The sequence below is a fragment of the Sitophilus oryzae genome, unplaced genomic scaffold, assembly GCF_002938485.1.
Source record: "Sitophilus oryzae breed Bouriz unplaced genomic scaffold, Soryzae_2.0 scaffold_1616_pilon_pilon, whole genome shotgun sequence".
NCBI lineage: Eukaryota > Metazoa > Arthropoda > Insecta > Coleoptera > Curculionidae > Sitophilus > Sitophilus oryzae.
Window position 1 is genome coordinate 230,468 of NW_022146299.1, and position 72,089 is coordinate 302,556.

The 72,089-nt window shown below is 33.2% G+C and overlaps 4 protein-coding genes across 10 annotated transcripts; 3 read left to right on the forward strand and 1 right to left on the reverse strand.

The window, feature by feature from the left end:
• The first annotated feature begins 20,967 nt into the window (after positions 1-20,967).
• Positions 20,968-24,559, forward strand: LOC115880147. 6 transcript variants are annotated; one of them, XM_030897277.1, is made up of 4 exons: positions 20,968-21,787; positions 21,851-21,986; positions 22,049-22,282; positions 22,350-24,559. In XM_030897277.1, the coding sequence occupies exon 4, from the start codon at positions 23,112-23,114 to the stop codon at positions 24,216-24,218; it is 1,107 nt and encodes a 368-aa protein (XP_030753137.1). In that variant the 5' UTR covers positions 20,968-21,787; positions 21,851-21,986; positions 22,049-22,282; positions 22,350-23,111; the 3' UTR covers positions 24,219-24,559. The 6 variants fall into 5 exon arrangements, 5 of the variants coding, with proteins under 5 accessions (XP_030753137.1, XP_030753138.1, XP_030753135.1 ...); XR_004049819.1 differs by having other exon boundaries at positions 22,049-23,238; positions 23,290-24,559; XM_030897275.1 differs by having other exon boundaries at positions 20,968-21,239; positions 21,573-21,787; positions 22,049-24,559.
• Positions 24,560-36,406: 11,847 nt separating this feature from the next.
• LOC115880148 lies at positions 36,407-37,261 on the reverse strand. Of its 2 annotated transcripts, XM_030897281.1 has the most exons (3): positions 37,202-37,261; positions 36,908-37,145; positions 36,407-36,853 (listed from the first exon to the last, which is right to left on the reverse strand). In XM_030897281.1, the coding sequence occupies exons 2-3, from the start codon at positions 36,996-36,998 to the stop codon at positions 36,561-36,563; spliced, it is 384 nt and encodes a 127-aa protein (XP_030753141.1). In that variant the 5' UTR covers positions 36,999-37,145; positions 37,202-37,261; the 3' UTR covers positions 36,407-36,560. The 2 variants fall into 2 exon arrangements, with proteins under 2 accessions (XP_030753141.1, XP_030753139.1); XM_030897279.1 differs by having other exon boundaries at positions 36,908-37,235.
• A 12,893-nt stretch (positions 37,262-50,154) lies between these two features.
• Positions 50,155-52,180, forward strand: LOC115880143. The gene is made up of 6 exons (XM_030897270.1): positions 50,155-50,561; positions 50,623-50,871; positions 50,931-51,294; positions 51,490-51,700; positions 51,771-51,910; positions 52,009-52,180. The coding sequence occupies exons 2-6, from the start codon at positions 50,847-50,849 to the stop codon at positions 52,178-52,180; spliced, it is 912 nt and encodes a 303-aa protein (XP_030753130.1). The 5' UTR covers positions 50,155-50,561; positions 50,623-50,846.
• Positions 52,181-52,345: 165 nt separating this feature from the next.
• LOC115880149 lies at positions 52,346-52,831 on the forward strand. Its single transcript, XM_030897282.1, has 2 exons — positions 52,346-52,393; positions 52,448-52,831. The coding sequence occupies exons 1-2, from the start codon at positions 52,366-52,368 to the stop codon at positions 52,795-52,797; spliced, it is 378 nt and encodes a 125-aa protein (XP_030753142.1). The 5' UTR covers positions 52,346-52,365; the 3' UTR covers positions 52,798-52,831.
• Positions 52,832-72,089: the final 19,258 nt, after the last annotated feature.

Genomic DNA, 72,089 nt, shown 5'->3' on the forward strand with positions numbered 1-72,089 from the left:
CGAAACATCTCCTATATTACATATAAAAAATTCGGAATCAGTGAAGAAATTGTAATTATGTAATTTATTAAATATCCATCTATTATCTATCCATTTAATATATATATATATATATATATATATATATATATATATATATATATATATATATATATATATATATATATATATATATATATATATATATATATATATATATATATATATATATATATATATATATATATATATATATATATATATATATATATATATATATTTTTTTTTTTTCAAAAACCATATAACCTGTAGTTTTGTTTTTAATTTTTAGGAAAAGTAAGAGTATCAAAATTGGTTACTGTACCAAGACAAGTGCCTGTAATGCCCAAAATGAAAAATCTGAACAGTGTTACTGAAAGAATAAAGAAAACAGCACAGTTATTAAATTTTAACTATGACAATCACATTACAAGAGCTGAGGCTGCATTGAATTTTGCAAATACCAAGGAATATCTTCAAGCACGGGTAAATAAACCTACCTATGATTTTATTATGTTACAAATAAAATGTCGAGACGAGATAAGTAGGGGACGTAGATTTTCAATTAATGATAAAATATTTGCTCTAAGTCTAATGAAACAATCTGTCAAGGGATACAGACTATTAAGGAAAATATTTGCATTGCCAAGCCGCAGAACCTTAATGAGGTTATTAAATAAAATCCCATTTCATCCAGGGCTAAATAAACTCATTATCAATTCTTTAAAAGGCACAGATGATAAAATGTCAACATTGGAAAGATGCTGTTCATTAATTTTTGACGAGATGAGCATTGAACCTTCCTTAGTTAACAATAAGCGAGAAAACCTAATAGAATGCTTTCAAAGTTATAACTCTGGTGTGCCCAGAATTGCAGACCACGTTATGGTATTTATGGCACGTGGTATTTATCGTAAATGGGAACAACCAGTAGCGTATTATTTTACTGAAAATGGAATGAATGCTACAGAGCTTTATGCTAATTTGAAAACTATTCAGCTCTCCAATATGTGACCAAATGAGCACAAATGTTAGAGCATTAAAATTATACGAAGATACAGAGAGAGCCTTTTTAAAGAAAAATGAGAACAGATGTAGTGGCTTTCTTGTTGATGGCAATGAAATAATTCCCTAATATGATTTCCCACATCTACTAAAGGGAATAAGGAATAACTTTTTAAAATATAAAGTTAAATTTTCCTGGAAAGACATTGTTTACTGTTCAACACGGCCCTTTTATCTATCCAACATGACCTGTATCTATATCCACAGAAAGAAATTTATATTTGGCGTCAACCAAAGCCAGAAGAACAACCGAAAAATAATTCTTATAATTAAAAAAAGTGACCCACTGTTATTTGGGCATGTTATTCGCACATGTTTTCATCGATGCGAGCTATGACATTGGGAAAGTTCAAGTATTTCCAAAACTCTTCTGCCTTTTCCTTAAAATCAATCTCTGAAGGTGGGGGCAATTCCAGCGGCATAAGTTTTTGACAAATACTTTTCAATACTTTTGGTACGATTATGCTTATGTAGCTATGTGATATTCGAAATGCGAATGATAGCGATCGGTACGACTTACCCGTTGCAAGAAACCTAGAAAAAAAGAATAGATACCTAGAATAAAGAAATTATAATATTCGTATAGTTTCTGTAAATATTAACTAAATAATGTATTTTACTTGCCGCTTGCAAAAAAAGATGGAAAAACATAAGAGATAATTATTATAAGCAGAAAAAACACACTAAACATTCAACAGGAAGTGCCGCTATTGGAAACCGTAAACGCTATCCAATTTTGGATCAGTTGGGATTTTTAGATACGGTTGAACACGAAATAAGGTAGGAAAAATGTTTTGGAGTAAACAATGCCTGTTATTGATTTTTATTTTTGTAGGGTCTTGACAAATTCTGATTCTCAAATTATTACTGATTCACAAAATACCTTGCAAAATACTCTTACTGGAGAAACAATAGACAATAATTCGGAAATAAGTAGTGAAGAAGCTAATACGCGAGAGTCACTAGATCAAGAACGTTCAGCTGAAAAATCATTTCAAAAACCAGATGACCCAAATAAAAAAAAGTGAGAAAAAAACAACAGCTAACAAAAGAAAGAGAAATGTTGACGATGCAATGTTATCTGTCTTAAACAAGAACCTTGCCGAAAGTGAAGCTTTGATAAATCAAGTTACTTCATCATCTGAATCTCATGAAGATGATATCGACATATTGTTTCAGGGCCTTGCAGTTACCGTTAAAAAGTTTCCTCCATTATTAAAAGCTGAGACAAAGAAAAAAAATTTCGAAATAATCTCAGATGCTGAATTAAAACTATTGAAACCATCGAAACAGCCATCTAATGTGTTCCATATGGTGAACTAGTAAGTTCACCCTTAGTATCTCCCACGGGCCAAGGACCGTCAGCAACAAACTGGTCACATCAGGAAACTGGGATAGACAGGAACTGGAAAAGCCAGGAGCAAGGAGTAGGCAGAAATTGGGAACACCAGGGACAAAGTATTGACAGTAACTGAGGACACTAAGAACAACGGATAGACAAGCACTGGGAACATCGGGAACATGAAATAGAGAGTAACTGGGAACAGGAACAGGAGGTCATCGATAAAAACTGGGAAGATCAACTGAGCAATGCAGACGGCGGTACCATACAAAACTTTGTAACAAACTTCAGAGTATAACGGGAAAAGTACTTAGGTACATATTTGTAAATTTAAGATACTTATAAAAAATAAAAATGGTAGAGAATTGTTTTTTAGTTCGTTTAATTTAATAATTACTAAAATCGTCAGTTCCAAAAATATGTTTGAAAATATAAGATAAAAATCCAAAATATTTATTATCTATTAACATGGATTTTAACGATAATAGGTAAGAACCCTAAATTGATTCAAATAACACTAACATTTGCCTATAAAGTAATGCCGCTATCTTAATTTCTATGAAAATGTTACATCTGATTTTTCCCATGTAGTCTTCAAATGGTCTAAAAATCAGCAGGAATGACCCATTATACAGTAAAGACACAATCGTTAAATCATTGGTAGGTCTTTTGTGGGCATTTCACAAATAAAATCAATTGTCTCATCAAAAACTGAAAATGCAAAACAGATAGTAAGCTTTATAAATATCTATACAAATAACCACAACCATATTTTAACCAATATTTTAATATCCTAGCCCAAGTAAATAATCAAAAATGCACTTTTTATATCAAGAGGCTATACCCATTTTCTGGTCAATGGGTACACCCATTTTCCAAGGATTTCAATAAATCTTTAATATCCAGGATTAAAAAAACGCAGTGTATAGCGTTACGGTACCGTAACACACATTCTGTTACGGTAAACGGTTTTTATTGGTCGGTTCTCCCTGGGCGGGAAATCCGTGATATAACCTATCTTTTCTTTACTTGGCTGGAGAGTTGGGTGTTTTTTACAAAATTGTTTGTATATTAATTTTCGATTTTTTTTGTGCTCTTGAAAGATAATTTACTTAACATCAAACAAACCAAACCAAACCAGACCTTGTAGCAGAGTCTGTAGTCATGGAACCCATGGAACATATAAACGAGCAGGAGCGTGAGTATTTTACAGATACAATACGAAAGCTACGAAATATTTTATAGGATTGTAATATTTTTCAAAGTTATGTATAATAAACATTCGTATTCTTAATCATTTCATTTAGCAAAAGTAACAGTTGGACAAAAATTTAAGAGTTTTAAGGATTTGGAATTGTTTATGGAGGTTTTATCCAAATATAAAAAAGCCAAATTTTATAAACTATAGGAAAGGGACTATAGGAAAATCAAGATTTCGAATGCCCATTAAACCTGAATTAATATATTACGAACTGAAATATGCATGTATTCATAGTGGCCGAAAGCTAAAGCCAAGGGGAAATACGATACCTGATACGAGGTAGGTTCTACCAAGGTTTTTACATTATTATAAGCCAGCAGCTAATCAATGACTGATACTTAATTAATTGAATGTACGTTTTTTTTGTAATTCCAGTACTTTTATTAAAGAAGATCCTTGTGGATTTTACATTCAGTTTAGGCTTCAACTGGGAATGCTTTAGAAATTACAGCATGCAATATCAATCACAATCATGAACTTAGTGAAGTAAGATTTTTCATAAATATTAATTGCAACAATTTTTTATATTGTTTATTATAATAGATCCAGTATCTGCATTATCCCCAAGAACGTGCACTTCCTGAAAACATAAGAAATGAAGCTCTTAATGCTAAAAAATTAAACAGCATTTACAAAATGAAACTGGTAAAATTATAACACTTAGGGACTTAACAAATCTTACATCAACTCAGAAGCATAATGCTAGTTTAGAAGAATGTGTCAAAATGTTAAAAAGTGACTATAGTAAGTAGTTTAGATTTTACTTGTTTCTATGTGAATAATGTTACTCTATTTTTAGATGCTGATGTTGATATTTTAAGAGATACAGAAGATGCCTTTAAAGGTTTGTTTATTCAGACACAGTCAATGCGCGAAGTATATGATGCAGTCCCAGAATTTATGGCATTTGATGCTACTTACAAACTTTTATCTTTTGATACACATGTCTATTAAATGCTTATAGAAGATGGAAATGCTTCTAGTGAAATAGTGTCCATGGGTATTTTGAGATCAGAAGATCAAGCAAGTATTTCATGGCTTACAAAGACTTTCAAACAAAAGAACCCCAGCATGGTGTCGCACAGAATCTATTATTACTGATAAAGATTAAAACGAAAGACATGTTCTAAAAATGGAGTTTCCGGCAGCTAATATTATTCTTTGTATATTTCATACACTGAAAACTTTTCGAAGAGAAATAACCACTGAGAAAATGGGCTTAACTGCAAGTAAAAAAGAGCAGTATTTAGATTTATTACAACAAATGGTCTATGCTACAACAGACAGTGAGTTTCAAAAGTATTATACAACTTTCAATGAAGTTTCTCCATCAATAGTAAAACAATATTACGAAGATAACTGGCATAATATAAAAAATGAATGGAATATCAATATAAATTTCATGAAGGGTAACTTTTTAAATACAACAAATAATAGACTTGAATGCATTAATTCCAAGTTAAAAGATGTGATTAGCAAAAACAGCAGCCTTAAAGATTTCCTGAATAGTTTTTTTGCTATTATTAAAACTTTAGAATGTAAAAGAGATCATGATGCTATTTACCAAACTCAGAAAAGGCCTATACATCCATATACCAAAGATAGTGATGAAGCAACGTATTTAAAATACTTAACAAAAAGTTCTGGGAAACAAGTTATTAAGCAGATTGAGAACAAACATAACTATTCATTCAATTTTTTTCAAATGGGAAGGGGGGTCAAGTGGTACCGCAATGAAAAGGGCTTCTATTCTCTATACTTTCCCGCTTCGTTTTTGAAAATCGGTCGAGTCATTGAGAAAATATGAAGGATTGAAGTTTGAAAAGCTTATTTAAAGATTTATCAGAGTAAATGATCAGGATAAATTCCTTCGACCAATTTGCTGTTTTTTCTTTTTATTTCTAGATGTTTACGCATTTTTTCACTTGCCTCAAGATTGAAGGGGCCAACCAAACCAAACCAAACCAAAAACGAAAAGCAGCACTGAAAGTGACTGATTTATTGGCTAGAACTATGTGCTCAAAGGTCAGGACTTGAATATGATAACAGGTGCAAAATATTGAGAGATTTAGCTAAAAGTTGGACCAACAATATAGATGTGACGCTGTCATACACAGATGAATTGGGAGATAATCATGATAATTCAAACAGCATTAATGGTTTGTTCATATGTAATCGAATGGTAAATTTTATAACTATTTTGATCCATTTGTAGATGAGCATGAGGGAGCAGAAATGGAACCTTCAGAAAACGTTCAACCAAATGATGGTATTATTGATATTTTTTTACAGATATTGAAAAAATTGTAGGAAAATAATATTTCAGACAGCATTAATACTTTGTGATGCATAATGCTCTCTGAGATAATAATTCTTATAATTTATGTGTAGATGTATCTGGTATGGAGCCATTGGCTAAGGCAGATAAAAAGGCTGAAGTAGGTGAAATATTTAACGGTAATAAAATAAAATAAAAAATAAACAAAAAACATAGATATTGGGCGCCAGGCATGTACAGAGAAAGAAAACACAGTTGTATATTACTTAAAACTAATGACTATATTTATTCATGATGGAATATGTCGATAGTAAAATGACATTGTAGAATTCTAGTAATCATAGTGGTTATATGTCGAAGAAAGTTATGTTAAAAATAATATTAAATATGTTCAATGAAAGACTATGGAAAAAATCATCTATCTATCAAAATCGCGCAATAATAATATATAGGGTGTTTCAAAACAAATGCGAAAAACTTCAGGTGGTGATTCCTTGTTCAAAATAAAGGGTAGTTTGCTTTATAAACGCTGGGTTAAAAGTCAACCATTAGAGAGATATCGCGGTACAAAGATGGCGGAAAAATAAAGTTTTTATTTTTTATCTTGAAAACGAAAAGAGATAGACTAATAAAATTTTATGGAAGCATTTCTGTTATGAAAACACACTTTCTTGTAATTTTTTCACTTTTTTAAAATGAGGAGAAGGGGTTGAAATAAACTACCCCTATCATTCTTGTTAACGAAATTTAAAGAAAAATCTTATCAAACACATGCAAAAAAAATAATTTTGATAGTTTAGTTTGTTTAGAAACTTGTTTATCTCTTGTGTTTTTTTGATAAAACTCACCGATTTGAAATTAAAATATAAAATGTAAAGCATTACATGTCAGGACAAAAAACATTTTTAGATTAAGAATCTAGTGATAATAACGATAATAATAATAATCTAGATAATAACGCATTGCAGTAGAGTAATGTCAAATAAAATAATATTAGAAACATCCTAAAAAGTGACATCGGCCGACTAGATTTTTTTCCTAAAAAAATTACAGCAGCCCACGAGATTCTTTATCTAAAAATGTTTTTTGTCCTGATATGTAATTCTTTACATTTTATTTTTTAATTTCATATCGGTGAGTTTTATCAAAAAAACACAAGAGGAAAAAAAGTTTCTAAACAAAATAAACTATCCAAATTTTTGCATGTGTTTGATAAGATTTTTCTTTAAATTTCGTTAACCAGAATGATAGGGGTAGTTTATTTCAACCCCTTCCATTCATTTTAAAAAAGTGAAAAAATTACCAGAAAGTGTGTTTTCAACAAAACCAAGAAAAGATAGTCGATGAGCTTGCCAAACTAAAAGCAATGCTCAATTTGCTTCTGGAAAACCAAACAATGAGTAACAAGGTAACCATTGTTAAAGACATTCCCCTAAACAAAAATGAGTCTCCATGGAAAACATTATTACCCATTTCGTTTGAAAATTTAGAAGAAGTCGAGCTAACCTTGTCGAACACAAAACTGCAACAAATACTGGCAAGTATTTTTATTATTTTTATTTTTACCTTCTAATAAATACATTTTTAATTTTAGGTAGATGAAAAATCACTAGTTTGTGGAACTAGTGGCAAGAGAAATGGCCAAAGCTGCTGCTACTCCCTAGTGGATCATTTCTTACAAAGGAATTTCCTAATATCATGTTCCTGGGCTGGTGGTAGTAGAGACAATGACCGAAAAATGTCATTTAAAAGAAGATAAGTCATAATGTCATTTTAAAGACTCGATAATCCGAAGAGCGCTAATTCGGATTCCTTGCTAGTCTGGATCGACAGCGCACTTGCATTATGTACTTTGTAATCCGGATTTCGTATGATTCGGTAATCCGAATTTATGGTTCTAACTTGTTTTAACGCGTTTTCTCGAAGCGGTAGTTCATTTATATCGTAATAATTTGACGTCCGTGTTTTAACGTAGCTACCTAGTTCAGAATGGGGAAACGTAAATATATCACTTTGACGATAAAACAAAAAGGTAAAATATTAGATCAACTAAAAAATGGTGTTAGTGGTGAATTACTTGCCTAAAAGTATGGCGTTGGAACTTCTACTATTTCCGGCATTAAGAAAAGTGAGAATAAAATAAGGAGGTTAAATTAACTACATACATATTTTGAAAAGAGCTTTTTGATTATCATATCAATTTTTTTAGATTTATTGTCTGATTTTTTGATTTTTTAAACAAACTTTTTGTGATCTCGAACATGAAGTTATAGACGACGCCGACGAGACCAGCGATGAAGAAATCTATATCCAGTCAAAAAAAAATCAAGCACGTTGATGTAATAAAATATTTTACACTGGGTTTGCAGTGGGCTGAACATAATGATCTTAGTATTAACGATAATCTTGTCTTAAAAAATATACGGAGGAAGCTATAGTTAAGCATTCTTCAGTTGATGCACTTAAAAAAGAAAGTAAAATCTCTAATTATTTTAAATAATGTAGTATATATTTTATATTTTGGTATCTATAGGATGTATGTTCCTATTCACAACGAGTTTTGTTATAGAATATACTTATTCTTACTTAAATTATATTTGTTTAAGGTTTTTTTTAAATATATGTGTATAAAAATGCAAATCGCGATAATCCGGATTTTTTTATTAATCCGGATTAACCTGTGCTTTAATTGATCCGGATTATCGAGTCTTTACTGTAATTCATTTGGCTGGTAATAAATTTAGTTTGAAAGACTGCGAAAACTTTTTTAAGTGTATCATAAAAAATGCTAAAAGAAGAGCTTCCAATTTGGAAACCCCAAAAAGAAAAAGGTCTTCGGCTTCAAAGAGTAGACCTACTAATTTAAAATATAAAAAAACGACATCGGACAAGAAAGAAAATATTCCACGAAGGATGGAACTTGGGATGGAATCTAATGAAGGCGAATCTGATAATGATGAGATGGAAGTGACAAAAGTGTTTGGGTTATGAATAAAACTATAATACTCCTCATTTATTTTGTTATTATTAATTTAATTGAACTAAAATGGACACGTACAATATGATTTTCGTTGTTGAAGTGAAATATATTATAAAAGTTGTAAAAATGGTTACCGAGTACCACCGAATCTAGCCGACAACACCCGATTCGATAAGACGTAAAATATAGTGCATATTCTACACATGAAAGAAGTTGCTACTGGGCCTATAAGTTTTATAAAATTCTTTAGGTTTTGTAGTAGCTGTAGAATATTTATTAGAACCTACCCTTCGTAGATATGTTAAAAAAAGTAGGAACAAGAACAGATTGCCAGATAGTGGCGGTAGATTTAGGCAAGCTTTTAGCAACGCCCAAGAACAGAAGTTTGCTAATTACCTCAAAGAGATTGACAGTCGCGCTTTTGGACTTAGTTCACTGGAATGCAGGAAGTTAGCTTATGAATTTACTCAAAGTAATATTTCAAACTCTTTTAACAATACTACCAAAATGGCCGGTAAAGATTGGCTAATTTCTTTCATGAAACGACGTAAAATTAGTCTAAGGACACCCGAATCAACATCACTAGGTCGTTTGTTTGGTTTCAACAAGGTTGAAATTACCAGATTTGTTAATATACTAAAAGAACTTAAATTAGAATATGGATTTAGCCCAGACCGGATCTACAATGCCGATGAATCGAGCCTCTCCACAGTTCCGAATAAAACGCCAAAAGTTCTATCACCAACAGAAGAGTTGCAAAAGTTGCAAGTGGGGAGCGCGGAAAAATACGACTGTTGTCTGCTCGATGAGTGCTCAAAGTTCGTATGTTCCCCCATTTTTTATTTTTGCACGGGTAAGAATGAGACCTGAACTTCTCAATGGATGTCCTCCAAACAGTGTTCCGGAGCGGATGGATGATTACTGAATCTTTTGTAAAGTATCTTTTACAAAACATCGACATTTTATTAAATATACTCACCCCTCACAGGAAATCCCATTTTACTGATATTACTTGTCATTACTCCTCGCATCGCTCTTTGGAAGCCATAAATTTATGCAAAAACAATGGGCTCGTTATGTTAGGACTTTAGCCACACACTACCCACCGTCTTCAGCCGTTAGATATGGTTTTTTGGACCCTTAAAAACTTATTACAGCCAAGCATGCGATAGTTTCCTTGTTAACAATTCTGGGAGAACTGTCACTGATAAAGAAGTCGTAAAACTTTTTGGGCAGGCCTATTTAAAAGCAGCCGTCGCACACTGTAATATTTTAATTTACTAGCGGAACTTAATTCAAAAGAACAATTTTTACAAAAGTACAAAAATATGACATTTTTTTACAGCTAAATGTTTGAGGAGTTGAACATTATCGGAAAAAATAACATTGGCACCGTTATATTGTTTATATCAACTCTGACTTTGATTTGCAATTGACATGTCTTAAAACAAAATATTGTTAGTCATGCAGATTCGTTATTTATCGAGTAAGTTACAAGTGTTTAATGTTTCTAAAAGAAAAGCTGCGCATATTATTATCGTCTCCAGTTTTCAGCTATTCGACAAGGTAAAGCAAAGCTTAATCCAAGTTAATTCATTATGATTTATTCTCCATTTACTTGGATATGTCAATATGTGATAATATTTCAATAAAGTCAAAACTTCACGTTGAGTTTAAAAAATGTATCCGCGTGTATCCAAGTAAACATTGCTTTTGTGAAGTTCTTTGACAAATACTTAGAATAAAAATATTTAATTTTTTTGCCCTAATTTGCCCTTTTGATCTATATCTGTCCCAGGATAAAAGTGTACTAAGTCCAAATTATCGATTTTTGGGAAAAGCCAATTAAAGGGTTATTTTTGCAATTTTGTTATTTTTCCGATTTGTTTATTTTATTAGAGCATTCAAAATTTTTATAGGAGAAATATTACTTATTATTAATAGGTACCAAACCAACCAATACAGTTTTAAAGAAAGTGAGTTTTTACTTGGGTTTTGGAGTTAGATTTTTTTTTGGACTTAATATTATTTTGTTACAATGTTATGTGAAGTAACAGGACTTGATACTGACATTATTTTAATACAAGCTAGAGAAACAATGTGTTAAGTAACAGTACTGCTTTAAAAAAATGTAATTTTTTGAAGTTCGGTGGTAGATTTTACCGATCAAACCTAAGCTTCTCTAATGGCCTAAATTTCCGATGGATTTTTGAAATTTATTAACACTAGGGATTTTTAATAAAATTAAAGTCGAGTCATCCAATTTCGTTTAAATAAAAGTAATGTAACTCTTTTCAACAAGATTTTAATAGTAAATTTAGGGTGTCAAACTAAAAAACATAAAACGTATTTTTCTTAAGTGTACCCACAGGTGCTCAACCATACTTCATTAATTCTCATCTTCGTGTTGACCATCTTCTACATTTGCGTGCTTTAAGTTTTTGTAAAATTCGTGAAACTGTTTTGGTATCCACTTTAACAATGTTTGAAGATGGTTAAATGGCATTCGAAATCTTGATTTTCCTAGTCCGGCTATCTCTTTTATAAATTTTATTTTTATATTTGATAAAACCTCATAAACAATTCCAAATCCTTAAACTCTTAAATTTTTAGTCCAACTGTTACTTTTGAAATGAAATGATTAAGAATACGAATGTTTATTATACATAACTTTGAAAATATTACAACTTATAAAAAAAATATTTTCTGTAGCTGTATTGTATCTGTAAAATACCTACTGCTCCTGCTCGTTTATATGTTCCATGGGTTCCATGACTACAGACTTGCTAGCAAGGTCTGGTTACGGTGATGTAAAGTAAATTATCTTTCAAGAGCACAAAAAATCGAAAATTAATATACAAACAATTTTGTAAAAAAACACCCAACTCTCCTGCAGCCAAGTAAAGAAAAAAGATAGGTTATATCACGGATTTCGCCCAGGGAGAACCGACCACAAACCTGGTCGTAACAGAATGTAACATGGTACGTACACAGCATTTTTTTTAATCCTGGATATTAAAGATTTATTGAAATCCTTTGAAAATGGGTGTACCCATTAATCAGAAAATGGGTATAATGCCTTGATATAAAAGTGCATTTTGGATTACTAGTTAGATATTAAAAATATGGTTGTGGTTATTTGTATAGATATTTATAAAGCTTACTATCTGTTTTGCATTTTCAGTTTTTGATGAGACAATTGATTTTATTTGTGAAATGCCCACAAAAGACCTACCAATGATTTAACGATAGTGTCTTTACTGTATAATGGGTCATTCCTGCTGATTTTTAGACCATTTGAACACTACATGGGAAAAATCAGATGTAACATTTTCATAGAAATTAAGATAGCGGCATTACTTTATTGGCAAATGTTAGTGTTATTTGAATCAATATAGTGTTCTTACCTATTTCGTTAAAATCCATGTTAATAGATAATAAATATTTTGGATTTTTATCTTTTATTTTCAAATATATTTTTGGAACTGACCATTTTAGTAATTATTAAATTAAACGAACTAAAAAACAATTCTCTACCATTTTTATTTTTTATAAGTATCTTAAATTTACAAATATGTACCTAAGTACTTTTACCGTTATACTCTGAAGTTTGTTACAAAGTTTTGTATGGTACCGCCGTCTGCATTGCTCAGTTGATCTTCCTGATCATCCCAGTTTTTATCGATGATCTCCTGTTCCTGTTCCCAGTTACTCTCTATTTCATGTTCCCGGTGTTCCCAGTTCTTGTCTATCCATTGTTCTTAGTGTCTTCAGTTACTGTCAATACTTTGTCCCTGGTGTTCCCAATTTCTGCCTACTCCTTGCTCCTGGCTTTTCCAGTTCCTGTCTATCCCAGTTTCCTGGTGTGACCAGTTTGTTGCTGACGGTCCTTGGCCCGTGGGAGATACTAAGGGTGAACTTACTAGTTCACCATATGTCACCATATGAAAGTAGCTCTGAGCTACTTTCATATGGTGACACATTAGATGGCTGTTTTGATGTTTTCAATAGTTCTAATTCAGCATCTGAGATTATTTCGAAATTTTTTTCTTTGTCTCAGCTCTTAATAATGGAGGAAATTTTTTAACGGTAACTGCAAGGCTCTGGAACAATATGTCGATATCATCTTCATGAGATTCAGATGATGAAGTAAGTTGATTTATCAAAGCTTCCCTTTCGGCAAGGTTCTTGTTTAAGACAGATAACATTCCATCGTCAACATTTCTCTTTCTTTTGTTAGCTATTGTTTTTTTTCTCACTTTTTTTTATTTGGGTCATTTTTTTTTATTTGGGTTTTTGAAATGATATTTCAGTTGAACGTTTTTGATCTAGTGACTCTCGTGTATTAGCTTCTTCACTACTTATTTCCGAATTATTATCTATTGTTTCACGAGTATTTTGCAAGGCATTTTGTGAATCAGTAATAATTTGGGAATCAGAATTTGTCAAGACCCTACAAAAATAAAAATCAATAATAGACATTGTTTACTCCAAAACATTTTTCCTATCTTCTTTCGTGTTCAACCGTATCTAAAAATCCCAACTGATCCAAAATTGGATAGCGTTTACGGTTTCCAATAGCGGCACTTCCTGTTGAATGTTTAGTGTGCTTTTTCTGTTTATAATAATTATCTCTTATGTTTTTCCATCTTTTTTTGCAAGCTGCAACTAAAATGCATCATTCAGTTAAAATTTACATAAACTGTGTTGTTCATTGATTTTCCATTTTTTTCTTGTCGTTTCCGCTTTCTACTCTTCTTATTTTCATTCCTTTGACTTGCAGTGCTGTCACTCGAGTGATGTGAAAAATCGTTGTCACTTTCATAATTTGGATCTAATAAACTATCATCATCTGACTCTTGCAGTTCTGTTTCGTCTTCCATAATATTAGTACGGCCTATCATTTTTTCCCTCTTATCGCTTGTATAAATAGTTAATTTAGACCTGCAGGATGGGCCATCTAAAAGTGCAAGAGTATTAGGCCGCATAAAACAACGCAACTAGAATACAATACCTTCGGCCTCACTGTGATATTTTTCATTTCCGTTACCACTGGGCAAGTTTTCATTTATACAGGATAGACCTTCTAAAAGTGTAAGAGTATTAGGCCGCATAAGGCGTCGCAATTAGAATACAATACCTTCAACCTCACTGAGATATTTTTCATTTCCGTCACCACTGGGCAAGTTTTCATTTATACAGGATGGGCCTTCTAAAAGTGTAAACGTATTAGACCACATAAAACGACGCAATTAGAATACTATACTTTCAGACTCACTATATTTTCCATTTCCTTCACCACTGGGCATATTTTCATTTATGTTGACTGTGTCAAGATACTCAAAATCGGCTACTGTATAACTAATTTCTTCTACCGGAATTTCGCTATTTCGGGTCTCTAAAAGTCAAGTTGATGTTAAAAATAGTAAAATTAAAATGGCACTATACCTTTAATAATCCCATTTTCAGGTGCTACAAGCTATTTCTACTGCAATTATTATTTTTGCTCAATTATTAATTTTATTTTGAGGTTAGGATAACTTACCATCAGAATTTTCAGGTAGTTTAATACTACTTCCTTCGTTTTTCAGCAGACCCAGAATCCTTTTGCTTGAAGATACTTACAAGCATACTCTTCTATTAAAAATCTAAACAGGACAAATTATTGTTTATGCTTATTAACCACTGATGCACTTCATGTCCAACAAATAACTGCCGATATTGTGTACTTAATACTGTCTATGCCATCATAACATTAGACAAATATGGACTTAATATGGTGACGATTCACTTTAGGGCTGTCGCGAGGATTGCATTTAAAATAAAAATTTTGCTACCAAAATAGAGTAAAAGACATTTGTGAAAGAACTAGGTGAGGAATATTCGATTTCTTAAAATCGCGTTGGTTAGTCTCTGGTGTTTTTTGGTATTTTATATATATTTTATATATTCATTGATTTTCTTAAAAACTATTGCACGAAAAGCTATGAAAATATTTTTGAGGTTAGAAAATTTTTCTCGCTTATTTTACAAAAAATCGCATTTTTCCTCACCTTAAGTTCTTTATTTTAGTCTAAAAAGGCAGAATATCCACTTTATTTTATAGAAAATTTGTTAATTTTGACAGCCCTAAAGTGAAACGGACCCCTTAATATTATATTTTTTCACAGTTGCCGGTAAGAAAGGGTTCTATTTAATTTAATATTGTTTTCTTCCGGGACATATTGTGACTTAATACGGTTATAAAAATGTTATTTTGTTTAATATTGTAGATAGAACTTGATACGGTTTTGCATATTAAAGTGAACTAAATATTTCACATAATGCAGCAAAAATCCTATTTTCGAGAAAAGTGGACTTAATACACTTTTATTCTGGGGTACAGATATATGCATTTTCGTTGCAATATGCACTGTAAGCACCCACATCTGAAGCTATTATTATGTGGATTATAAACGCGAGTTTATTTGACATATTTAGGAGCGGAATAGAATAATCATTTGAAATTTTTATTCCGCTATAGGTAAAAACTGTTTTTTGATAATATTGAGGTTGCAGTGTTGCCAGATCTAACCCAATACAAAATGTTATGTTATGATAAACCTGGTATATTATTTCATTTTTACGTTCTACCGGCAGCAATTCTAGATCTTTTTCATATGGTAGATGTTTTCTCTATACCTAAATCTAAACATTCTGGAGATATTTGCATTAAGTCGGTTCCAGACAATGCGTGTATTTGCCGAACATTTAGTGTTTTGGCTCATTTGCGTATTGTGTGAACAATGGAATCTTCGTCGAAGGTAAACTCAGTTTATTTTTTTTATAATTAACAGTGCTTCTTTCGAATACAAAGAGAATAGGAATAATTCGAAATCGAGTTCGAAAATGATCATCATAAATCTCACAAATTCGTTAAAACGTCATTTTACTACTAACTGTAGATCGCCATTTTAAACTTATTTAATACCAGTTCTTTTAATTTATATATTTTTTAAATATTTTTTTTAGTCACAAAGCTCTCAATATTTACTCGTAGTTATCCCTATGTTTTTTATATGAGAGACTAAATTAAATTATAATTATTTTTGGTCCTAATTTGTGCCTAAATTACAAATTAAACAGAACGCTGTTGTAATTAAACATAAATATGTCAAAATGATCCTAAAAATCAACATTTTTCAACATAAAATTTACAAATTAAGTGAACTTTTGGGAATTGAAATTAAGTTCCGTTAGATGTTCAAAATATCACCGTGTCCGTCGTAGGAACAGCGGTTAAAAGTTTTGCAAAGTGTGGGATTGAACTATTTAACACGGATGTGTTTGATGATGTTGAGTTTGCATCTGCCGCAGTAAGTGAACGCAAAAGAAACATTACGGCGGATGACCAAGAATCAGATTCATATGAAGCTAAAGAACACGCCGATAACTCAAAGAAGGTATGTGGAACTCACTACTCAACTTACCGACATGCAGTCAGCGTCCCAGGTTTCGTCAGATGATGATGATGAACCGTTAATTTATTTAACAGACCAACGCAAAACGTGCAAACAGCTTCTCTGTTTGCATAATAGGTACGGTCTGCCTATATGAGTAGTAGGAAGACAGTCCTCGAGATAGTTAGTGGTGGTAGACTACAATTTTCTGACTGGTAGGTAATGACTATGTGGCGGATTGATCTATCCAAAAAAAATCTTTATGGGTATTTCGCCACTGCATTGCAAGAAAATCTACAAAATAAAATAGTTATTTTTTGTAAACACTTCTGGCGTTAAACCTAAACGGACATTGCTTGTCAGAAGTTATGTTTACAGTTATACAAATTTGCCTAACAAAGAAAAAAATGCTTAAAGTTTCGGAAAGTTTATCTCTTTCCGTCGTCGGAAGCAAAAAAATACAAATAATAAAGAAAAAAACTATTTAAAATATTTAAATTCAACTATCCGAGAACACTTTACTTTTTTAAAACAGATACGTCTACAAGAAACCATTGTAACGGTTTGTTGTAATATTAACTAACTTCATTACAATTTTTACCGTAATTCTTAACTTCATACACGAAACCGTTGTAACGGTTTCTTGTAGACGTATCTGTTTTAAAAAAAAAGTGTTCTCGAATAGTTTAATTTAAATATTTTAAATAGTCCTTTTCTTTATTCTTTGTATTTTTATTGCTTCCGACGACGGAAAGAGAGAAACTTTCCGAAACGTTAAGCATTTTTTTCTTTGTTAGGCAAATTTGTATAACTGTAAACATAACTGCTGACAAGCAGTGTCCGTTTAGGTTTAACGCAGAAGTGTTTACAAAAAATAACTGTTTTATTTTGTAATTTTCTTGCAGTGCAGTGGCGAAATTCCCATAAAGAATTATGTTTTCAAAATAACATTAATAAGGAAAACCAAGAAAACACATTTTCTGAAACACATTTTTGGGCTCAATGCCTAGATGTTCTTTAAAGGATAAACCCTCTTTAGAGGATACTGAAAAAGATTATTTTCCAGTACCAAAAAAAAACAAAAATTAATTCTGACGAAAAAGCCTCGTTAATTTCAAAAATTAATATAATAAGCAATATTAAAGTACGTCCTCCAAATCTATCTAAAATAGAAGACTATATAGCCATTGACCTGCACCCTGAATTGAACGCCTCTAAAAAAGATGTCAGATTAACTACTAATAGTGTTTTATAAGAAAACCTAGAAAAAATATTTTCGTTATTTTAGGGGAAACGAGGGGAAAAGATTTAACACCAAGAAAAAGGAAATTATATTTTTTTAATAAAACTCAAAACAAAATAGAATAACTAAATTAAGAAATAAACTTAAATTTTCCAAAGACAAATTAATTAAAGACTGCCTATGGATTTTCTAAAAATGAAATGTTTAAAGAATTAGAAGAGATCCAGCCATGGCATCATTTTTTAAAAATTCATTTGATAATGTTAAATTAAAAAAACCACAATGGTTCCTTCGCGACAAAGCATTTGCTTTAGCTCTATACAAAAGAGGGCCAAAATCTTACAGGTTCTTAAAAAGAGGACTACCATTACCCAGCCAAACGACTCTCAAAAATTTGCTTAAAATGGTCCCTTTTGAATCAGGTATAGATTCTCAGTTCTGACAAGGCTATCGAAAAGAATTGGATATAGAGAGATGCTGCTCCTTGATCTTTGATGAGATATCTTTAACGGAGCAGTGTACCAATAATAAATCTTTCGAATAAGGATTTTATTACAATACACCTATGTAATGCTCATGTGATAAAAATACTGTCAAAAGATTTAAAAAATATATTAACAATTTTCGGATAGAAATGATACTAAAGAATATTTTTGCCCAAGGCATGAAAATTAAAAATATCAGTTCTTTTATAATTTAATTTACAAATTTGACGATTATTTTTATTTAAAAATTTAAAGATGATCAGTGTTTAAAAGCATTTGACACCCTAGTATCTGAAAAGCTTAACAAACCAATTTTTAAAGATATTTTTAGCTATACTGTTGGCCACAATGATTTCATATGGAATATATTCCTGTGTATCTCTCGAGTCCCTTTTATAAGTACTTTCAAGATAAAATATAAACCAAACCAAACCATTTATTTAATGCAGGAGCGAAGTTCGCCAACCCATTAAAACCAACCAACCCACCAACACCAACAAAACTTTTTAAGCAACCACCCCACCACCACCAACACTTATTTTTAATAATGGATAACCAATCATTATCAAACGTAAGCTTATTAAGCAACATTCCACCCACAAGTGATAGCCTCACACCAGATGATGAAGATCCCTTCTCATCTCCTCGATTGATGGCAATATTCGGACAGGGCATAATTGTCCAAGAAAACAGAATATCCCTAGACCAAGCCACAATTGAGCCGAAACCCTTTACAGAGTCAATCTTAAAGGAATTTGAGAACTTGGATGTTGATATATCTTCTCCCTCGAAACAAAGAGACTTTGTTACTAAACAAGTCAGATCCAGGGAAGAATTCTCTGCCGCTACTTTCAAAGTTAGCCCCCAGAAGATATCTGTCACAAACCAAATCCAGAAGTCTCTCACCAAAGGTAAAAAGGAGGTGACATTCTTAGGATGCACTTTCAATTTGCCTTCCATTATAGCATCAGCTATCCCCTCCGTTTCACAGGGACTCGATATTTATATTGAAGAACTGTGCAACGCCCTTTCAGTAACGTATACTTTGCATAACCAAGCTATTGATGTACCCGCTTCAATAGATGCAATGATAGGGAAGGCCTCCCAGTATACACTGAAACTCACAACCAACCCTAATAGACGTCGTGTTTACACGCGACTGCTAACAGCCCAAATCTTTGAAAAGATCCTCTACCACAATATCATGTATAAAAATTCCCATTGATGGTCAGAACAACAACGAATTCTACAACAAGTGAATATTAAATCAAAGTGATCATCCATGTATTAAAGAAATGTCGGTTCCTTTTTGTGTAAAATCATACAGTTTAAAAAAGTTTTTAATCTTGCAAAAACAGCGAATAAATGATAACCTCCCTCTTTTATATTTTGACGCTACAGGAAATATTGTAAGTAATCCAACTGATCATAAAAGAGGGTATATTTATACTACAGTGGTTTTAATTAACCGACAAAGAGAATTGTTCCTATCTTTGAGATGATTAGTAGAAAATCATTTTTAAAATTTTCCACGATTTAGAAGTATCTTCTATTGAACTGCCTTTCAGCTTTGCAAATCTACATGCAATTACTAAAGCTTGCAATGGGATATCTTTAACTGAATATCTACAAATATGTTTTAAGATTTGCATTAATAAAAGTGACCTTTCGAATAAGGACTTTATTACATACACCTATATAGTGCCCATATGATAAAAATGCTGTTAAAAGATTTAAAAAATATATTAACAATTTTGGGATAGAATGATACTGAAGGATATTTTTGCCCAAGGCATGAAAATTAAAAATATCAATTCTTTTACAACATGGTTTACAAACTTGGCGATTATTTTAAATTCAAAATTTAAAGATGATCAGTGTTTATAAAGCATTTGACACCCTAGTATAAATAAAGCTTAACAAGCTAATTGATGAAGATATTTTTAGCTATACTGTTGGCCACAATGATCTCATACGGAATATATTCCTTTGTATCTCTCGAGTCCCTTTTATAAGTACTTTCAAGATAAAATATCAAGTATAAAAATTCCCACTGATGGTCACAACAACGAATTCTACAGCAAGTGAATATTAATGCAAAGTGATCATCCATGTATTAAAGAAGTATCGGTTCTTTTTGTGTAAAATCATACAGTTTTTAGAAAAGTTTTTAATCTTGCAAAAACAGCGAATAAACTATAACCTCCCTCTTTTATATTTTGACGCTACAGGAAATATTGTAAGTAATCCCACTGATGATAATAAGACGCTATAATTAAGCTGCAGTGGTTTTAATTAACCGACAAAGAGAATTGTTCCTATATTTGAGATGATTAGTAGAAAATCATTTTTAAAATTTTCCACCATTTTAAAAGTATCTGCTATTGAGCTGACATTCAGCTTTGCAAATCTACATGCAATTACTAAAGATTGCAATGGGATATCTTTAACTGACTATTTGCAAATATGTCTTAGGTTTTGCATTAATAAAAGTGACCTTTCGAATAAGGATTTTATTACAATACATCTATGTAATGCCCATATGATAAAAATGCAGTCAAAAGATTTAAAAAATATATTAACAATTTTGGGATAGAAATGATACTAAAGGATATTCTTGCCCAAAGCATGAAAATTAAAAATATCAGTTCTTTTACAATATAATTTACAAACTTGGCGATTATTTTAAATTCAAAATTTAAAGATGATCCGTCTTTAAAAGCATTTGATACCCTATAAAAGAGGGTATATTTATACTGCAGTGGTTTTAATTAACCGACAAAGAGAATTGTTCCTATATTAGAGATGATTAGTAGAAAATCATTTTTAAAATTTTCCACGATTTAGAAATAGGGTAAACCACCCAGTTATTGGACATGTAGCAGTTATTAGACACTTTAGTTTTACAAAACAAAAATAAGATTTCTTTTTGATCTATTTTCTTCGATTTCGCATAGATGGCATTAAAAAACATTTATGTGGCGGCTGCGCATAATGCGCCATCTTTAAAATTTGTTTTGGCGGGAAAATTTACATCAGCTGTTGATTGTGTCGAATACCGGAATTTTTCTTACGATATCGTTAAGAACCCGTTTTCGTGACAAGTGAGGTGCTAAGTGTAAAATAAGGTATGTAATGACGTTTCACTAAGTATACACAGAGCAAATATCATTTTTCACATGTTTTTGCATGCTTAAAACGCATTTCACGAAGAGTAAAGTTAGATTTGGGGGGTGTCCAATAACTAAACTTGATAACCAATTTTTTTCAGTTATTAGACACCTGTCCAATTACTACTTTTCCTAAAATCATTAGGTCTTACATTACCTAAAAATGCCCGTTTTCTGCTGAATCTTATAACACAAGAAACGTTGGCATATAAGTACCCAAAGCAGTTATTGGACGCCTGTCCAATAACTAAATAAAGTTATGTCCAATAACTAACACGCTTGTTTTTGTAGGTTAACATAATGCCTAAAAGATCTGTATATGATTCCGATCTTGTTGAGCCTGCAGTGCAGGATGTAAAAACTGGCAAACTCTCACTAAGGGCAGCTGCAAAAAAATATGGCGTGCCAAAATCTACCATTGAATTTAAAATGAAAAACCCGGGACACAAAGATACATGTGGGCCGCCTCCGATACTTACAGCAAAAGAGGAATATGTGCTGGTCGAGTAAGAATTTAGGGCTCATGTAAGGGCTTTCTTGATTTTTATAAAATTTGATTATTTCCTTAGATGGATAGTGGAACTTGCCAAACGTGGGTTTCCACGTAAAAAGGAAGATATCCTTAATAGCGTCCAAAAATTTTTGCTGGAGAATCCCCGACCTAATCCCTTTAAAAATAATAGACCAGGAGACTGCTGGTTTAAGGTAAAATAGGTAGGTACTGGCTAATAATTTTTTTGTTTAATTTTGGTTTACTGCATTAATAGGCTTTTCTTCGAAGACATCCCAGTATAGTGCAAAGAACTAGTGAGGCTGTAAGTTCAGCTAGCGCATGTGTATCGGAAGCGGATATCCGAAAATGGTTTGCTGAAATTAAAATTTACCTCAAATCTAAAGATATTGATATGGAAGATCCGTCCCGTATATTTAACGGGGATGAAACTGGTTTTCAAATTTGCCCTCAGACGGGTAAAGTTTTTGCCGCAAAGGGGGAGAAAAATGTATATTCAATTGAAAAAGGTTCTGCAAAAGATAATATTACCGTTATGTTTTCGTTTGCTGCTTCAGGGATAATGTGCCCACCTATGATCATCTTCCCGTACAAGAGAATACCTGAGAAAATTGCTGTTACTGTAAACTCGTCTTGGGGAATCGGTCGTTCAGATAATGGGTGGATGACATCTGAGACTTTTTATGAATATATTAAGAATATTTTTTACCCCCATTTGATAGAAAATAATATTCAGTTTCCAGTGGTTCTTTTTTTGGACGGACATAAGTCTCATTTAACGTATGAACTCAGTTTACTCTGTAATGAACTGAATATAGAGGTCATCGCTTTATATCCCAACGCAACCAGGATTTTACAGCCCTGTGATGTTGCTGTTTTTAGGCCAGTAAAAATGGGCTGGAAGAAAGCGGTTAGACAATTTTATGAAGAAAAACCCGGAGAAGTTTTAAACAAAACATCATTTGCTCCACTTCTAGAAAAAGTTGTCACTGAAGTAATCCAGCCCAATATATTAATAAATGGATTTAGGGCATGCGGGTTGTTTCCCTTTAGCCCAGATAATGTAGATTATTCAAAGTGTTTAGGGGGAACCAATAAATCTGTTAGAGTAAACAATTTATATAATTTTAGTTTTCAGCTTATGATTTAACACCATTTTTTTTTGCTTTCTTATACAGGAAATACCAGATCCAGGAGCCCAGTTGAATCACGACAAGTTTCTTTATTTTGTCGGAAAAGAACTTTTACAAAAATTTAAACAGTTTGATACAGTGGTTATAAAGGAAGGATTTAATGATGAGTTCTTAAAACTTCATCAAATGTGGTCATTCTTAGGTAAACCCGATGCAATTAAAAATGATGACTTACGCTATCCTATTCTAAATGACACTAACAATGCAGTAGAACTCACTACCGCAAATGCAGAAAGTGAAATTAAGAAGCTAGGTAAAATAAATATCATTCAAAATATAGTTGTTACAAAGGCTACTTTCCCAGAAAGAGGTTATGAAAATTTGGCTAGTATTGAAATCCCCTCTTTAGAATTTAACAATATAGAGCCCGAAAGTCTACAGGGTTCAACTAGAGCATTACCTTTCGCCTTAAGTCTACCTTCAACAAGTAAATGTCCGATGGAATCCGATGCAAATTTTGTAGACGAATCTGCAAAGTTGGAACAAATAGTTTCACGACCTGAAAGTTCTGTGGCCATTAACGAGAATGAGATCCATTTTGCCGATTCCAGCGTTTTAAATATTCCAACAACTGAAGAACCTACCGATACCCTTTCGAAGCCCGATATAGTCTCTCCCGATATTTCCAGCGTAGCGTTAAAGAAGAAAAGTATTGTTGAATACCTTGAAATTCCAAAAAAACCTGAAAGAAAAGCTAAACGAAACGTTGAACGGGTTCCCTTTGCGATTACTTCTAAATCATATCAGGAATCATTTGAGGCTAAACGTGCTCTAAAACTAAAAGAGGAAACAAAAAAATTGGAGAGAAAAAGGCAGAGGGAAGAAAAAATGTCAACAGCAAAAAATAAAAAACTTCATAAATCGGAAACAAAATATAATCAATGTTTTATATGTAAAAAGTCTATCATAAAGGGCCGACGATTAAAATGTGACACATGTAAAAAAGATTTTCATGAACGCTGTATCCCAAAATCTCACAAGGACCATATTCCTGTAGAAGATGATGACCTGTTTTTGTGTCACATATGTTATAAGGAAGAAAGTGACGACAACTCTGAAAGTAATCAAAGTGAAGAAGGAAATGAAGTAAAAGACTTAAGAAATTATACTAATACAAGTGAATTAAAAAATACTGACAATCAGAAAAATATTATTTCAGAAGAAGACAATAAAATCATAGAAGAAGAAATAGACGATTTGTATAATTACTACCTACAGAACAAAGACAAATAAATGGAAATACCAGTAAAGAAAAAAAAATGTTTTATTTCATGATTACATAAATCCCCAACAATAGGTAAATAGGTAGGTACCACGATTTAAGTTCAGATTAAGCTAAAAATTGTGTTAAAACAATTGTACCTAACCTGTCCAATAACTGCCAAAAACGGTGTCCAAAAACTAAATAAAGTGTCCATTAACTAATTTTTTTGAACCTTGTTTAAATTTTACATTTTTATTCAAAAAGGAACACTAAATTCGCTAAATAAAACAGAGAAGTGATAAAAGAAAAGAAATACCTTTCCATTTCTGCAAATGCTGCGCAGATAAAATCAATGGTAAATTTTCTATGAGCAAATTAAAACAAAAAATATCTTCCAATAACTGGGTGGTTTACCCTATCTTCTATTGAACTGACTTTCAGCTTTGCAAATCTACATGCAATTTACTAAAGCTTGCAATGGGATATCTTTAACTGAATATTTGCAAATATGTCTTAGGTTTTGCATTAATAAAAGTGACCTTTCGAATAAAGATTTTATTACAATACACCTATGTAATGCTCATATGATAAAAATACTGTCAAAAGATTCAAAAAATATATTAATAATTTTCGGATAGAAATGATACTAAATGATATTTTTGCCCAAGGCATGAAAATTAAAAATATAAATTATTTTACTACATGGTTTACAAACTTGGCGATTATTTTAAATTCAAAATTTAAAGATGATCCGTGAGTAGTAATACAATGGTGCTGCTATGACACCTTATGGCTTCAAAAGGGTGTTAAAGATGGCGGCCATTTCCAAGATGTTAAAGATGGTGGCCATTTCCTGACCTATCCAGATTCGGATTGGTTTGGTTTGGTTTGGCCAGTATTGCCAAATTTATATTTTTTCTATTTTTTTAATATTTTTGTTTTTTTTTGTCTTTTTTTTTTTTTTTTTTTTGGGGGGGGGGCTGTGGTAAAAAAGTCTAAACAATGGGCCTGCGCAATGCAGCCTAACCAATTCCACCAAAAAATATACATAACAATAATAAAAAGTAAACATATTATTATAACAATATTATTTGCTCACCCCGTATATCGAATATAATCTTATGCAAGGCGCCCGCCCAGCCCAGCCGTTAAAAGTCACAGTTCATTTAATTTCTGCGTCTCGTATGATAATTAAAAAGGGAACGGCTACCATTACTGCCGTTTGCATAAGTAATTGGCGAATGCATGATCTTACGCAACGCGCTCGCCCAGCCAACCACTTCAAGGTGTGGCAATATGTTGCCTTTCTTAGCGAGCAACTGGTAGTAACTACGATCTTTTAGTTACTTACTTGTATTAATCGTGATAATAGGTCGTCGTCGTTGTCGTCGTCATCATCGTAGTCGTTAGAGTTAACGCGATGTCTGTTTTAAAGTTTAAAAAGGTGTCATCGGATGCGTTCGTTCCGGTTAGAGCAACCCCATTATCAGCGGGATTGGATTTATTCAGTCCTCTCGATTGTACAATCGCCCCGCAATCAAAATTATTGATAAATTGACCGTGGAAATTCCTGAGGATCTTTTGAAGATTGAAGCTCGGTCAAGTTTGGCTTTGAACTATTCCATTCTTTGGGGTGGTAAATTTTGCCACTAATAAAATATTCATTATTTATTTTTTTGTTTTCTTCATTCCAGCTGGTGTTATTGATGAAGACTATCGGGGCGAAGTTAAAATTTTGTTATTTAATATTAGTAATAAAAAGTTTGAAATTAAACGGGGGGACCGAATAGCACAGATGATTTGCCATAAAATTGAGTATCCCTCGCTGATTGAATGTACCGATATGTCAATAGAAACTGTTCGAGGCACAAAGGGTTTTGGATCATCATAAAAAAATGTTTTTAATGTAGGTAATATTTTCAAATTATATGAAAAAATAAACACTCAACGAAAATAATTTAATGTTTTATTTCTTTTTTTAAAAAAATCTACCCAAACAATATCTATAGTCTGATATAAATATTTTTTAAAAAAAAATATTTTTTGGAGGTAAAATATAAATTTGTCCATTTAAAAATTAGTTATTTTTCACCTAAAACAATCTATAGCATGCTTTAAGCAATATTCTCTTACATAGTTTTTAGTGCAAAATTTTATATTTGGACTTTTATTTAAAAGTGTTTATTTATTTTAACTTAAATATTTTTAAGGAACTTTTTTATTATTTTTCCTTCATCAACAATAGTATATTAGGTGACAAATTTTTAAAAATGTAATAAAAGAAAAGAAAAATAATATTTCTTAATAATATTAATAAAGCGAATAAAAAGATTAAAAGCGAGTCTTAACTTGTCTTTGATGGATATATGCAATTTCACTTTTTATGGAATAACGGTAAAGCTGCTACCTTGTTGAATGTCAAGGATAATGCTCAATTAGTATGCAATGGCGTGTAAGAGAATAATAATTTTCTGTTCAGGTTATTCAAGATTGTATTTATAAGAAAACAACATATTTTTGTAATACACATTTATTGAACATATGTTTTTATAATTATTAATATTTTATAGGAAACACCGATCTGAAAGAAAAATATTATTAGTTATTTTTGAAAATAATTTTCATATTTAGTAATACCTAATTTCTTGGTTTATATTGACCAGCGTTGTACCTACGCCAATTTTTCCTTTCATTTCTTGAAAGGAACGGCGGCTGTGGATCGTATTCAAATGCCGGCTCTAATTGATTGGTCTTCAATGCCTCGTTGAAGTCGCTATTATAATTTTCTTTTCTCTTTTTGCATTTTAACATATGATTAAAAATGCGCGACTTAAACACCTGGTGACTTCGGTTGTATGGACAAAGTGCATATTCCCCAAATATAATTGGCCGCGGCATTGAGGTACCGGATGAGGAAGGACAGTTACTGGCTTCATCTATCAAAAATAAAAAAATATATTTTTGTTATGAAAATGTTAAAATAAAAATTTAATAATGTTGACTTACATTTATAGTATTAGTTAAATGAATCATAGTGGGGGAGTTTAAGGTAATTAAAATTATTGAAGATTATATGTAATTATTATTAATTTATTATTTCAGTTTTATGATATCCCCATGGTAATGTGTCGGTATAAATATAATTAATCATTCTTTTATCGTCATAAGGACGCAAGGCAATATTTTTCTGTGTAACACTATAGACATGATAAGCTAGATTATTAAATTTTGACTTGTTTCCAAAATAGTCTTATTAAATAAACATTGAAAGTAATCATCAAAAGTAATTTTCTTTAGAGCTGAACTTTTTATTCCTTTTACTTTTTTTGTAATATTTAAATCACTCTCCTTATTATTTTCCATACTTTCCATTTTGTTTAAAGATTTCTGTTGCGAATTGTTCATGTAAAGTTTAAAAGTATACATTTTCGATCTCAGGCCAATAAATTCATGCATTACTTTACCATTATTTTCATCTTTCATTAATCCTAAAACTTTCTTATTTCTCTTAAAGGAATATTGTAAATGTTATCGGGATCATAATTTGATGTATCAAATTTATGAATATCATTCTTTATATGTGTGTATATATTATCATCAAAAATGTGGTAAATTAGAGAATCTGTGTCAGTATACAATAATTTGAGGTTTTGAAAATTTTTTTTTGCATATAATTATAACGAAATTCGTAAAGAAATGTCTTGGATAAATCTAGAACAGTGAAACCAACATAATAGGCTTAATAATAAGATGACCTGTCCATTTCATTACAATCTTATATTGTCGAATTAGAACCGTTAAAAATTGGTTCAGATATGTAATCACGTGCCCCATACCGTCCCGCCCACCTAGTAACCAACTTAATATTGTTAAGGTCAAGGTGTATTACTGGTTGCATAACCGCAACGTGCCTTGAGGAACCTGGCGCATTCGCCAGAAAGTAAAGAAAATTATAGAATTCTTTAGAAAAATCTAGAAACAACCGCCAGGGGGTATATAAGGCCCGCGCTTTGAAGTTTAAAGTTTGAAGTCAAGTCTGAAGATAGTCTGAAGTTTGATAATACCGCGAAATACCGTTAGAGTAATAGTAGTTGCATAAGTTGTGTTGTAAATAGTATAAGTTGTGTGTACAGAGTGAAACAAATAAATTCGTTAAGTATTTTATCGTGAGTTTAAATAGTGGACCCACGGAATCCGTAACAATTGGTGTCAGAAGTGGGTTTCAAGAGGATTTTAAGAATAAATTAAGTGGATTGGAAGATTTTTAGACCGATTTATTTTTATGGTTGGTACAAGAGAACAAGCGAAGAAAATGGAGGAAGTAAGCAAATTATTGGGCGATTTATGGAGAATATGAGAAGAGAGAAGGCAGAAGAACAAGAAAGACTACGTAGAGAAAAAGAAGAGGAAAAACTACGACGTCAAGAAGAACAAGACCAACTACAGAAAATGCTTATGGAGAATCAAGAAATTAGACAAGAACGGTTGGAGAAAAATGTAGAAAAATCTGAAGTGTCGCCAGAAAGATAAACAAGAAGAACAGGACCGGCTTGAGAAAATATTAGGAAATCTAGAAATTCGTTTGGAGGAGCGACGTCAAAAAGAAAGACAAGAAGAACAGGACCATATTCAGAAAATTTTAGAAAATCAAGAAATTAGACAAGAACGGTTGGAGAAGATTTAGAAGTGCGTCGCCAGAAAGAAAAATTAGAAGATCAAAACCGTTTTAAGAAGAACTTTGAAGAACTGGAAAAAAGGCAAGACATTCACCTTCAAGAAGCCGTAGAAGGTCTTGAGGAACGCCTTCAGCAAAAAATTGAAAAATTAGAGATGGACCTACAGAAGACCAAGGTACAAGTAAAGACACCTGGCGTTCAAGGAACAGCGAACCTTAAGGCCCCGACCTACGATGGACAAACGACATGGACAATGTACCACCGTCAGTTTGAAGCCGCTGCCAACGGATGGACTGACCAGGAGAAAGCAGCGGCACTTGTCATCGCGCTGCGTGGCCCCGCCCTGGAACTGTTGCAAACTATCCCTGCAGCCCAACAGCAGGAATACTAAACTTTGGTCGCTGCACTAGACAGAAGATATGGCGACCAACAACGACGCCAACTTTACCAGGCCCAGATCAAGACACGCCTGTAGAGGTCCGGAGAGAGTCCGCAGGAATTTGAAGCAGATTTACGTCGGCTGGTACACCTAGCGTATCCTGAAGCACTGGAAGGATTTAGGGAGGAACTCGCTGCCCAGTGTTTTATCTGCGGACTGAGGGACAACGAGTTACAGAGGGCGCTGCAAATATCCTGATTTTCTACCAGCAGCGAAGCACCGGTCAGGGCGCTGGAAATTGAAGCTGCTTTTAGCGACATTCATCCCCAGACCGAAGATAAGATCGGTAACGGTCGAGGAACAGCCCGGAAGTTCTCACATACGTTTGGAGGAGATGCTTAGTAAACTATGTGAGTTAATAGTGAACAAGAGTAGCAACAACACCCAGACAGAGAACCATAGAAGATCCCAGGACATAAGGTGCTATAGATGTGGCAGGAGTGGCCACATCGAACGGGATTGCCGCGTCCAAATGCGATCCTGTTCACCATCCAGAGAACGTAGGCACCAGGAAAACTAAAACCAGTCAATACTAAGGGGCAAGTATTGACTGGGGAGAACAGAGCCCCAGGATTTTTTCCATTAGAAGTCTAGAAAGAACCGCTGACAGTTTGATGATCGACGGGAAAGTCAATGGAAAGGGAATTCGAATGACTGTGGACACTGGCGCTATGGTATCGTTGGTGCGGGCTAACCCAGTGCAAGGATTGAAGCTGATACCTCTGAGAAGAAGAGTGTGTTTACGTACAGTCACGGGGGAAATGGCCGTTGTACGGGGAGAGGCTATCGTCGAACTGGAGTTAGGAAATTTGAAGTTCCAGCATAGAGTTTTAGTGGCAGATATTGAAGATGACTTTATCTTGGGCATGGATGTGATTCGTCAACATGGATTTTCGTTCGATCACCAGAGAAATATCCTGAATATCGGAAATGAAGAGTTTATGTTATCTCCAGACGAGGGACCAGGAAGAATGGATGCAAGATCAGCGGAAACTGTGTGATACCTGGTAATACCGAGAAGATCGTATTCGGTAAAGTGGAGAAAATCGCTGGTTGCTGTGTTGGACTGGTACAAAGTGGCGACAAGAAACAAGATAGGTACATAGTAGGAAAATCATTGGTGAACACCGACAAGAATATACCGATCAGGATTGCGAATGTTTTCCCGAACTGTGTCAAGATTCAAAAAGGTGACAAGATAGCCATCTGCGAACCTGTAAGAAGTGTCACCCGACGTGATGAAGTGTCGTCAGCTGTTACACAAAAGGCATCCCAAGAAACACTAAAATATCTAGAACAGCCATGGGATCACCTAACACCTGAGGAGAAACACAAGGCCAAGCAGTTCCTGATAAAGCATGGCAGTATTTTTGAGAAGAACAACAGTGGAAGAACGGATTTTGTGAAGCACCGGATTAATACTGGTCACGCTCAGCCGATTCGACAACGTCCTAGAAGGGTGCCCCTTTCCAAACAACAAGAAATGGAGACAATGGTAGATAAGATGCTAGAAGATGGAGTTATCGAAGAATCATCGAGTCCATGGTCATCTCCTGTTGTTTTGGTGACGAAGAAAGATGGTAGTACACGATTATGCGTGGACTATCGGAAGCTCAACGACGTCACTAAGAAGGACAGCCACCCACCGCCACGTATAGACGACACGTTAACCACACTGGCAGGTTCGTGGTGGTTCTCCACTCTCGACATAAAGAGTGGATACTGGCAAGTTGGTCTGGACGAGGAAGACAAAGAAAAGACGGCTTTTTCTACAGAAAACGGACTATACCAATTCAAGGTCATGCCGTTTGGATTATGCAATGCCCCAGCCACTTTCGAACGTCTTATGGAGGTGGTGTTAAGAGGATTAACTTGGAAAACGTGCTTGGTTTACCTCGACGATGTATTGGTTATGGGAAGAACTTTTGAGGAGCATTTGCGAAATTTAGAAGAAGTCTTCGGACGCATACGGAATGCTCACCTGTACTTGAACCCGAAGAAGTGTAGCTTATTCCAGCGACAAGTGGAATTCTTGGGCCATGTAGTCTCAGCAGACGGAATTTACACCGACCAGAAGAAAATCGCTGCAATCAAGGATTGGCCTAAACCTCGCGACAAACATGAACTTAGAAGTTTTCTGGGTTTATACACCTATTACAGAAGATTTGTCAAGGGATCTGCCAATATAGCTGCACCCTTACAGACTTACAGGTGATGAAGTCGGCGAATAGAACACCGATTGTGATGTAGCCTTGGGAAGACTCAAGGCGGCTTTATGTTCAAGTCCCATTTTAGCCTACCCACAACAACAAGGGAGGTATATCCTGGATACCGACGCCAGCAACATCGGCATCGGTGCAGTGCTATCACAAGTGCAAGATGGCGAAGAACGAGTGATAGAATATTACAGTCGAGTTCTATCCAAACCAGCAAGGAATTACTGCGTTACCCGGAAGGAGCTGCTAGCAATTGTGAAGGCAGTTGATCATTTTCATAAATATCTGTACGGCCAAGAATTTTTAATTAGGACAGATCATGCGGCTCAAGTGGCTTATGGAGATGAAAACAACCTGAAGGTCAAATAGCACGATGGCTCCAGAAGCTCCAACAGTATCACTTTACCATCCAACATCGTGCTGGAAAATGCATGGTAACGCAGACGGTTTATCCAGAAGACCCTGTCAAACCGATTGTAAGCACTGCTGTAAAACGGAACAACATGAAGGCACTGTCATGATAAGGAGTTTAAAACTTGGAACCGATGAAAAGTGGACGACGACACAATTGAGGAAAGACCAAATGGAAGATCCAGACATCGGAGCAATACTACGGCTCAAGGGAGGTAACGGCGAGAGACCACCGTGGCAGGATATTGCGGACAGAGGGCTCGTTTTCAAAGCTCTCTGGGCTCAGTGGAATTCACTGGCTATTGAGAATGGATTGTTAAACGCACGTGGGAAAGTGCGGATGGCAGGACAGTAACAACCCAGTTACTGGTACCAAGGAAGAAAGTTACCCAGGTATTGAAGAAATTCACTGTGGTAAAACTGGAGCCCATATTGGAGTAAACAAGACCTTGAGCAAGCTGGGAGATCGTTTTTACTGGGTGGATTATTGCGAAGATGTCAAGAAATGGTGTCGATAATGTAAAACTTGTGCAGCTAGACAAGGACCAAGTACTCGATCTGAGGAAAATGGAACAAGATAACGTTGGACTGTCGTTCGAAAGAATCGTTAGGAAGGAAAGGTTACTGGGAATTCATAAGGCCGTGAGAAGTAAGATTACGCTAGCCAGTGACCGGATGAAAGCTCGTTACGACCTCAGAGCTAATTCTACGGGATTTCAACAAGACGATAGGGTATGGTTGTATAACCCACAGCGCAAGAAAGGAAGGTCCCCAAAGTTAACTCCAGCATGGGAAGGTCCTTATACAGTCATCAAGAGGATAAATGATGTTGTGTACCGGATTCAACGCTGTCCATTTCAATAACAACCATATCGTTATCGAAAATTGTACAACTGTTAAAAATTGGTTCAGATATGTAATCACGTGCCCCATACCGTCCCGCCCACCTAGTAACCAACTTAATATTGTTAAGGTCAAGGTGTATTACTGGTTGCATAACCGCAACGTGCCTTGAGGAACCTGGCGCATTCGCCAGAAAGTAAAGAAAATTATAGAATTCTTTAGAAAAATCTAGAAACAACCGCCAGGGGGTATATAAGGCCCGCTTTTGAAGTTTAAAGTTTGAAGTCAAGTCTGAAGATAGTCTGAAGTTTGATAATACCGCGAAATACCGTTAGAGTAATAGTAGTTGCATAAGTTGTGTTGTAAATAGTATAAGTTGTGTGTACAGAGTGAAACAAATAAATTCGTTAAGTATTTTATCGTGAGTTTAAATAGTCGACCCACGGAATCCGTAACAATATCTTTGTATTTTCTAACATTCTCCATTGTTTTACCAAAAACCGCATTGTTCATGGGTTTATAAAAAATTTTTTCAAAATCGTTTTTAATTCAAAATATAAAACAAGTAAAAAAAAAAATGTATTTTTTCATCCAACAAGATTGTTTAAATTCTAGAATTCTATGAATTTTTTAATTATAAAAAAAAAAAAAAAAAAAATTTGTTTTTTAAATTTCTATAATGAATAATATACTCTTTTTTTATCTACTAAAAGCGTAAGAAGTAATTTTGGTATTTTTAATTGTGAAGTTGGTGGTACTAAATGTTCGGAACAGAGTGGTGATGTTTTATGTTTATGCATGGTAAATTTTAGGATAGTATATGTTAACTTCTATCACGTAGCCAATTTCGTTATCATCAGGAACATTAAGTATATCAATTGAGTATATGTCCTCAACTCATTTAAAATTACTGCTTGGTAATGGTAAACTCATACTAGTTCCATACAAATTATTTACATCGAATACATCAAATATTATGAAGGTTCATTTTCATTATATCCCTCTTTACGGCCATATAATATTATTTGCTTTCCCATAACGATTGGAGCATTGTGATAGTCCACCACGGATACCTTTTGAAAATAAAATTCATTTTTTTTTTTTTTTTTTTTTTTTTGTCAATTTTTTGAAATTTTCAGCATCGAGTCAAAAGCTAACCCTGGTGAACTAAAATAATGTAAGCTATCTAATTGATATGTATTAATTTATTTAATAAAAAAAAAATTTTTCAAATGTCAACTTAATAAAAGCAAATACATCGGTTTTAAGATACAGTTTCGGCATATTTGCTGTAAAATTTTGTATCTGAAATTCATACCAAACTTTTTTAGCATGATCATATTCACTTTCGCTAATATGACAATTTGTTAGAGTACTGTAAAATGCCTCTTTTGGTGGTAATTTCGTTTCACTTAATTTTTCCCAACAATCTAGATATTCGTATGGAAATATTCCTTTTCTTTGTAGTAACTCAAATTCAGTTTCACTCTTAACAATGGTTTTTTATTATATTTTTTTGATTTTTGTTTTAAATAAGATGCTAACTTATCTAAACTGCTAGCCATAAAACGAAATGAATCTAGAAAACGAAAGGAAATTTTTGTGTTATCAATATACTTAGTAAATGAAATATATTTTTCCTTATTCACAGGAAGAAGTGAAATTTACCCAGGAATTTCAGTACTAAGGGATCTAATTAAAAAATGGCTATCATATCCAGATAGAAAGTGGAATACTACGGGAATTACATGCTGATCTGTATAGTTTAGGTTACAAATGGAATGACAACATCCACGATAGTTGCCAGTCAAATGGCAATGATCTTTAACTTTTCTATCGGTCGGTAAAATTGGTAACATAGTTCAGTTTCTCGTTATTTAAATGATATTTTTTGTTCCTCGGTAAGTTTTTTCATTGGAACGGGATTTGATAATATGTTTGTTAACCTTTTAGAGCAATTTCATGTAGTTGTTTAATAAACCATGAAATACAGTCTTTGCCAGTGTACAATTCAAATTTAGATAGCGAATCGTCATAAGAACATTTTAAATAAATAAGCAATAGTAATGGAATGTGCTTTTTTGATAACTTAATCTTTACTAGAAACTTTTAAATTGTAGTTTTTTCTCCAATAAGGCAAATTCTAAATCTCCATAAATAGCAAATGGAACTTTTTCTTTATTTGTTAAAATTTTTAAATTTTTAAAAGTGCCCTATTCGCCTCAGAAGGTACAGAATTTTTGTTTTATTAATATTTCTACAATCGATCATATGTCGTTTTAAGTACATTTCTAAAGAAAAACTTTAAAAACATCGATTACAAAACCATTTTTTTTTTTTTTATGACTTTTATAACCAACTTGTCTATTTAGCAATCTAGATAAATTAGTAATTAAAAAAAAAAAAAAAAAAAAAAAAAAAAAAAAAAAAATATTTTTTACTATTTCACTATTATCTCTGTCCATTAAATCGGTCTCTTTTACCACATCATCATTTAGTTGATATTTTGAAAGCATTAGTAAATTGATGCATGTTGGAAAATTTATTTGCTTAGGGCTATTGGTACAACATCTTTTTTTTCCCAATTGTGAAAACATTAAATTGATAATTATTCATTTTTTTCAAGGGGTTTAACAATATCTTTTAAAACTATTGGAAAGTATATTCCCTCATATTTTAAAATTTGACTTGGATGAGGGTAAGATGAGACACGTTGAGGATGTTTATTCAAATGTGCTGGATATAAATAGGCTAATATTGCGTATAAGAAACAATACTGATCATTATTGTGAATGTTTAAAACGCTTTTCGTATTTTTTATAAAACTAGGCATTTCAACATAGGTTGAAATACCCACATTGATAGGACAGAAATTATTAATGTTTACCTTCAATTGTATTATTTCATAAAGCGCCCATCCTGAATCTCGTTCCTGAAACTCTTCCAATTTAGATAAAACTTTTATTTTTCAAAAAATAAAAAAAAAAAAAAATTTTAATTTAAGTTTTGTTGATCAATGACAGAATTTTTTGTATAAAGTGTTTAATATGTTTTCCACCCATTTCTGTATTTTATATAAAATTCGCATAAAATATAACATTTACTTTTTAGAATAGCAATCATTAATTCTTTTTTTATTTTAATGGAGAAGTTTCGGAAGGCTTTTTTAAAAAATATTTTAGGATCTTTTACTTTATAATTGACAATAGTTCCTGTTTTTATACGATTATTAAAACAAGATTCAACATCTTTCCAACACAACATCTGCCTTTTAGATTTAGAGCTATTTCGAAATTTAATGTTATACTTTGACTTGAGGACTTCATAAAAACATTTTAGAATAGATAAATTAGATTTTACTTTATTGTAGCTTTTAATGTTGATTTTTTCACATTTTAAATATTTTCTAGTTAATGAAATTATATTTCTTAAATATTTTATCCATTTCAAAATATCATCTTTTATTTTAATTAACTTACCCACTTGATCTATTCTTTTAACAATCTCTTCACTTAAGTGTCCAAAAGACTGCTGCTGTTGTTGTTCTGAGACATTATTTTGATTGTAGCGTTTTAAATTATAAGTTGATTAAAACTGAACATTACTTACCTAGATTATCATATAAATACTTTTATTCTGTGTCTAAGAGGGGATATTTTCCGATAGGTATATCCTGTTTCTCACGCCCTTGCTCATATTGAAATAAAATGCAATTATAATTTTATATCGGTATATTTAATTCAGTTTTATTATACCGCGCCTTCAAAGAGAGAGAAAATAGTTATTTTAAAAAAATCTTTGCGATTCTTGACTGTTGCCGCCGCTGCCGCCTTCGTAGCTGCCCTCTTCCCCTTCAATAATAATAATAGGGTCTACAAATTGTGCCATTTTCTTATTTTTCTTTATATCTCCTCCATCATGTTTCCGTTTTTTTGAATTTGATGAGTGATGATCCTCACTATTGTTGTTGTTTTTGTTGCCGATAAAAGTCATTTGAGATTCGGAAATTTCTTGGCGGGACGTTGATGCTTGTGGTGGTGGTGTTCGTGATAACGATGACGGTAGCATAGATATAATATCTAGAAAGTGTTATCAAAGATATTTTATAAAATTTCAGTTTTTTTATAACTTACTTTTTTCATTTGCCATTACAGCGTTGGAGGGTTCCCCCTCCTCCTCATCAATTAAATTAAATTTATAGGCGTGCCAGGCTTTCTCTAACATGCTTAATTCAATTTCATTGTCGATTTTCAATCGTGCGTATCTAACTGGCAGATTCCCAAATTTTTTTGCAGTGTTGTATTTTTGGGGGTGTATGTAAGGGCAACGAAAACCATATTTTTTTTAATGGAAATGTCCTTGATACCATAGCTAAATAATGTATATAAAATGTATTATTTATTTAATAATATTTTAAGATAACTTACCTAAATAATTGTTTTGTTACAACGAAAAGCATTTTAGTAGGAAAATTAAGTTTATCTTTACTTTGTATTAGTAAAGTACACGGAATTGTAGTCATATTGCAAAAATAAAAAATAATATAGAATTAGAAAAATACTAGTTGATCACATGCAGTGAAGACAATCTGTAAAATGAATAGTTTTACGTTTATAAGTTGTAGCGTTACATAGTTTAGATCTTTATGCTAATTATATCCCTTTCCCTGATTTTTTTTCCTATTCAAATATATTTCTTTGTTTGAATCTTTGTAAATGTCAGAGTAAAAAAAAACCTTATTGATTTTTATTACACTTATAATGTTATATACATTTTTTTCTTTTTCTATAAAAATTTTTTCTTGTGGTTGGTGTACAATCTATAAAGTCGTAGATTTTATATTCTAAACAAGTCGAAACTTGTTTTCATTAAACGTTGTCTTTTTTTAAAATAAAACTACCTATTTATTTTTAAAATAGTGTCTTTATTACATACAATAAGAAAATAATTAGATATTAAAACAATTATATAAATTAAATACATTTGATAAGGCACAAATACAGGGTGATTTTGTATGATAAAAACAGGAAGGTGACGTTTTCCTTATAGTAGCGCCAGGTCGATTTTCGTCCAGCTCTAGTACCGGTTTTGTGCAATGTTTCCTAATAAAATCGGCCTTTTCCTTTCCTTTAACGTAGACACATTCGGCTTTTTCTGTCAGATTTCTAACGATGGTATGAAACTCATGCAACGATGTAAAACCCTCATTCCACTTTATACAATGGTAATTATTAATTAATCAAATCGCTTGCCGCGCATAATGAGGTGAAAAGTTATCCATGGGAAAGGGACTTTTAAAAATATAATGACATATTTGTTGTTGTCCATTGTAGGCTGCCAATTCTTTAGGCACAAATTTCTCATTTTCAATTTTGAAGCCCTGTACATCTAAGAAAACTTTCATCTCGCTCTCTTTTTCTCCGACAATTACGTCGCGTGCACATACACTCTGAGAGAAAACCGATACTAGAATGAATTTGATTTTCGTTTTTAAAAAGGTGTATAATTGTTTTACGATTTTTGTTAGGGGATTATAGCTGAAAATTTTATCGTGTAAGATGAGACAGTACGCTGATGTATTCTTATCTAGGTCCTTTTTCAAATCAAATTCCACTCTCATGACAACTGGAGCGCCCGCGCCGCAGTATGAACTATGGAATTATCGATAAAGATTTTTTCATTTAGATTGAGCACGTCCATTTTCTTTTTATATGTGTTTCACTTTAAAACCCAGCGCTTTTAAAAAATTCTTGTTAGCACTTGTTAACCGTTGGGTGCCAAGTTTTGAACTGAGTATTTTTTTCTGCCGAGTGACGTTCTTATAAGGAGGGTCCTTTTTTTTCGTCGTCGTCGTAGTCGTCGTCGTTGCCGTCGTTACTGTTTCGAATGTTTCGCTCCTATTTTATTATAAAAAATTGCCATTATATTTTTTAATATGCAATCGTAATGTAACGGTTTCGTTGCGAAAATTGACAAGTTGTCCGTCTTGGTCAATAATTTTTATTGTAATTTTATCAATAACTTTAACTGTCACTGGGAAATATAGAATATTTTGTGGTGACTCGATTATCTTGTATCCAGGACGTACGTTGGGAAAAAACTGATGTATTATGTGTACAGGTTTTCCGTTAAGGTAGGAACCTTCAGCAATACTGCAATCGATACACAAAGAGTTGACTTTTATAATCTCGGCAGGATTGTCTGACATATGATCAAAACCGTCTCCCTTTACAGTTCCATTGTTAAAGCCTAGAATTTTTCCAATTGTCCCATCTTTAAATGTTATATCTGTGGTCGAACGAATGACCGATTTCAAAGTGTTGTTATTGGGAAATACTTTGAATGTAATGGACTTTTCGTTAAATTCCTATTTAAATCTTGAATTTCATAACTGCCCGGTGGTATTGTTATATAATCTTTACCACTACTGCCGTAGAAAATCTTATTATTTGTCTCATCAATATTTGGAATAGCGTTGAATGTTTCAAAATTTGTGAGACCAATAACATACTCTGCATTTGGATCCAGGTATATTGGTGGATGAAAATCGGATTTTAGTGTTGCAGACTGTGCAGATAGTGCAATTGTAAAAGACATTATATTCTTATTGATGTTGTTCACTCTATGAAATATTTGTGACAATAATCTTAAAATACTTGTTACTTATTATTATAAAGAAATTTCAAACAAAGATGGCCACAGTTAAATGAATCAAACGATTGATACCTATCATGATTATAAACAATTTTATTTTGGCTACCATCGCTAAAAAAATATGTTATAAGTTCCATTGGTGGTGGTAAATTTCCGAAACTGTCGAAATAAACTATGTTTTTATTCTGCTTTATGTAGGCGGTCCAATGTGTACCCTCTCCAACAGAACGATCTAAATTAATAATCCCCGACTCATATTGTTTAATTTTTTTTGGTAAATTATCACGCATAAAAATGCCTCGAAAATTTGGTATTTTCAACAATTTCACAAACTTATACAAATCTAAATTGGAGAGAGGTTTGTTGCGTGGTAGCATCTCTAATGGTTTTTTGAATATGGTTTTAAATATAAACCACACCCTTTTTTATACGGACCTAGAAAAAGACCCTTTCCAATTGGTATTGTTTCCATCGCTCTGTTGTGTCTCTGTTGTTCGGCTAACTTATTTTTTGCACTGTTTGCCACATTAATAGCATTAGCTATAGTTGCAGCGGAACTGCCTAGAGCTCCTAGAGCTGACAAACCAGCAAACAATGGAATCAGGGGTAATATTCCACCGGTTTTTTTCGGTACAGGTATAATTCGGGAGCGTGGTTTGTGTACAGCTACGTTGCCCTTTTTAATCGACACTAGGGCATCATTAATTGCATTGTTAATACTTTTATATTTTTTACCGGCTATACCCTTACGACCTCTTCTCACAGCTGCTGCAAAATATATTCCTTTTCCCAATTTCTTGTTGTTGCTGCTGGGTTTTTTTCCAGGTCTCTTTCGAATAATACCCATTCCTAATTTTGACTTTGCCTTCATTATTCCCGCCACTCCAAGAGCAACGGCTTTTTCGCCCAAAGAAGCGTTTGATGACTTAAATCGATCTATTGCCTTGTTCGCTAATATCCTGTCGGCCTGATGTCTCGCCTTCAAATCCGAAGACAAATAATAGGCAATATCGTGCTGCTTACAGGCCTCGTCTAAGGGGTTTTTACCTCTATCACCACGTATAAGTCGTTTATTGAGTTTTGTTCCTGGTCCACAATAATTATAAGTTGGAATGTGTAATTCAATAGGCAATTTATTAATTAATGTGTTCAATATGCCACGTCCTTCTCGTTTGACCGTTCCGTGCGGAATGTTTATCGATAAATTGTGATTTATCATTATATCTCATTATATGTTACTACTACTCTACTGTATATAATAATTTGAAAGGTAACTTAGCACTCAGTGCTTATATAGGCGTTTTTTCGATCACACATCGAATGTGCATCACGTGCAATATGCGAGTTAAAAAACAATCACATATTTTAACAGTCAAAAATTATGATATAATTGAAAATAAATTTCAAAAACATGGACCACTTTTTGGCGGAACTTGTAAAAGAGGATTGATAATTGGTCCGTCAGGTTGTGGAAAAACAAATGTTATGATATCGCTATTAACCGATATTAATGGTTTAAGGTTTGAAAACGTGTATATTTATTCAAAACGCTATATCAAGATAAATATGATTTTTTAAGAAAGGTACTGAAGTCACTTAAAAAAATTGGTTATTTTGAGGGATCGGACAATGAAAGTATCTTATTTCCAAATGACATAAAAAATAACTCAATTGTTATTTTTGACGATATCATATGTGAACATCAAAATATACTTCGAGAATATTTCTCCTTTGGAAGACACAATAACATTGATTGTCGCTATTCTTGTCAAACATACACATCAATACCTAAACAACTTGTAAGAGATAATGCCAATTTACTGATCATATTCAAGCAAGACAGTACAAATTTGAGACACATTTACGATGATCATGTCAACACCGATATGTCGTTCTTACAATTTAAAGAATTATGTGGTTTGTCCTGGAAATATAAATATGATTTTGTAGTTATTGGCAAAGACTGCCCAATAAATAATGGTCGATACAGACAGGGTTTTGACAGTTTTATCTATTTTTAACATATATATGTAAGTAACTGATATAAAATATTGTTAGTATGTATCGCTGAGTCTTTTAATAAACAACAATAATATTATGAATGAGAAAACGGCTAAGGAACTAGTTAAGGCTAGAAAAGCAGTAAAACGCAAATATAGGCAATTAAAGTCAGAAAGCGTGAAATCGGAGAGTCGTCGATATGAAGAATTCAAACCTATAACGGAACCACTTCGAGAATTAATCAAGAACATTAAATCGGAAGCTAGTGCTACAGGTATAAAGAAAGAGAAGGGGGAGGAAGATGAGGAGAAAGGAGCTGGAAAAAATAATGACTACGATCAATCATTTTTAATATCTAAAAATCGGCCACGAGACACAAATATTTATAGAAAGTACCTTCCCCCTCAACAGCAGATATCTAATCTTTCTGGTTATGATTACGATGAAGATGTATTTTTTACAAATTATAATAATCCTCCCACGCAGAGCGATCCTCATGATGAAACTTTTCAAGAACCTTCCCTTGCTGACATACAGCAAAATATTCTCGAACTTACAAAAAGTGAAAGCTATGAACAATATCTTGCATCTTTTCATCCGCTAGTTAGAAGTTTCGTAGATATGTCCATAAAGAGCGAACGAGAACTGGATCATACTCACGGATTAGTGCATGACATTGACACAGAGAAATGGAAAATTGGTAACAGTTTAGTGGATTTCGTTGGCCCCGATATCAAGGTAAACAATATTAGGTATGAGGGAACGCCGGGTCTCTATGAATTGCTATTTTTTAAAGAACCACTTGAGTACAAAGTCAAGATCTGGAAAATTATATGGACATATTAAATCGGACAAACGCCTATAGGAGAAATCATGATGCAAACAATCAGATACAAGGAACTAGCGATTCAAAGTATCTGACAATAATAAAACCGTATCTAGTAAAAAAGGGAATTATCAAAGAACGAACAGCCAGTGAACCCACTATGACATCTACATACTACTACATCTACTACATCTATATTTAATAAACCTTTGCCACCGTCCCTTCAAAGACCAAAAACCAGACAACAAAGTAGTGTTAGAAAAAAAGTAGGAGCGGGACGATTGAAAAAGAACATACCATATATGTTAAACTTCTCAAAGAAAAAAACTGATTACGTCTATTACGATGATATTAATGAATTCAGGACATAATAACGAAATAAATTTCAATTCTTGAGGAGTTGCGGGAGGCTAATATTATTGAATAAATACTTTTACTCACGTTTTTTATTCTTTAGTATGTGGCAAACTTTACAACGATGACTATCGACAAGTTTGGATCACACATTTTAAATAAAAATTTACCAACCAGCAAAGCTCAATCACAACGACATCAAACAGAAGAGAACATTCAGTTTGTTAGTTTAAACAATATCAAATTATATTACAATTTAATTTTACCTTTTGTTGGTGTTTATAACAAGCTAGAAGAATTGGTTGAATCAGGACAAGATAAAAGGAAAAAATATATCTTTCCCTTAAATGATTCACGCATCATAAAAACTGACTTCCTACAAAATTTTTATTTAAAAATTAATGATAGGAGGGTGAATCTTCTGGATAATGTCATTTTAAAAAAAGGAGACTCTGTTAGTTTTCATCAGAATCCAACGAGTGGTGGTACAATAAAAGAATTTTATGGTGAATTAATAATGCAATGTCCGATAATTATTGTCAAGGAGGAGACAAACACTTAATCGATTATTTATTATGAACGGTATAATTAAAGAACAAGTCGTAAACGAATTACATAAACCTGCTAGGAAGAAATATAAAAGGCGTCGCGTAGTAGTGAAAGCGTTGAATGATTTATGGCAGGCTGACCTTGTAGAAATGATACCGTATGCTAAATTGAACAGAGGCTATCGATATATCCTGGTAGTAATAAATGTTTTTTCTAAGTATGTTTGGGTGCAGCCGGTCAAATCGAAAAGTGGACGAGATGTTACTACAGCTATGAAAAATATTATTGAAGAAGCCGCACCGAATATACCGAAAAATCTACAAACCGATATGGGAAAGGAATTTTTCAATAAGGATTTTAGAGAACTGATGACACAACACAAAATAAATCATTATAATACTTATTCCAATCTTAAGGCTAGTATTGTAGAGCGAGTTAATAGAACTTTAAAAAATATAATGTGGAAATTATTTAGTTTAAAAGGAAATTATAAATGGACCGTTATACTTAAAGATGTAGCTTTAAAGTATAATAATACAAAACATAGTACAACCGGTATGAAACCTATAGATGTTAATAAAAAACATGAACAGAACTTATTAAATACCGTATATTCTCACATAAAAATGGTGGATATTAATAGTTCGAAATTCAAAGTTGGAGATTTTGTTAGAATCAGTAAACAGAGGGAATTATTTACAAAGGGTTATACGCCTAATTGGTCCAATGAAATATTCCAAATTAAAAAAGTGAAATTAACAAATCCCATAACATACATTATTGAAGACGAAAATAAAAACATTATTCAAGGTGGATTCTATAGAGAAGAATTGCAAAAAGTACAACATCCTGATGTGTATTTAGTGGAAAAAATCTTGCGAAGGAAGGGAAACAAAGTCTACATAAAATGGTTAGGACTAGACAAAAATCACAACTCATGGATTAACAAATCAGAAATTGTATAAATACGTGAAACCAATTATATGTTTCTTGAGTCTTACACCCAGAAACATTGAAGCTGAAGCGCGCTCGCAGAAAGTGTTTACGTGTTTTTTATCAGTGTGTGTGCGCGCGCGTACTTAAAAAATGTCATGGATTAACAAATCAGAAATTGTATAAATACGTGAAGTCAATCATATTTTTCTTCAGTTTTACACCAGAAACATTAGAGAAGCGCTCCTAAGTGTTTACGTTTTTTTTTATATCAGTGTGTGTGCTCGCGAGTACGTAAAAAATGTCAGGCTTAAATTCAGATATCAACAGATTCTTATTGGACACAAAATCTTCGGAGAACTGTACAGCTGACGATTTCAAAAACTTTCCCATTGAATTTTTCCGTTATCATATCAACAGTTTGACATTGTTAAATATTTGGGCAAAATTACCAAATCATTACAAGGAGGATTTCAACTTGCAAACCAAATTACCCTGTTTTATTCATTATAATCGATCAAATTGGCAAACACATTTTGATGGTCCCCCCCTATCGCAATCACAATGCAGCCTATGTATAAATGCTATTCTATAAGTTTTTCAGAGTTAGTTCTGACTAGCCATGCTTCCTCTAAACCCAACTTTTATAATTTTTTGTACAGTGGTGCAAAATATTTTCTATGTACAAAAACCACCTGAGGTGTCAGATGTCTATGCTCAACTTGAAACAGAAAAATTTTCAACGAATGGTTCATGGATAAAATTAAAATATAGTGTAACACATAACAATAGAATACCCGTTTTCCAAACGTCTCACCAATTTTCAAATGAACAATACTATCACTACAAGTTAAAAGTGCGATTCTACAATGATACATGGTTTGAAGCAATCGAATGGAGACCAATTACTATTCGTCGCAATATTCATACACCAATTTCTGTGAAGATCAACTGTACTACCACCACCGCCACCACCAATGCATTGCAACTTTTCAACGATTCAACAATACAAACATTTAATTTACGCCATTGTTTTGATTATACTAATACCTTAATTTTATTCAAAGCAATAGTATCTTTTATTTGTTTTACTAAAATATTATATTTTGTTTGTAAAAATAGGTGTAAGAACTATTTTGATGTATAACTTGTTTCAGTATAGAATATTTTCATAATATATGTTTGTTTTTTAGTGTACATTTATATTATGTATTGAAAATAAAATTAATGTTCTAACGATTTATTGCTTTTTTCATTTCTGTACTAATAAAATAACTTTAATAATATAAAATACTTTTTTGAACATGTGGTATTCAATAAAAGAATCATAGATAAAATAATATTACTAAGATCAACTTTTTGTACGTTAGCTTTTTCATTCGCATAAATACTCGTAAAATGCTATAAATAATAGTAAATAATATATACAACTATTTAGAATGGTACTCTCGGCTAAAGGAAAAAACAGGTTAGGACAAGTTTAAGCTTGTTTATTTGTTTGTTTCTCACGCACTTGAAATATGGAATCTAAAGAATTAATTATAAGGCTGGTGACACAATGTGCGTTTTTGCAGTGCCGATGGACCGCATACGTTCTTATTGCTACCGGGCACCTGCCATATACAATAACAGAGAGCCGGTTCTGCAATAGTGTATCGTCTCTCTCATTTAAATGCATGTGTTGTCGGGCGACAATAAAAACGGATACGTTGAAACGGCAAAAACGCACAGTGAGGACCCAGCCTAACAAAGCCAATTACTTATGCAAATAAATAAACTTAACGGTCCTTTTTTAATTATCATATGAGACGCAGAAATTAAATGAACTGTGACTTTTAACGGCTGGGCTGGGCGGGCGCCTTGCATAAGATTATATTCGATATACAGGGTGAGCAAATAATATTGTTATAATAATATGTTTACTTTTTTATTATTATTTATGTATATTTTTTGGTGGAATTGGTTAGGCTGCATTGCGCAGGCCCATTGTTTAGACTTTTTTGGCACAGGCCCCCCCAAAAAAGAAAAAAATACCCCGGGGCAAAAAAAAACAAAAATATTAAAAAAATAGAAAAAATATAAATTTGGCAACACTGGCCAAACCAAACCAATCCGAATCTGGATAGGTCAGGAAATGGCCACCATCTTTAACATCTTGGAAATGGCCGCCAACTTTAACACCCTTTTGAAGCCATAAGGTGTCATAGCAGCACCATTGTATTACTACTTCCGTGTTTAAAGGCATTTGATACCCTAGTATAAGAAAAGCTTAACAAGCCAATTCATGAAGATATTTTTAGCTATACTGTTGCCCACAATAATCTCATACGGAATATATTCCTTTATATCTCTCGAGTCCCTTTTATAAGTACTTTCAAGATAAAATATAAATTATAAAAATTCCCATTGATGGCCACAACAACAACGAATTCTACAGCAAATTAAAATAAAATCAAAGTGATCATCCATGTATTAAATAAGTATCGGTGCCTTTTTGTGTAAAATCATACAGTTTAGAAAAGTTTTTAATCTTGCAAAAACATCGAATAAATTATAACCTTCCTCTTTATTATTTTGACGCTACAGGAAATATTGTAAGTAATCCAACTGATAAAAGAGGCTATATTTATACTGCAGTGATTAACCGACAAAGAGAATTGTTCCTATATATTAGATGATTCGTAGAAAGTCATTTTTAAAATTTTCCATGATATAAAACTATTTGCTATTATCTGACTTTCATCTTTCCAAATCTACATGCAATTACTAAAGCTGGCAATGGGATATCTTTAACTGAATATCTGCAAATAGGTTTTAGGATTTGCATTAATAAAAGTGACCTTTCGAATAAGGACTTTATTACATACACCTATATAGTGCCCATATGATAAAAATGCTGTCAAAAGATTTAAAAAATATATTAACAATTTTGGGATAGAAATGATACTAAAGGATATTTTTGCCCAAGGCAAGAAAATTAAAAATATCAATTCTTTTACAACATGGTTTACAAACTTGGCGATTATTTTAATTTCAAAATTTAAAGACGATCAGTGTTTAAAAAGCATTTGACACCCTAGTATAAAAAAGCTTAACAAGCCAATTGATGAAGATATTTTTAGCTATATTAGTATATAGTCCGCGTATGATGAAAAGGAAACAACAAATTATCATTGATCTTTATTCTTAAGTAACTTGACAATTTATTTTTTGGTAAAATATACGTAGGTATATTTTATGGCATGCTAAGACGACTTGTGAACTTCTCAAACATTTGTTATTGGCGTACGGGAGTAGTATAGCTAGCGGGATACTGGATCAATTTTTGCTCGATGGCATGTTTTCCATCAGCATCGATCCGTGAGCCGAAGAAGTATTGACCTTGATTAATTTGAAGGTCATTTCAAAAGAGATAATGTTTGTGTGGGTAGTTCTTGTAAATTTACCGGAGGCTGTTGAAAAGGGCCTTAATAATGAAATGTTTTTAAACTTTATTTTATTCTCTAGTTCAATATTTTGTTGATATATTTTTTTAAATAACTAAATGCCATATAATTTGATAATATAATATTTTAGGAGATGGATCAAAGCTATATTGATACATAATCATGATTATTGTAAACCAAGTACCTCAAAAGAAAATAATCAACTGAACATCACTAACACACAAATTCCCAAGACACCACTGAAACAGAAATTTACGAAAACAGCGAGGCTTAATGAGGCATTAAAAGCCAATGAAAAATGTTTAACAATGTATGAAATGCACCTAGAAGCGTATAGGTTGTACAAGGAAAAAAAGCTACAAATTCAACTTGACATGGCTAAATCAAAAGAGTCGTATTACAAAAGAAAAATAACTGCAATAGAAAAAATTGCAAATGCAGTAAACGATATCACTGAAAGTCTTGCTGCATTTAATGCATGAAGATATGATTGATTTTTTATTTATAGAATTCATTAACTTTATTATTTTTTTCTCTTTTATATAGTTTAAGTAAGTTTGTTATTTTTTTTATTTGAGAGGTTTATTTTTTTTTGACTTTATAGAATTTTAAATTTATTTTTCTTTCTTTTTTGTATAGTTTAAGGTTTGATAGTTTTAGTAAGTTTGATATTATTTTTTTTATTTTAGAGATTTAATTTTGTTTTTTTAATATTTTAATTTATAGAATTTTAACTTTATTTTTTTGTGTAGTATATTGTGTTGAGAAGTTTGTTTTTTATTGATTCCTTTTGTTTTGAATTAAAAATTATAAAAGCATATAAATTATATTAAAATAAACTACAGTGTTTTAATCTATATTTATTCTATTTAATACAATATTAAATAAAAATGTTATTTATAATATATAGAAGAATATCCAATTAAAAAAAAATATTTCTAGAGTCATGGCGATATATTTGTTGTAAAATATACAACACATCTCTAGGGTATTCGACACCGAGAATGTCAGCGTGTAAACCAGGCACGAAAACATCTTTTTGGGACAGAAAATCGTCTCCTACTTTTGATTCCACCGACAGCAGCTGTATTAAAACAGCACACTCTTAGAGCAGCATATCAAATCTGGGGAAGAGCTGATATGTTGGAAAGTCCACCAGAGCCAAGTAAATGGGGGTGGAAAAATACTGAAAATTGATTGAAGCCTATCTGGTCCAAATAAACTGGCAAGGTTGTAGGGAGCTAGAGAAATGCGGGTGTTCAAGCGATTGTAATACCATGCCGGATCTAATGCCGGAAAAACGAGCTTCCCTGCACTCTCAACTGCAACAAGTGCAAAGGAAACTGTAGCAACAAAAGGTATGGATTCTCTAAATTTGTTAAAAAAATTCATGTTAATTTTTTTCTTACAGCAATCAATATGATTTCAATAGCGACGACGACGAATCTGCATAATTTTATTTTGTATTTTGTTAATAAAAGCCACATTTTTTACTCCAGAAATTTTTCTTATTATTTTCATAGAAGTTTATTTTTTTGGCATCACCATTGAAATCGGTGCTTGAATGAGGTGCCCGGTGGCGTAGAGGTACAGGCTCTTGTCTACCAATCTCAAGGTAGTGGGTTCGAATCCCACACCCAGCATTGCATCAGCCGACTATTTTTATTAAAATAAAAATAGTTTGGGTACCTAGGTCGACTGAGCCTTAAATGAGTACTTGGGATTCACAATCCTGAGGTAATAATAGGCGGTTGTAGCGTCGCGCTAGCCACATTACCTTCCTTGTATACCGAACGGCTCTAGTATGGCAAGCTGTACCTTGCTACTCCCAAGGCGTCAAACGCTATATACGGGAGCTATTATTATTATACCATTGAAATTAGTGACTTCAAATTATACTTAACACGCCAGACAAAATGTTTAAAAAATGCTCTCTGGGCCAAGTTATAATTTTGTCATATACTGGTTTACGATCAAACAAATATAAAAATATCTGTAATTTTATTTTTATGATTTATTTTTGAGTTCTTATTCATTTTTTTTCTGGCGGCCGCCGCACAATGGTTCCGATATGGCAAAAAGTGACGCATATCGGTTAAAATTCATATCTGATAAATCTCACTTTTAATAACATATTTCAAATACGCACCCGATAAACCATTTATCACTATCTCGTCTATGTTTTTTGTTGATTATTTTTTGATGGCGAGCATTTTTAAGATTTTTATCATTTGTACACTTTGTAAATCCAACGGAGGTCAGCATTAAGATAAATTTTGGTGTTTTATTAAATCAACAATAATACGTGTGAAAAGTAATACAACCATGGAGGAAGGCCATTCAGGTAAGTATTTTTTTAATAATCTGTATTTGTCTTTTGAGTTCAAATATCTTAAAAGCACCACCGAACACCACGCTAGTTTTTATTTTTAAAGTCTTTGTAGAACCCCTCCTACTTTTTAGTTCAATATTTAGACCCGCCATGACCCGCCGAAATAGAATTTTTACCTAATATTGTTTTCGTTTAAAAAAAAATACGAACTGGCGACTCCCAATTTACACTAAACTAAATTTTTTGATGCCAGATAGAAAAAAAACCATTTTGTGATTTCTTCTGGCGTCTATTCATCAATTGAAAAACACCTGACATTTTAGGTAACATCAGTCGTATGAATTTATGTAAACGTTTTCTTAAGAATGGATTCAATGGAAAATCGGAAGCTGAAATTTTGGAAGAAATTACCCTATATCTAACAAATTATTGTGATATTTAGAACACGGAGCAAGAATCCGCTAAGAAAATACTCAAATCATTCATTCAAAAATGGACCAAAAGATGGAGAGATTCATCTTATTCTTGGCAAAAATTTAGTTTGAAAAATGCTGATTGGTTAGAAAAAAATGTATTCAGTGACGTAGCTATAGCCGAAAATTCGCAATGCACTGGGGAATCGGAACCCGGTCCATCAAAAAGAAAATGTTTTTCCGATTTATCCAAATCTCAAAAAGACAGAACTACGAAAGGTGATTTTTTTATTTCAATTTTGTGCAATGTATTTACCATATATTAATTACTTCATTATAGACGTCAGAGATAATTATACTTCAGACATCCTTGCTTACGCAACCGTTTCTGTTCTTAAAAAGGAACATAAACATGATGTTGCTAAAGCAGTTTCAGCCGCTATTTCTTCTCCGGATGAAGTGTTGGCTGCTTTGAAACAAAATATTCCCAAAAAATTTACGCCTAATGAAGCCATCGCTTTATTTATAATCAACAGCAAGCAAACAAAGGCACAGTACCAAAACATGCGGTCAGCTACACTTTGGAAAGGTAATTTCATTAATTCGCAATTTGTATAAATATTTTTTTTTCATTATGTTTTTCATCAGGTACGGATCTGTACCCTTCATACCAGGAGATACTTAAATATAAAAAGTTGAGCTATCCTGTTTTAAATCCTGATGATTTTACTGAAACTGAAGCCAAAGTGACTCTTCAGAATTTAGTTGATACCACAGTAGAACGAATTTTAATTAATATTGCTGATCTGAATAGTACATGTGATATTATTGCCACACATAAATGGGGTATGGATGGAAGCAGTGGTCATTCGGAATTTAAGCAACGATTTATGGATCCAAAAAATTCCGATTCTACTGTATTTTGTACTAACTTGGTGCCTATTTCATTAACATATAGAGATGATTCTCAGAAAGATGTTATTTGGAGAAATGAAAATCCAAATTCTTCAAGGTATGATTAAAAATACTGAAGAAAAAGGGTATGAAGATTGGAAACCTGAAATTTATGAGCCTTTTTTCCTACCAACTACATCAATATGTTACTACATATCAAATTTTATCTAAATTTCGTCGAGTTATTAGACTTAGACTAGAATTTGGAGGAGCCTAATCTATATTTTTGATAAATTACATTTTCAAATTTTAGCTTATGTCGACCAATGAGAATGGCTTTCTGCAAGGAAGACTGTAATACAATTCTAACAGAGTATTCTAGAGTGATGAAGGAAATTGTGGAAATACAGGACAGTAAAATAAAAATTAATAATAGCGTAGAAGTCATTGTAAGACATAGATTCTACTGTACAATGGTAGATGGAAAAATAATAAATGCGGTGTGCAAAAATGCTGCAACTTCGGTAAATGAGTTTTTGTTAAATATAATATTTTAAACGTTCTGCATAATGTTTAAACCTATTGTACTTTTAGAGATGCCCTGTTTGTCTAGCTGGACCAAAAACTTTGAATAATTTGCCGAGCCAAACCAATGCAGATGTTTTGAAATTTGGAATATCCCCTTTGCATGCAAAAATTAACTCCATGGAATTTTTACTGAGATGTTCATACAAGTATGTATATTAGATGAGAGAATTAAACATTGTTAGTTAGATGAGAAGTTGCTGTCATGTCAGCAAGCATTATCCATCTATATTTAATTTATTTTTAGACTGGCCTCTACGAAGGAAGAACAAGAAACTAAAAAGAAAATAATACAAAAGCAGTTTAAAGAGAAAACTGGTTTAAACATAGGTAAACCAAAACCAGGGTTTGGTATTTCCCATGACGGAAATACAGCTAGGAGATTTTTTCAGAACTCGAAAGTTACATCTGAATTATAGGGATAGAGTTACCTATTATTGAAAGGTTCTCGAATGTCCTAGCTGCGATATCATGCAACAGAATTATTTCACCTGAGTCTTATGAAAATTATGCACGTAAAACTGCTGAACTTTTTCACAAAACCTACCCTCAATTCACGTTTTCACCAACAGTTTATAAAATTCTTTACCATGGACATGAGTACATGAAACAATTTCCTTTCATTCCAGTAGGTAATATTTCTTATAAAACTTTAATACCAAACAATAATTATTTTTTTAATTTAGGAGCATTGAGTGAAGAACCACAAGAAGCCCGCAACAAAGATTTTAAAAGATATCGTACAGACTTCACAAGAAAGATTTCTCGGAAAGACACTTTAGAAGATATTTTTAACAGATTTATGTTAACATCTGATCCACTATTTTTTTTCTTATTCAAGAAATTTCAGTTGTCATCAAAGACAACAAAAAAGGATGAAAATGTACACCTACCTCTAGATTTTCTCAATAAGGAAACTTCTGTTAACAATGCCATGATGGGTGTGGGGTACGATATGAGTTCTGACGAGGACAATTCTACAAGTAATGATGAAGATGACGAAATTACTAATGAGTTTGAAGATGGCGTTTTTTAACTAGTGATTCATATTGTTGCGGACCGGTGTGGACTCGACCTAACCTAACTATAAGGCCCGCCCTCGGATGGCCTTAACATCGCATTAAAGAATAGACACCGTAATGATTCATTCGAAGATTCGAGAAAAAACGAGTCCCACTGGAATGGAGTAGTACATACGAGAACATTCAAAACCTTCTCTATGCACCTAACGATCTATGGACTATTCTAGAAATATTTAGCTGTAGGTATAAATGCCGGCGGCTGTGGCCTAGAGAGGACAGTTATAAATAGACGAGTGGAGCTGACGCGTGGATGTAGAGCAGTCGTCCTGGTCTTGCGGATGTTAAGGACTTCACAATTGACGTTTTTTAATACCTTGAAACCTTAACTTTGTGCTCCACAAAATCAATTACAAAATGTCTCCCTTAACCAAAAAATTAAGTCAATAAAATCACATGCGGCACTTTTTCACCATTTGGAACCACTGTGCGCCGCCGCGCCACGCCATGGCGGGTCGGGAACAATGTTCCACATGGACCATGGCGGTCCGTCTAGCCCGAGTCAACCACGTCCCGCCCATTATGGCGATAACCACGATCCATCTGATAGTAGTGAATGTCTAGCGGTCCTCGTCAACCTTGACTTTCGCGTGTACCCAGGACTATTTTCCGTTGCGAACAATCGAACGTTGGTCGGCACTCGGCAGTCGCACGTGGGTACTTGAAGCGTGCAGGTTAATTTATTATATTTTGTAGCGTTTAGTAAAATCTGTCGTAATCGATTTTACAATGAGTCAACGTGCAAAACGTATTCTTTTACTTGCAAAAAACAATTGGAAGTCAAACTTTAGCGATGGTAAGAATATTCATTTCTTTTTCGTGCTGTTCTACAAACTCAATTGTGTTTAGAACCGCCGCGCCGCGCCATGGCGGGTGGGGAACAATGTTCCACATGGACCATGGCGGTCCGTCTAGCCCGAGTCAATCACGTCCCGCCCATTATGGCGATAACCACGATCCATCTGGTAGTAGTGAATGTCTAGCGGTCCTCGTCAACCTTGACTTTCGCGTGTACCCAGGACTATTTTCCGTTGCGAACAATCGAACGTTGGTCGGCACTCGGCAGTAGCACGTGGGTACTTGAAGCGTGCAGGTTAATTTATTATATTTTGTAGCGTTTAGTAAAATCTCTCGTAATCGATTTTACAATGAGTCAACGTGCAAAACGTATTCTTTTACTTGCAAAAAACAATTGGAAGTCGAACTTTAGCGATGGTAAGAATATTCATTTCTTTTTCGTGCTGTTCTACAAACTCAATTGTGTTTAGAATCGCCGCGCCGCGCCATGGCGGGTGGGGAACAATGTTCCACATGGACCATGGCGGTCCGTCTAGCCCGAGTCAACCACGTCCCGCCCATTATGGCGATAACCACGATCCATCTGGTAGTAGTGAATGTCTAGCGGTCCTCGTCAACCTTGACTTTCGCGTGTACCCAGGACTATTTTCCGTTGCGAACAATCGAACGTTGGTCGGCACTCGGCAGTAGCACGTGGGTACTTGAAGCGTGCAGGTTAATTTATTATATTTTGTAGCGTTTAGTAAAATCTGTCGTAATCGATTTTACAATGAGTCAACGTGCAAAACGTATTCTTTTACTTGCAAAAAACAATTGGAAGTCGAACTTTAGCGATGGTAAGAATATTCATTTCTTTTTCGTGCTGTTCTACAAACTCAATTGTGTTTAGAATCGTTTTTGTCTTCGGGGTCAGTTGAGGGGATCACGACTTACGAAACTGAGCCGGAAAACGTTTCGGAAAGTGATGGACGTTTAACGTGTTAATATAAATGGCTCTATTTCTCTGGCCACCACTGTAGATGTCGTGCTGAAAATATCAATACGGGAGGGTTACTTAAAATTTGGAATTTCTATCTTATACGCATGTATTCGTTGTATGGAATGCCTGCTTAAGATAAGTTACCGTTTAAGCTTATAAAAATGGCGATATGTTGGAAAAGAGAAAATGTAAGTCAAAACGAAAAGTAAAGAATTCAAAAAAAGTTTAGAAATCGATTAGACATAATTGTAGATGTACTGAAACAAGGTCTTGGTACAAGTAATGACAGCGCGCAAATTTTTTCAAGATTATACAATATCTGCCGAAATAACAAGTTTAGATCAACATTTAATATATCGATTCTTTGTGATTCTACAAGTGATTACCAGCGGATTCAGCATTGACATTAATAATTTTAAATTATACTCCTTAGAAAATTCAAGCAATTTGTATTTCTTTATCCGTGGTACAAAATACCTGTCAATATACAGGGTGTCCCAGAAATGAGTGCAGATATTTTAAGGGGTGGTAGATCTGGTCAAAATAAACATATTTTCTCTTTACCATTTTAAAATAAATTGAAAATAACCGCGTTATTTAACTTCAAAAATGTAAAAAAATAATCGCAACATTTTGAGAACCGCCGGCAGATATTGCCAACTACATCCAATTACCCGGATCAAGCCCGGATTTCAGTTAATTCGACGCACTGTGTTGCCATATGGACAAGAAAGTATATGTTTAAAAGTAAGTCATAAAATCACAATACCTGAGGAGTTTGCAGAGATGCATTACATTTTTAAGATTGTGATATTATTACATAAAATAAATTAAAAGTTAAATGTTTAAAAGTTAAAAAAGTTAAATTAAAAAACTTACCCAACATTAAAAAAGATACTTATGACAGATCGATGTAACTGCGACAGACTTTTTCTATACACACTTAACTAAAATACACTTCATTGTGCTGCTTTACTTGTACATGCTATTATAAAAACTGCTAAAATAACAGTCCCCATTTTTAACTTAACACATTATTTTCATATAGGCTTCATCACAATTTGAACCACTGATTTACAAAACACCTTGAAAAGCACACATTACACATTACTTTGAATACCTTTCTGAATAAATAAATGTTGAGAATTATTGTCTCTTACCGCCACTTTACGAACTACTTTCAATCTAAGAAAATACATGTTTCACTCAACAATTTTAAATACGTATTTTATTTTTGCGCTATTTTTTCGATGTATTTCGATAATTCCGTCGACAGCCCAACCGTCGGCCAAGACTCACTGCTCCTTTGTCGCGCCGGCGTGTCGAGCTTGCGTCATGCGAGGTTGCCGTAGTTTCAACAATTTCAAATTTAAGACACTCGAAGCAATCAAATTCTTATTAAATTTTAAAAATAAAACAGAAAAACATGAAAGGAAACAAACAAAACACAAATGAATTGATTATTAATAAGGTCACAAAAAAGAAATTTCTAAAATGTTTGTCGTAATTCAGAATTCAATATATCGAAAACAGCCCGACGAATAATCAATTCATTTTTGTTTTTTTTGTTTCCTTTCATGTTTCTCTGTTTTATTTTTAAAATTTAATACGAATTTGATTGCTTCGAATGTCTTGAATTTGAAATTGTTGTAACTACGGCAAAGTTGCTTAACATCATCGTCTGACGCAAGCCCGCCACGACAGCGCGGCTCAAAACTCAAAAGACCAGTTCACACGTAGCACTCTTGGCCGACGCGCAACGGTTGGGCTGTCGAAATACATCGAAAAAATAGCGAAAAAACAAAATACGTATTTAAAATTGTTGAGTGAAACATGTATTTTCTTAGATTGAAAGTAGTTCGTAAAGTGGCGATAAGAGACGGTATTCAAAGTAATGTGCGCTTTTCAAGCTGTTTTGTAAATCAGTGGTTGAAATAAAACAGAGAAACATGAAAGAAAACAAACAAAACAGAAATTAATCGATTATTCGTTGGGCTGTTTTCGATATATGGAATTCTAAATTACGATAAACATTTTAGGAATTTCTTTTTTGTGACCTGGTTGTGAATAATATGATAAATCATTTTCGTAAACGTCATAAACGTAATGTTTTAGCCTTTTAGTTAATTTTCGGTGGTTTTTGTTAAGTTTTCATTGAAAGGGTACTAAAAATAATTAATGTGTTTTTTTTTCTATAATAATTATTAATAATGAGCACTGATAAAAGATTAAATTTAACATTCCTAATTTTTGAGTAGAAATTTGTCTATGAATTTATAAATGTAGAACTATGTAGAATGTGGATAACATAGGAGGTTGCAACACTGCAAGGTTTAGATACACCGTAGAGAAATTTCAGGTGAATAAACAAGTGGCACTAAAAAGTTTTTTCAAATTTCCCGGAAAATGTCAAGAAAAATTTTAAATTTTCAACATTATTTTTTCGCAAAAAAAACCTCATAGGCGTGTTTCTGGGGTTGAACTATACTACCAGTTAAAATATTTGCACTTATTTCTGGGACACCCTGTATATAAAATTCTTATTCAGGGGGAGACATCATAAAATCGGGACCTGTACCCATCGGAAAATTACCGGACGAATATCAAGAAATAAGGAGTACAGACGATACAGGGAACATCATTCAAGAAAAATAAGCAGAGTGGAGACTAATATATTTCATAATTTATTGATTTGTTCAGACAAAACTTAAGTTATCCAAAAAGAAAAAGCTTGTTCCCGAAGCTGTAAATTTATTAAAATCATTTAATCCAAATCCATCATCTTTTAACAACAATAATGACATTAGCAGTGATTCTGAACAGCTGGATGCATGTATTAAAAATAAGTTACTTAGTTTGTTAAATTAATATTTTTATTTTAAATACCTTATCTTCACGTAAAAAAACACTGATATTTAATGTTTTGTTCAATTTCAAATAAAATAACCTATTTTTTACTTTATTCACGTAAATAATAATTTTTGTAAACGTTTTATTTTTAATCGGATTTTTATTAATATCTCAAAAATTGTAGGTTAATCGTGTATATTTTCCGTGCTGCAATGGACCATGCTGCAATGGATTATTTTCGCCTACAGATGGCGGTAATACCTATGTGGCAATGAAAATTTATGAACAATCTTCCGTGCCCTAGTGAACCAAGTCCATCAGATTTATTTTGATAATTTTCCACGTGCACTACCGCTAAGTTTTGTTGTTTGTGTTATCCTTGTTTACTTTTTAATGGTGTTTTGGGTGTTAATCATGGATGTCGAAGGTAAATTAGGCTAGTTACAATATAATATTAAACTACTTTGTATTTAACATCAATAAATTCAAGTTTTTCGAAAAATAAAATATATTGAGGTTATGTTATCTTATGTTTAAGACAAGATAAGCTTGTTTACGATTATTTACGTGTAAAACAAGTATCATTTTTTTTGCAGAGTGGGAGTCTGAAGACGAAATACCACTTAGCCACTTTATGCGTGCAAACCAGGCAGTAGCTAACCCGAATGGTAAATAAATGCATTTTATATTATGCAATTTAGGAAAATTTGTTAAAATATTGTTAGGTGTTTTTGTCGACAAATATATTTCAACAAGCCAGGAAAGTTCTGGGTAAATTTTTTTACCGATTTTTTATTTGTTCTACGTGGAATTGTGCATATGTCAAGAACCTCGAGAAAGCGATCTAGGGATGGTTCAGGACGAGAAAAGAACTCTACTTTTCATTACACAATAGGTGTCCGAGAATGCAATACAACTGTATGCAAAAAGTATTTTCTCGGGATACTACAAATCAGCTGGGGACGGTTATATCGTTGCTTGATAAAACCAGAAGTTTTTGCTGTCACGGATTGCCGAGGCAAGAATATCCCAACGAATAAAATTGATGATTCTGATGTTGTTGTGCACATAAAATATTTTCCTTCGTATCAGAGTCACTACAGCAGGAAGGATAACGAAAAAAGACAATACCTTGATCCAGATTTAAACATCCGAAAAAATGTACGACCGTTATGTTGAAAAATTGTTCTGAGGAAAATAAACAGCCGGTAAAAGAAAATATTATTACAAGGTTTTTTCGACCAAATTCAATCTTCACTTTAAAGTTCCCAGCAAAGATACGTCTCGTCAATGCGATGAGTTGCTCCTAAAAATGCGTGCTGAAACACAAGATGAAAAACGAAAAAATTTGCACTTAGCGCGTGCTGAGCAAGCAAAAAGTGTTCTTCAGTCTGATCAACAAAAGGCCTGTGATGATTTTTACGTGTGCACATTTGACCTTCAAAAGGCACTTCCTTTTCCAAAACTTTCCACATTTCTCGCCTACTATAAAAGGAATTTATATATAGTGAAATTGGAACAACTTTCGTTGCACGTCATCAATGACACCGCGCGTCGTCTTATGGAGTTTGCTGGTGGTCGTATTATGATGTGCAACGAAAGTTATTTTAATTTCCCTATAGCAATAGTCTTTAGTTGCTCCCTTATTGGAGAGAAAAACACTGTTTGGACTCCAAATCTGCTAAATGTTAGTAACTACGGTAACAGCACCTGACGGCTATTGAACTTATTTTTAGTTCGCCACTGGTCGATTCATTCACGATGTACAAAGAGGCAATAGGGGAAAAAAATACAGATCACTGAATTCTGGGAGAATTCAGGAATATGCCAAAAGTCGATGTGTAGTATGTTATCCTAAAAATAAAGAACAATATGGGAAAGTTGCAGGGCAAAACGCCCAGAACAGAATGGCAATGTATTTCATGCAGAAAAACTTACTGTATTCATTGTTTTTTTCACGGAACACCGAGCATAAAAATTATTACTATATAATATTGTTTTTTATGCTGAAATAATTCGGCACATTAAATGCATTTATTTAGAAGTTGTAATTTTCTTAGTATTTAATATTTCAAGAACTTGTATCATAATATATGATGTAATATTTTATTTAGGATAAAGTAGTTAGTTAAGGTTATTTAATTAATTTGTTAATTAGTTAAGGTTAAAAATATGTAAATACCTATTTTCTTTCACAGGGAAGGTGTACTAGACATACTGCACATTAGGATTTATTGTTCTAATTCTCTCTTCGTCCAAGCAGATCGCAGGAGTTGATAGATTAGTTGATGATGACTTAGATTATTTAGAATAAGTTATATTCTATTTTTCAGGATCCATTTCTCGAGTGCACAGAATCGCTGATTATTGAAAAATGTGAAAAATATTCTAAAATAGTATCTAATAATCTAGTAATCCAGTACCAGCATTTAATTAATTTGGTAAAAAGTGAACTAAACGAGACAATGAATATTAGACATTTTTTTTAAGGTTACAATTGAAAAATTTAATTCACTAGAAAGTGATATGCTCGATGTTAACATGGCCTTTTTAATATTCTTTACTTTACCTGTGACCGTGGCTGGTGTCGAACGCTCCTTTAGTAAATTAAAATTAATTAAAAATTGCTTAAAGTCGACAATGAGCCAAAGTAGATTAAGTCAACTTTTTTTGCTATCAATTGAATCTGCACGGGCAGAAGAAATTGATATCATACAATTAATAAATGTGTTTGCAAATACCAAAGCACGAAGAGAACTTTGTACCTAAGCTTGTTACGTTTCTATCGTTATTCTTTTTATAACAATGAAAGTTTTAATATTTTGTTTTTTCTTTTTTAGTTTTCGTAATGTATTAGGAGTTGTTTATTATTATTTTGGTCCGTGTTTTTCGTTGATTTCTAAATAATTATGTAATAAAAAATATGTATTATTTATGATAAGTTTATTCCGGGGGCCGCGAAAAATACTTGCACTGGGGCCCCTAGTTGTCAAGCTACGCCACTGCATGTAAGCCATGTAAATAAATATCTTTATAACAATTAAATATATCAGTTCTTTTATTACATAATACTGAGTGTGTGGTTGGTTAGGGCACTGGTTAATAAACCACATATAGTTTACTAAACAGTGCCTGAAAAATAAGGTAACACCACAACACGTGATTAGGTGCAACCACAAATCTCGTGAAGCACAGGAGTGAGTGGAGGAAGCGTACACTATGGCTACAAGATGAAATTATATTCTGGTAAAGAAGGTCATTTTGTTTTTTAATACAGAGGCAGATTCATAAGAGAAGAAATTAGTTACTTAGTTTACATTACAACACAATTAAAGAAACTTAATATACTTATTAAATCCAACAGTAGTGTCAATGTTAACAATGTGGTAAGTAGTGATGAGTGAAATATCGTTAACTGTGACTTTGTCACTGATATTCTATAATCACAGTTACGGCCTGTGACTGATTTGAAAATAAACGGTGACTTCATAAACGGTGACTTGCTATAGCGTGACGATTACAGGTAATTGTGATTCCTGTGGTAACGAGAAAATACTTCACAGAGCGGGCAGTCGCGCGTCGCGATGGCTCGGCTCGTGGACGTGCTCGCACGACTCAGTTCACACTCACGACGTACGTCGCATAGGATAGATATCTGACAAAGTGATCTAAGGACATAATATGTAACTGCGATCGTAGAATATTCGTAAGTCTGTTATTATTTTATTATTACTTTTCTTGCTTAACAACCACATTAGCTTCCCGCCCGCGCCGTCATTGCCGCCTTTAGTATTAAAACAAATGTTAAATCTTTATGTATGTTCTGTGCTGTGGCAGTAGCTTTGTGTTGCATAATAAAATCTAACGCGATAATTAGCTTTATTACTTAATTAAGTATGCCGCCGGTGAGAAGAAGGAAAACAAGGTTATGAGCATATTGCATATTTTATTATTTTCCCGTTGGTTTCTTTTAATAAAAAAATTGTTTCAGTTTTATTTTTTGATATACCCACTGTTTAGTGTTTTCTATTTCAGCGGTCTTTGATAAAGGACAAATAAAAATTAGTATAACAACAACAGAATCGTATCATTCGTATCATATCTTATATTCTCAGCCGTGATTGTGCTTTCGGATTCATAATCATAAAGTCGCGGTCACAGATAATACAAAGTCGCTGTCACAGGTAAGCCTGTGAACAGAATATCACGGTTTGGCTCATCACTAGTGGTAAGTACACAGCATAATAATCTTTGTGAATTTCACTCTATATTTATAATTTATCAAATATTATTTTTTCAAATTATGAAATCTCATATTAGAAAAAGGATTAAAATATTCCCCAGCTATTTTTAACAAAAAAGATATAGAATAGAATAATTTATTGATGTGAGTACCATACAAATAGTGGCGTACATAAGTCAAAATATAAAATAAAATACATATATAAAACACAATTAACTTAAAAATTAACATAAAAGACATAAAGTTAAGACCATCATATTAGATGGGTATACAATGACAATTATATACTCCAGTTAATACATTGTAATATAAATATAGGGTGGGAGTTTCCAGTTCCCACATTCTGTTGTAGAAGGAATTTCCATCAAGTGAGATTAATATGTATATCACTTGAAAGAAACTCCCTCGAGTCATACAGTGGATTTTCAAGTAACCAGCCACGAACCCTGCCCTTAAACACCTTATCGGACAATAGTTTATACCCATCCGGGAGTTTATTGTAAAACTTCACACCCCAGTATCTAGGTCCATCTCGAGACCTTTCTAATCTATGTATAGGGATACTGAGGTGCTCCGCCCTACGAGTGTCATGAGAGCCATGCTGAACATTTGTGGGATATTTTTCCGTATTGGCTTTAACATATAATAGATTTTCCAATATATAAAGATTTGGGAGAGTAAGTATATTTAACATTTTAAAGGTTTCCCTGCAATCATCCCTGTAGCCCAGACCTCCGACAACTCTCACAGCCCTCCTCTGAAGCGCGAAAACCCTGCGCCACTGAGGTGCGTGACCCCAAGCCAAAACAGCGTAGGACATCACAGAATGAAAAAGAGCGTAGTAAGCCGTCCGCAATACGCAACAGGAAACAGTACCTGACAAATTACGCAGAACGAAAGCGCGCTTCTTAGCTTCTTGCATAGTTGCTCAATATGAGCATTCCATCTCATTTCACTGTCCAACTGAACCCCTAAAAATGGAACAGATTCCCTGGAGAAGCGACAGTCCTCAGGCACACTCCTCAAAGAAAAAATTACACAATTTGTTTTGGCCTCATTTAAAACTAGGTTATTTTTCCGGAACCAGTCAGCCGCCCTCGCTTGAGCGTCATCCGCGCCTCCCTCTAGGTTCTTTTCCTCTGACCGAGACCGCTGTATCATCTGCGAATAAAACGTAGTGGTCGTCACGTCGGATATGTGGTAAGTTGTTTATATAAAACAAAAAAAGTAAAGGGCCCAGTACTGACCCTTGTGGAACACCATTTTTAAGAGGTCTTGGGTTCGACCACACACCATCAACGACCACTCTCTGTATTCTGTCCTCCATGTAGGATTTCAAAAGGGCAACACTACCCTCACTAAATTTATAATAGTCGAGTTTTTTTAATGAGCAACTCGTGAGACACACAATCGGAGGCTTTACTTAAATCGCAAAATACCGCGCCAACATGTTCCCTACCCTCAAAGCCATCCAAGATGAATGACACGAGGTCCAGAATAGCCAGCACAGTGCTGCGTCCGGACCTGAAGCCGAACTGTTGGTCGTTCAGCAATAAATTCTCTTCAAGGAATAACGGCATTCTTGAGGCCATACATTTCTCAATGATTTTTGAAAAAACAGGAAGCAGTGAAATCGGACGATAATTAGATATATCATTCTTGTCCCCCTTTTTGAATACCGGTACGACAACAGCCTCCTTGAGACAACATGGAAAAATGCATTCCCTAAAGCACAAATTAATTATTTTTGTTAGCGGTATAATGATAAGCTCCCTTATCATCTTTATAATCCTAACACTGAACCCAAATTTGTCACGCGAATCTTTATTTTTTAAGTTAAGTATTACGTATGACGTAATACGTTACGTATTACTTATTATATAGAAGTGGTAGCAGTTTCGTATCACACAGAAATCGTAGTTGGAACGTATAAGTAAATATCGCACATTAGAAAATTACAATAATTAATATAACAAATATTTAAAGACCAACATTAAAGAGAAAAGATATCATACAGTCTCAAACCAATAAAATAAATGGTAACAATTTAATAATTACAAAAGCCGATAAGGGGAGGCCTATAACAATTCTGACAAGAATATGATAAGAAGATATCTGATATTTTTAGCCACTGGAGATTTTACTAAAATTTCTAACCCAATAAGTAATTTTCAAATACAACAAAAAAAAATCATAAAGACTCATAATAATTATATTAATTACATAATAATCCAATTAGACCAATCGTCTCGAACATAAATGCTCCCTCTTATAGATTATGTCAAATACTAGCTAAAACACTTCCTTCTATGATCAATTTCCAATCAAAATTTACCAGAAATAATTCTTTCAAGTTGCCATATAACTTGAAAAATATTGACGTTTCCATATAATGCAATACTCGTTTCTTTTGATGTCAAAAGTCTGTTCAATAAGTAAATTATTACAGAGCAAGCAGTTGGACTTACAAAACGCAATAAATATTTTCGATAAAACTAAGACATATGTCAACATCTTCGCTCTGACGACGCATTCAACCGTTTTTTGGTAGATACTAAGGAATTAGCAACAGATATTGATGTAAACGCCCACTTTCCAGAATCCCGATGAACCTATAGTTGACCCAAAAGAAAAATTTAAAACAGATTTTTTTCCAACACTAGATGCAGCTGTAAACTCTCTCAATCAACGTTTCGAGCAAATAAAAGAGCACAGTAAATATTTCTACTTTTTATATGATATTCATTTGCTTCAAAAATCTTCCTCAGCTGAGATATTGAATTATTGCAATGATTTAGAACATGTTCTAAAACATGAAGATGCTTTAGACGTGAACGCGACAGAACTGGCCGATGAACTATCTGTGTTGTGTAGGTACGTTAGTGGAACCCAAACAAACTCCCATTGAATTCTTAAAATTGGCGATCCAACTAAATATTGCCCCTAATGTTGTTGTAATCCTCGGGATCTTATTAACATTACCGATAACTGTTGCAAGTAGTGAGAGAAGTTCAGAAAATCATATTTAATATCATTAATTTAAATTTGTTTAGAACAAAACTATTTTCAGTACAACAATGAAATATTTAAACAGAAAGATGGGTTGGTTTCCAAATTTCACCGTTATTCGCAGAAATATTTATAGCAGACTTTCAAAAGAAGTTATTTACAAGGGTAGTTTAATTTTAGGGATCTAGTCCCTGTTCTCCTTTTATTTAAGGGAAAAATTAATTTTTCCCTTACATGCGTTTAAAATATTCTGGTGGTAAGTTTTATCTTTATCACATTGTGCTTTATTAGTTGAACTTTATATCTTTACAAATTATTTTCTGTGGGTGACTTTATTAAATTACATTTTATTTTTCAGAATCCTGAGAGAATCCACAACTTTGATGAACATTTTCAGTTTCGAAATAAAGGTCATGGGAAGGAAAAGTTTACTTCAACCCCATGAATGTATATCTGTATAAGAAAAAAAAATCTTAATCCCGACGTGATGTGTGAGTGCAACCGATTCAGATACGCAATGATTACCTCCGACGTCCAAACCAACGATCAAGTCATTATTGCCCGTGTAGGGATTAAAGCACCAGAGTTTTGGCCCACAGAGCCTGAACTGTGGTTCCAACGCCTGGAAGCAGAAGCAAGAATTCATGCAAGCCAAAATAACATCTGACGAGTGCAAGTTCGATCACATCGTAACAAGTTTAAACAGCGAGGTGCTATTAGAGGTAGCCAACATACTACGAAACCCAACTAGAAGTAGGGCCTACGAAGACCTTAAAACGAGACTGTTAGATAGATATGGCAGTAGTGCTGATGACAAAATTCACCAGCTTATAGAAATGACCTTGGGCGACCTTAAACCAACACAGCTTTTCCGCCGAATGCAAGCTTTGGTCTCAAATAACATTTCTACGCAGGTTCTAAAGAAACTCTGGTTAGACCGCCTACCACCCCAAGCCCAGGGAGTCATAGCTGTCCTGGATGGAGACCTGGAGGAGTTGGCCAAGAAAGCTGACAGATACACACAATGTTCTAGTTTTCCTAGCATGGCCATGGGTGGAAAGTCTTCGTTAGACAACAAAGTAAGTGTGGATGAGAAAACTGACGGGCACAACCGTAATGAAACTTCCGTAATGAGCATCGAAGAAAAAAAATTGAACATGTATACAATCATGGTTCTTGTTACGGAAGGATGAAAAACGACTCTCGAAAGAGGAAAAAGGTTTAGAGAGGATTGAAGTAAAATCGCGAAATGCTATTAAATAGCTGGAAGCTACATCAGAAAAAAGAAGGAACTTTTGGCGATAACAACCGCAGATTTAGAATTAATTAGAAAAAGTGAATTAGATTATAAGTTGCAACTTAGTAATTTAAAAACAAACTAAGTAGTTCAATTTAACATTTTTTTTATGTTTCTATTATATATATATATTCTTATAATTATATGTATTTTTGTTAGTTAATAAGTAACTTTGTATTATAGTATTATAAGTGTTATAGGGTAGTATTTATTTATGTATGGTTATGCGGTATATGTAGTTGTTGATTCATAAGTAATATTGTCTTGTATATCCCAAATTTTGCCAAACAAGGGTGTGAACAGTAAAAAAAAGTTAAGTGAAAAAAAGCGATATTGCATTTCAGTTATCGTCAAATTTTTCTCTTGATTCTACTACAGATATTCCTCTGTCTTAGTTGTCTGATTTCCGTAATGAGGATCGAAGAAACATAATGGAACATGTATATATATACAATATATATTCTTATAATTATATTATTATAAGAAGTTTCTATTTTTTATATATTCTTATAATTATAATTCCACGATATCAATCAATCAATTCCCTCTTATTTTATTTGGGAGCTTTGCACCTTAGTGCATAGTCTCCTCTTAAATTGTATTTTTTAAAAAACCCTCAGCCTATCGCAGGTTTTTGAGGTACTGTGCGTGCTGCGTGCACCCACGGTTGGCATTACAAAGCTAGCCCGGTCTCTTGGTTGTTCGCTGTTCCCCTCACATTATCACTTGCCTTACCAATTGTCGTAAAGGCTTTTGGTTAACCACTAAAAGCCTTTAAGTCAAAGAAAATTCGTATTTTTTAAGAATTCTCATACCAACAGTGCGTCGACTGTCGAGCACTCACACAATTCGCACCCATCGCGTGGTGATGAGTTGTTGTGTAGGTGGTGAGTGGGACAGTTGTTTCACCTGGAGATCTTTGTCTCATTTCGTTGATGATGTATGCAACGGAATGTTGACCATATCTTTTATAGATGCTATGAATTTTGTTAATTGCCCCTTCCCCAGTCCCTCTCGGACTGTTTCAAGGTGTATGCACTAACACTTTCTAGTGCATATCACCATAACAGGTGCCCTTGTGCACTTGTTTTTTCTTTTCACCCACCCTTGGGTCCCTTCAGAACTAACGGTGGTTTTACCTTTGATTAAATATTTTATTTCAATAATAAACAATTTGCGTGGATTGCACTGCTAGTTTGGTGCATTGCCTTTTCTTGGATTGTCCAAGCCGCATATTGTCTTTACTTTTGTCATTCAATTGAGTCTCAATATTGATGTTGTTTGTTCCCCCCTCTACAGAGTGTTTTTGTAAGTTTCATACCCTACGTGATTTAAAAATATATCGAATATTTACGTAAAAGATTTTTTTTTAATTTTTGCAAACTGATTTTTCTGACAATTGCTTCACTGTAAACATTTTGACAGATTGTTGTCGTTATTAACTTTTTTACATGTAGCTTTTTCTAACTATTTGCAATGTACCTCTTTTTCCTTTTTATATTTCAGTACATCTTAATGTTTGTCCAATTGTTTAGAGAAAATTTTTTAAATTGTGCTCCATGTTTTTCTGGTTGCAGACATTTTGGTGACATCTTTTGAATTGTAAATGTAATTGTATATAACCACCTAATTTTTCTCTCGTTGCACGAGTAAGGGTGTTTATAAAATGTTTTTATAAGTGTGCGTGCCTTGATCACTCCACTTTTCTACATGACCACCCATATTATTAATTTTTTACATGAATATAATGATTGACAGGCCACAGACCTGTTCGGCATCCATATATCTCTTTTATAAACTTGACGTTTGACAATTGACCGTTGACAGATGTATGTCGCGGTTGTCGCCTGTCAGTTACTTTGCGCCTTCACGCCTTAGATTGAGACGCAATTGAATTTTTAATTTTTAATTGAACATCTCTTAATTATTCCAATGTTCTAAATAATTTTCTTTACGGTGAACTTGTAGAGGGTAAGAGGAAACCGGGTGGACAACTCAAAAGATACAAGGATGTTGTTCATGAAAACTTAAAGGGGATAAGTATGCAGCATCAGTGGGAGGAAGCAGCACACAATAGAACGCAATGGAGTAGAATTGTAAATTCAGTTAATAACGACAACCAAAAAGTAAAGAGGCAACAAGGTAATGAGGTTTTTGAATGTCCGGAGTGCGGAAGAGAGATAACATCACGTATCGGGCTTTTCAGTCACAGAAAAGCTCATGACAGTAAACGCCTTGCGTAACCATCTTTTGATGCGTGTCAAATACTCGTCAGCGAGTAATGGCAGTAGTAGTATTGTTCTAAATAAATATCAGGCGGCTTAACCGCCCTATAAGAGTCCTCTTCCCCTTTTTTTGTGGTTGACTGGCGAGCGATGCTTCACGGTGGAGTTATCAACACGAGCCATATTTTTTAATGTAGTTTTTTATGAAGGTCTTTCTGTACCACGTTAAGTAAGTTTTTATTCTTAACATTTAGAGCAATAATAATTGTCTAACATGTATTTCCATTTTAGTGTCCTGAGGAAGGAATAAATAAATTCCGAAAGCTTGAAAATTAACAAAGTGTATTAATACTTTGTCAAACCCTTCCGACTGCAACCCCACTAGTTCCTAGATTTTCTTTCTCACTGGTCAGTCGAAACTACTTTCTGCTTATAATTATATGTATTTTTGTTAGTTAATAAGTAACTTTGTATTATAGTATTATAAGTGTTATAGGGTAGTATTTATTTATATATGGTTATGCGGTCTATGTAGTTGTTAATTCATAAGTAATATTGTCTTGTATATACCAAATTTTGCCAAACAAGGGTGTGAATAGTGAAAAAAAAGTTCAATGAAAAAAAGCGATGTTGCATTTCAGTTATCGCCAAATTTTTCCCTTGATTCTACTACAGATATTCCTCTGGCTTGGTTGTCTGATTTCCGTAATCAGGATCGAAGAAACATAATGGAACATGTATACAATTCTTGGTTTTAGTATTGAAAATACTTCTGTCCCATTTATAAACAACACGTACTTAAGTTGAATAGGCAAGGTCGAGTATGGACCGGCGGATAAAGAAAGCGATATTATTTTTAAAGAAAATATGTCAAGGCATGGGTTGTTAGGTACAGTTTGGCTATTTTAATCTAACTATTTCCGTATGAGAAACAAGGAGCAAATTATACGAGAAAGAGCAGAATCACATAAATAATAAATTTAGACTAATTACCATATTTTTTATATCATTATTATTTTTTTAATTATTAACTTATAGGATGGTTTCCACCGCCAACAGGCGTTAAAACAAACGAATCCAAGGCGTTGTCAAATATTTATTGGGATAAGTTGATAAGTTTTTACCGTTTGAATATTGTTGTAAATAATAATTATTATCATTTAATTAGTGCTAACTTATCAAAATTCACAACACGGCGAAATTTCAACAAAATCGGCCAACGGATCTTTGAATATTAATAAAAAAATGTCTATTAGGACTTGTCACCCTGTATCTTTAAAATTATGCATTTCCGGACACATGTTTATATTAACTGTTTACCTTAAAAACACAAAGAATCACCTTCTGAAGTTGGCCAGATACTTAATTAACAGCCTGTATTTAAAAATGGCTAGCTAGCGATTTTGTAAGTAAAGCTATATTTATTTTAATAGAAAAAAAATACATTTCATAAAAAATAAACAAACCCATAATTCAATTACTATACACTACAAAATAAAAAACTAGATCACCACAATACACCAAAACACTTCGCTAACCATGTTAGCATCATCAGCAGATATAGATTTTTTATAAACTCATGGTTAGCGAAACGCGCGTCCAGTGTAAAAGTAAAAGTGTTTTGGTGTATTGAGGTGATTTAGTGTTTTATTTTGCTGTGTAACACCAAAGGTTCCAACCCTCAACTGTAATACTACACACTAATTAATTAATTTTAAATGTATCTAAATAGGCACTTTAATAATTGAAAAATGGACATGAGCACTTCATAGAGTATACCAAATATGTAAAAAAATTCCAATAAAAAAACCACAAATGGCACATTAAAATCTGCATTATCTGAAATCAAACTATAGGTACCTAAACGGCCAATCAGCCAGACAACAGTCACAAGACGCCGACATCGATAACGCGATGAGCAGTTTTTAATAATTATTCCGAGTTAATACTTCAAGTAGCATTCCTTCAAATAAATGATTAACTAGAAATAGTTAATATTTATTAACTTCGTAAGTGTTATTTTTTAATATAATTATGGATTTAATAATCAAATAATTATCTTAAGAACTGATAAATTAGACCAAATATATTAATTGCAAGGTACGTAAAGAAATATTTTTCTTAACTTTGCAAATACTTAAGGCATGCAATATTTTAAAAAAATTTGACGAGAGATTACTTCATAATTCTTGAAAGTCTTGGATGATAAAGATTTGAATTATTATGGGTCTGTTTTGTTTAAGAAGCTAACAAATAATTTCAAAAACTCAACTATCAAAATATAATGGTAGAAAATGTTTAAAAGCATGTATAGGTATAATATTCCATATTAATTGGACATACTGAATGTAAACTAGGAATACATAGTTGGCTGCAGTCGATAATATATTTTGCTGTTTATTTTCCTCATAACAAAAAACCGTCATTACCGCTACTCACATTATGGGCACCTTTTTATACTTAAATCTCTTAATGATGTTTAAAAATACATATGTAGGTACATACTATAAGTAGTGGTTGTCACGGTTTTTTTTATTAGGTATGATGAAAAGAAGCTGCAAACTAAATTTTCGTTGGAGCTAACTATATTTTAATTTATTTTTATCTACAGTAACTATGCACAGTAACGGTTCAAAATATGCCTATACTGTGAGGCAAAAATAAATTTTCTCCATAAATTTACACCGTAAGTTATTAGTTAAACCGAATATTAGTTAAACCTAGGAATACCCAGGTAATAGCCGGAAATATGCAAAAGAAAGGGTTTAGGTTAGATTAGAATTAGGTTTTAGTTGGTTTTGAATTAATGAAAATATAGACCTAATCTAAACTTAACCGAAACTGACCCACTTTGGTATATTTCGGGCTCCTACGTGGACAACTCTACGTTTAACCAATATTCGGGCTTTTACGGTAATATAATACTCATTCTGATTGGTTTAATCTGGCTCCATAACAAAACTGTTTGTTCGAAGTGCTATAAATTAATGCAATTAATTCTATGTATACACTCTCATAGAAAGCCATCACGATAAAAATTAAATATCAAAATTATTTAACGTTGCGAACGGTTCACTTGTTCACTATACGTATCTGGAATATATTTGCGAATGGCGATCAGCGATACGATGGTGCGTCCAAACCTGGGGAGACGAGCGCGAGATATTTCAAATTCGCTGTGTGGATGAGTCTCGCGAGAGCGTCGCGAGTCGCGAGTCAACCCACGGAGCCTCGTTACTATCCGTCCCCTGTCGGTTTTCCAACGGCCGATCAAAGAAAGCTCGAAAGTCTGGACGTGTTTTTCGTAGGCCCACCCGACTGCGAGATATTAGCTCTGATTTATAAATTTCGACCATTTAAAATTAAGTAATCTCAAATTTTTAAATCGTACACCGTATGTATTATCATTTTTTCTGATAGAATTTACCAATTTTATGTCACTGATAATTTTTACCCTACCGAAATCCAACATTTCTTCAAACAAATTGAATTATTACAACATCTATTAATTTTAGATATATAATATCAAAAAATGGCAAGAAAAGTTACCGAATTGTATGTATGTATAACCCAATAATAAAATAAAAAATAGGGTATTCCCATTAGAAAATATGTTATATCCGCAACACTTTTTTGAATTACCCTGTATACTCTATAGTAATGTTATAATGTGCTTCTTAACCTTACCAAAAACTTTTTTATTTAACATTTTGTTCTAAAAACGTTAAAAAACGTATTATGTAAAAAACGTCGTGTAAGGGTTAAAGGGGAAAACAGCCAAAAGGGGGAAAACCGACGATGAATACCATGGTAAAGACCGAATATCATATTAAAGATACAAAAATGTA

What these genes read in the sequence shown, in the direction of transcription:
- LOC115880148 (XM_030897281.1), bottom strand. Translation starts at nt 36,998, where the DNA reads ATGTTAGAGAAAGCCTGGCACGCCTATAAATTTAATTTAATTGATGAG. An exon ending in TGTAATGGCAAATGAAAAAA is followed by an intron (nt 36,854 to 36,907) that starts GTAAGTTATAAA and finishes AACACTTTCTAG; the next exon opens with ATATTATATCTATGCTACCG.
- LOC115880147 (XM_030897274.1), top strand. Translation starts at nt 21,582, where the DNA reads ATGCCTAAAAGATCTGTATATGATTCCGATCTTGTTGAGCCTGCAGTG. An exon ending in GAGGAATATGTGCTGGTCGA is followed by an intron (nt 21,788 to 21,850) that starts GTAAGAATTTAG and finishes TTATTTCCTTAG; the next exon opens with ATGGATAGTGGAACTTGCCA. An exon ending in CAGGAGACTGCTGGTTTAAG is followed by an intron (nt 21,987 to 22,048) that starts GTAAAATAGGTA and finishes CTGCATTAATAG; the next exon opens with GCTTTTCTTCGAAGACATCC.
- LOC115880149 (XM_030897282.1), top strand. Translation starts at nt 52,366, where the DNA reads ATGAAACAATTTCCTTTCATTCCAGTAG. An exon ending in ATTTCCTTTCATTCCAGTAG is followed by an intron (nt 52,394 to 52,447) that starts GTAATATTTCTT and finishes TTTTTAATTTAG; the next exon opens with GAGCATTGAGTGAAGAACCA.
- LOC115880143 (XM_030897270.1), top strand. Translation starts at nt 50,847, where the DNA reads ATGCGGTCAGCTACACTTTGGAAAG. An exon ending in GCAAAAATGCTGCAACTTCG is followed by an intron (nt 51,701 to 51,770) that starts GTAAATGAGTTT and finishes TTGTACTTTTAG; the next exon opens with AGATGCCCTGTTTGTCTAGC. An exon ending in TTACTGAGATGTTCATACAA is followed by an intron (nt 51,911 to 52,008) that starts GTATGTATATTA and finishes ATTTATTTTTAG; the next exon opens with ACTGGCCTCTACGAAGGAAG.